The sequence below is a fragment of the Ptychodera flava genome, chromosome 1, assembly GCF_041260155.1.
Source record: "Ptychodera flava strain L36383 chromosome 1, AS_Pfla_20210202, whole genome shotgun sequence".
In the NCBI taxonomy this organism is placed as follows: domain Eukaryota; kingdom Metazoa; phylum Hemichordata; class Enteropneusta; family Ptychoderidae; genus Ptychodera; species Ptychodera flava.
Window position 1 is genome coordinate 59,733,644 of NC_091928.1, and position 72,089 is coordinate 59,805,732.

At 37.7% G+C, this 72,089-nt stretch overlaps 1 protein-coding gene across 1 annotated transcript; it reads right to left on the reverse strand.

The window, feature by feature from the left end:
- Positions 1–40,112: 40,112 nt before the first annotated feature.
- On the reverse strand, positions 40,113–40,502 carry LOC139146208 (uncharacterized). Its single transcript, XM_070717619.1, has one exon. The coding sequence runs from the start codon at positions 40,500–40,502 to the stop codon at positions 40,113–40,115; it is 390 nt and encodes a 129-aa protein (XP_070573720.1).
- Between the last annotated feature and the right edge of the window lie 31,587 nt (positions 40,503–72,089).

The following is a 72,089-nucleotide window of genomic DNA, read 5'->3' on the forward strand; positions in this document are numbered from 1 at the left end:
GAGCAGCAGTGAACGGATCAGGCAAAGCGGAACGTCACTGTCACAGTAACTAGGAAAAATGTCTGAGTATGCAAAGCAAGCCTCTTCAATGACCTGTTGCTGGTCGAACGAAGTGTGTGGTCCATGACAGCATTAAATGTCAATTCTTTCGAAGCAGCAATGAAAGGCATGATATAAAGGAGAATGAGGGCAACGACACACATACCAAGAATTAGTATTACGATATGGTGAATAAGAGGAACGTTGCATTTATTTGTGTGGAATACATGGCGAGACACTGGTGAATCGATAGTGTTTTGACCTAGTCATGTGATCTGGGTCCCCTGTAAGCCGGTTCGTTGATTGAGTGATTCGTCTAATGGTGTTTCGGAACCAAAAATGGGGTCCTTCAACACTTGGGCCCACGGGATTGCCATAGTAGTGGTACAGGAGGCTAGCTGTTGAAAAATGTGACGCAGGGAAATTTCTGATGTCCTTATGTACATGTAAAGTCGGTGGCAGTTGCTAGACCATCTACCTAAAAGGTGGTCTGGGATTTCCATGTAGAGCAGTGAACAGGCAAAGCGGAACGTCGCTGTTAACTGGAAAAATGTCCGAGCATGCGAAGCAAAGCCTCTTCAATGGAATGTTGCTGGTCGAACGAAGTGTGAAGTCCATGACAGAGTTAAATGTCAGTTCTTTCGAAACAGCAATGAAAGGCATGATATGAGGAAACTGATGTGGGATAAAAGTGGCGGTTATGAGACATTACTAAAAAACTGTAATACTGCTAAATGGCAAAGAATGAAGTCTGTAGTCCTTTGCTTTGAAAGTGAAAGTGTTCTGAAAGAAAGCATGTTCCTCCAGTCACACTGATGTGAACTGTACAATCCACAGAGTCAAAGTGCTGATGTAATGCCATAATGCGGTTTGTGGTAAGGTATCCATGGGTCTGCTGACCGAAATGTTTTATGGACAGAGAGTTCGCTAATACGTAGACGTTGGGCTAATCAGACTCCATGATACAGTTCAGGCACTGGCTTATGCAGGGGCCCTGGTACAAAATGCCCGATGGGTTACAGACGCTAGCAAATGTTTTTGTTTTCGTATGTTTTCGCTGGGATGCTTGTGAGATTGCCGACAAGTGCAGCTGCAGGGTTCGGCTTCCTGGGAGTGGCACAGTAGTTTGAAACAGTGCATCTAAAATGAAGAAAAAAGAAATGTGAAAGACATCGCTAAGCTGTATGAAGAGCAAATTGCGTGGGGCTGCATGTAAGGCCAGACTGCAGCAATACATGCAAAGCTGGGAAAACACTTGTGCAGGATGGCCAAATCAACATGCTAGAAAAGGGGGGCACGATAATGCATGCAAAACGAAGAGAGCCAGGTAACATATATAGCTGCAAACGGGTAAATAAACGAGTGACAAGTAGGCAAATGCTAGCAAAACTGAACTCCTAATAAGTAGTAATTTCAACGCAAAAGGTAAGTCATGGCCTTATCGTAGCATGAAAACAAAAAAGAAGGCGGCAAGATTCATTGCCAAGTCAACCCTAGCAGACAGAACATGCCAACGAGATGGCAAACATCAGTCTGAAAGGCGATATAGGATGACCGGTCGTTCTCGATCTCCAGCTGTAGTTTGTTGGTTCTTTCTTGTGGCACCGCAGCGTAATCCAAGGTAGAAGTAAGGAGAGATCATCGGGTGACATCCAGCAGCTGGGCTTGGTGACACATTAACTGACAGGTGTAACTGGTCTGTAACATCCAATAGGTAGCTGGGAGCAGGTTACGTCCGATTGGTGAGACAACTGTTAAGTAGGCCACCGATAGGATGCTTTACAGCGAGTTAGTCTCAGCTGCCGCATATGTGTGCTCTGAAATTATTTGCTAGTCTGACTTGATTGTCCGCTAACGCACGAGTGTCATGCTGATACGCATCTAACTCTTCGCTTAACAGTCTGAAAGTTCATCACGTAGGGGTAGCCTTGAGCTGCCGCATATTTACATGCTCGGAGAAATTGCTAGTCATTGTTGGTTGACCGCGTAAACAGAGTCTTGACTCAATTGAGTCATGAGTTGAAACTGTACCTTGTTTCGCTTTCACTCAGTCAAACTGGAAATGAGGCTGTGTGTAGATCGTTATGAACTGCTGGTCGGAAGGAATTGTTGGTATGCTTGAAATCATGCAGATGTTACTTAAATGGTCGCCTGTGATCTTTGTTCGACATAAAGTTGAGTGACGCTGTGGCAACTTGACACCATGGGCGCCGCTATCTTTGGTCCTGAGACTGAGTTTGTTTTGACGTCACAGGGTCAAGGTCTGTTGTTTTCCCTGTGCAGCTAGCTGTCCTATGACGGGCTACGCACGACTAATTACTATTCTGAATCGGAAACTGATAAAGCCGTCGGTCAGTCAACTGATCCTCTTGTCGATCTTGCTGGAAGTGATACGATGTACGTGATAGGAACTGATGACATCAGGTTTGATGAGGTTTCTGGGCCCGCCACCAAAACTGGCAGGTCGACCGAGTCTGGAGTCAATGTGGTCACTATGACCGTCATTACGTTCGCTTCTTGACTGCGTCTGGCTGTTGTGTCCTGTTGATTCACAGTCATGTGAATAATGCTTATGAAATTCTTGCGGGCTGGCGCTGGATGGGTACGATGGGTCGGATTGAGCGGTCGGACGTGACAAAAAAGCCAGGCTCAACATAGGCCAGGAAAATGATCGCCATGGGCGGTATATGGCCAAGCAAAGTCAGATACTCCATGAGGTAGCTCTATGGTTACTCGTAGTCAGCCTGCAACTTGTCCAACGTACAGACGAGCTAGAAATTGTCGGAAATTAGGCAGAGTAAATTTAAGAGTCCGGTGCCTTATGGTTGAACTCGAAGATGTGCCGAAGTCCCACGTCTTTGGATACGATGACGATGAGGAGGGGATGACATCGACATTGTTAGAAAGTAGGGCGCCGCCATCTTGGATTGTGTTGTTTACGTTCCGGAGTGTAACTTCGGGAAGTGACGTCACACAGTTCATAGATGACTTAGTGGCTGCTGGTCAGAGTTGCTGTTGCAGGATATTGAATAGTGTGTTGACCAAGTCTGCAGCTGCGTAAACATGGCAGTTGTTACATAACTCTTCTTGGTAATGTTGGCTTGGGACGCTGCCCACCGAAATGCTGGCAGAAGGAACCATTGCAGACAATGGAACTTCAGAAGGAGACCTGGTTCCGAACTCGGTGTGAATGCCTGGATCAGAACGATTGTGAGTAATACTACGTAATACTACCGCGGACGTGCTCCTTATTCGCAGCTAGAGTATCCAACATGCACTTGCAGCAGAGCAGGACATGGATCAATGGCCGGCCTTGTGTAGGGCTGAGCGCGGGGTCTCGAAGCAGGCTGAGCATTCGGACACTGAGATTTCTTGGCTGTCTTTGGACGTCATTTGGTCGGCATGGTTGTTCAAAGCATGGATGTAAAAATAGATTTTTTCACATCCATGTTCGAAGGAGGGATCGTAAACGATTCCGGACGTAGAGTAATAGGCTGAGCTGGTATGGCATGAACTCAGCGGCTGAATAAATGAATGAATGAATGAATGGGAGCGATGAGACAAAGGCTTGATTATGTAGTGTCGTGTGCAAACGTGGCTGATTGGCTGGGAAGGAGGATTGATAACAGTCATGGGTAGAAGAGCCGATTGGCTAAGGGGACGACAGTGAAGATGTAAGGAAGGCAGATAGCTAGGTGTAATCACAAAACACATCTGTGATAAAACATAGATTCCACCTGTCCACAAAAGTCGCATTAGGGCAGATAAGATTATAATGATAAAGTGACGCTATATAAGAACCTTAAAAATTAAAATTATTATTCAATAAATAACATATATAAAATAGCAGTATCTGTATCATTAGAATAATAGTACTACTGTGCTTTATGTTATTTTTGAAGACTGTATTGGCAGATCATTTTTATCTATTATCTATTAACTAAATTTCCTTTCGCTTTCTGATTAAATTGTTCATTCCACCTTGCATCTCATGAAGGTGACTACAAGTCTTTAAAAGATTAAGCTCAATTAACATTGAGTTGGTCATAACATGCTACCAAACCGTAAATGGTATTGTATTGAAAATCAACACGGCTACATTCTTTTGAATATTTTAAGGGAAATAACCAATAATGACAGCTATAAATTTATAAATTTTATAATTAGTTATAAATTGTAACATTTGGCCAACAAATATTGATATGACAACATAACAATCATAAATTTATCAATTAATAATAAATTGCACAAAATAACTGATTCAAAATGTGCAGCTTTTACAGACACCCATTTATTATTCACATTTTCAAATGACAGAATTCATTCAGAAATGTAGCAAGTTCTAATTAATCAAGCAAAATCAAAGAAATGTAATTTTTACAAAACCCTGCATTTTGTCATTCTATTTCATTCTTGAGTTCATAAATATAGTGATAATGAAATATGTTTACTGTAATTCAAAAAGTTTTTTTGAAAGAATTTTCATTTCAACAAGAGTACCTTAAAAGATATACCAAAATTACAACATGTCAAACAACATAAGTAGTATCTTCTATCAAAAAGTACATAAAGGGCAGTGTGCTCATATTTGGTTTGAATTGGTCCATTCAAGAAATATTTAAAACTAGATAAACAAGAATGACAAAAGTAAAATAATTGCAATCATACCAATCCATACTCCAAAGACATTAGGTCAGAATTCGTAAGACAATAGTTGTAAACATAGACACAAAACAGCACAAAACAGACAGTAAATAGACGGTACACAAACAAAGTCATATTCATGAAAGAAAGATATATGGACCTCTGGCCAGAAGACCAAGAAGTGATGTCAGGTGTTTCGAAAATAGTAAGCGCATCCTGCCCCACATGTGGCACCCGCCATATATCAATCTGTAAGTCAGATAGGTAGTGGTCACTAACTAAGGCCCAATGTCACCGATGCCATCAGCAATCATTTGTCGAAGAGAGATATTGTATTTATCTACCAGCTTGCGATACCTGCCAAAAAAGCGTTTGAATGTACAGACAAGTCTTGCTCTGGTGTAACCTTGATTTAGTAGTTTGTGAGAGAGATGGCCATGTCTCTCTACAAAATCACCATATGAACCTCATGCTCTAGCAAATCGAATAAGCTTGGAAATGTATACCCCTTAAGCTGGTGAGAGAGGAATATTACTTATGCGGTGTGGAAAATCGATTATACTAAAGTTGAAAACATCTCTCTCGTTATACAGTCTAGTAGAAAGGTGACCATTAGTGTCAAATTCAAGTAAAGTGTCCACGTATGAAGCAGAAGAGGCCGTTTCTGTAGTTTCTTTAATCTCCAATTCTGGAGGATAAATCATAGCGAGATATTTACTGAATTCAGAGTTATTCATTGAAATAACATCGTCTATGTATCTATATGTTAGGTTGAAAGTTCTAGCTACAGAGACCTTTTTCTGTTTGATTAGGTTCTGGATAAATTCTGCCTCGTATGAGAACAGAAATAAGTCGGCAAGCAAGGGAGCACAGTTAGTGTCCATAGGAATTCCTATACACTGTTGGAAAATGTGTCCTCCAAATTCTACAAATATGTTGTCAATGAGGAAATCAAGCATACTGATGATGTCTTTCTCGGTATAAAACACTTTAGCATTAGTAACATTTTAACACAATATTTAGAATTATACCCTAATACTACATATTTGTAACGGCGTGGACCGTTTTTTTTGTAGAAAAATGCTTGGTTGATGATGTTTTTCAAGCGTTCTTTCAATTTATCTTGTGGTATTGTAGTATACAATGTGGAAAAATCGAAAGTTTTAATAGATTTTTTTTTGAAACAGATCTTGAATTCAAATTTTCCAAGAGTTCCTTCGAATTTTTTAATATCCACATTTGATTTATACCACTCCGAGAAAAGATGACATCACAGTATGCTTGAAGTCCCCGTTTAACAGTAAAAGAACAGAAGTAAGTATCTTCGATAACTCTGTTGTTGAAGATTTTGAAGATCCTGTGATAAACGTAGCTTAGGTCTGATAATTAAGGTACTGGAGGTCAACTTTAGCAACATGCATAGCAGAGGAATGTTTCAACACAGTCCCTCTTAGTTTGAGCAGGTCTGCCTATATGAAACAGTTCATGAACAAAGACAGGAAATGATGCATAAGCTGTTTCAGTTACTGCCTCCACTCCTACACATAATGTGTACACTGCATACACTTACATGTAGGTTAGAGATCATAGAAGCTCGGACTCAGATTTGCACTGCCACCACTCCTGTACATTTGCAGGATTTCCCCTTTTTCTTACCTCATTTGCATATTTTTGACACTTACATGTTCATTTCAACAGCATCACGTTAACGTCATCTCAACCCCAGGGTCTACCTGTACACAAAATACTAAGAGGGTAGGTGTGGCGGTTTGGGAGCATCCACACATACATACATACATACATACATACATACAGACAGACATACAGACGCCACTGACTCACTATATAAGCTCTTTTTTGAATTTATATACATACCAAATATGAGCTAACAAAATTAATGAAATATGGCCAATTTTGTCCCTTCAAATGCATTTTACTTTCTTTTTTGTCTATTTCCAAAATATACAAGTTGCAGAACAACCTATTGTCAATGTATTACTATTTCACTTTTTAATGATCCTTTATTGACCTTTGACCTTTCAGAACGTTGGTCAAGAAGAACTCTGAAGGGTTATCAAGGACACACGTTCAATGTTGTAAGAGGACTGGCATTCCGCAATGATAATCTTCTGGTGTGTGACAGCGAAAACAATATTGTACACATACTGAACCAAGATTACACATGTGAAAAGGAGTTAGACAGTTTCAGTGGTCAGTTTGCCAAGCCATTCCAGCCAAAGCACATTGGGCAAATTGGTATTTATGGTGATGGCCAGACACAATTCAATTCCTCCCACTTTGTCGCTTTCAACAGCAGAGATGTCATCATGGAATCTGACTGTCACAATCACTGTATCAAGTGTTTTGATGTTCGGTTCAATTTCCTGTATCAATACAGTCACCATGGTAATAACTATAGTCAGCTGTCCCCCTCAGACATCATTGCCGTTGATGGCACTGATCATGTCTATTCTTGTGATCCAAACAATGCTACAGTTTCTATGTGGAGTAGAGATGGAAAGTGGAGATGTCGTATATTCCAATCTGAAGTGCGCTGGCCCTTGTACATGGTAGTGACCCCGTCGGTGTTAGAATTGTTGTAGGAGGACATCCTACAATGAAATCGTAGTATTTTCTAAGTAGACAGAAACACCAAGATGATGTGTAATGTCTAAGTTTCATCAAAATATTGAAATTTGTTCAAATGTTCTTACATGCTAATTTTAATCGTCACTCACAGCATAACAAAACGACTGTTTACATCACCATCGAAACTAATAATAGATTACTTCTCGCATTTAGAACCGATATTTTCACTAGTACAGAAATTTGCGAAAAAGTTGCGAGAAATGGGCACTTTCTCGCAGTATTGCGAGAAGTAAGCGAGAAAACATACTTTCTTGCAATCAAGCTGCGAGAACTGTGCTTTCTCGCATGCATCTGCGAGAAATTGAATTCTCGCAATCAATCAGCAGGTATGTTTTCTCGCTCTGCATCTGCGAGAAATTGTGAAATTTTTGTGAAATTCTTACACAGAAGAATACAATTTCTCGCAGATGCAAAGCGAGAAAACAAATTTCTCGCTGACTGATTGCGAGAATTCAGTTTCTCGCAGATGCTGAGCGAGAAAACACAGTTCTCGCCAGCTGATTGCGAGAAAATTAAATTCTCGCTAAGTTATTGTGAGAAAGTTATGTATTCTCGCTTACTTCTCGCAAAAAGCGAGAAAGTGTCCATTTCTCGCAAATTTCTCGCAAATTTCTGTACTAGTGTTTGGGACGCCAAAAACCACACGATAATTCATACCTGATAATTCAACAGCTTACATAATGTTCATTTCATGTGATATTCGACCGAGTTCAAGAGACACATTGCCAAATCATAAGCCTAAGCAACATTCCAGTCACCCCGCATGGACAGTTTGGCTCACGATTATGTTCAACTAAAGTAGGTAGTGCAATCCAGGCAGTCTATTTACTATTTACCATCCAGTATAAGTAGGTAAACAATGAGTATGACTATTTACCGTCTAGTAAAATTAGGTAGTGTAACTCAGGCAATCATTTAGTATGACCTATCCAGTTAAAAAAGGTAGTGTAATCTGGGCAGTCAATTTGTTATTTACCATCCAGTAAAAGTAGGTAAATAATATGTATGACAATTTACCATTCTGTTAAGCAGGTAAAGAATGTGTGTGTATTTACCACTCCAGTAAAAATAGGTTGTGTTACAAAGGCTGTCAATTTACTATATACCATCCAGTAAAAGTAGGTAGTGTAATCCAGGCAATCATTGACTATTTACCATCCAGTACAAGAGAGTAAAGAATGGGTGTTACTATTTATAGTCCAATAAAAGTAAGCAGTGTATCCCGGGCAATCATATAGTAATTACCATCTAGTTAAAGTAGGTAGTGTAACCCAGGCAATCATTTACTATTTACCATACAGTAAAAGTGGGTAAACAATGTGTATGACTTTTTACCATCCAGTACAAGTAAGCAATGTCATCAAGGCCGTCAATTTAGTAATTACCATCCAGTAAATGTAGGTAGTGTAACTCAGGCAATCATTTAGTATTTACCACTAGTAACAGTAGGTAGTATAACCAAGGCAATCATTTACTTTGAACTATCCAGTTAAAGTAGGAAGTGTAATCCAGGCATTCAATTTACTTTTTACCATCCAGTAAAAGTACATAATATGTATGACTATTTACAATCCGGTGAAAGTAGGCAGTGTCATCAGGGCAGTCAATTAAGTGATTACCATCCAGTAAAAGTAGGTAGTGTAACTCAGGCAATCATTTAGTATGAACTATCTAGTTAAAATAGGTAGTGTAATCCAGGCAGTCAATTTACTTTTTCCCATCCAGTAAAAAAAGGTAATTAATATGTATTACTATTTACCATGCAGTAAAAGTAGGCAGTGTCATCAAGACAGTCAATTTAGTAATTACCACCAAGAAAAGAAGATAAAAAATATGTGTGACTATTTACCGTCCTGTAAAAGTAGGTAAATGATTTGTATTTTGTATTTACCATCCAATAAAAATAGGTTGTGTTATCCAGGATGTCAATTTACTGTTTACCATCCTGTAGAAGTAGGTAAAGAATGGATGTGACTATTTGCCATCCAGTAAAAGTAGGTAATGAATGGATGTGACTATTTACCATCGATTGAAAGTAGGTAGTGTAACCTAGGCAATCATTTATAATTTACCATCCAGTGAAAGTAGGTAAACAATGTGTATGACGATTTACCATCCATTGAACGTATGTAGTGTAATCCCTGCTGTCAATTAACTAGTTACCATCCAGTAAAAGTAGGTTCACAATGTATGTGACTATTTACTATCCATTAAAAGTATGTAAACAATGTGCGTGACTATTTACAATCCAATATCAGTAGGTAGTGTAACCTGGGCAATCGTTTACTTTATAGCATCCAGTAAAAATAGGTACACAATTTGTATATCTATTTAGCTACCAGTAAAAGTAAGTAATTTAATCTAGGCAGTCAATTTAGTAATTACCATTTAGTAAAAATAGGTTGTGTTATCCAGGCAGTCAATTTAGTATTTACCATCCAATAAAAGTAGGTAAACAATGTGTGTGACTATTTACAATCCAGTAAAAGTTGATAGTGTAACTTAGGCAGTCATTTACGATTTACTATCAAGTAAAAGTAGGTAAACTATGTGTATGTCTATTTACCTCCCAGGTAAAGTAGGTGGTGTAATCCAGGGAATCATATACTATTAACCATCCAGTAAAAGTAGGTTAAGAATGTGTATCTCTATTTACCATCCAGTAAAAGTAGGAAGTGTTATCCAGGCAGCCAATTAAGTATTTACCACCCAGCTAAAGTAGGCAGTGTAATGAATTGTGACTATTTACCATCTAGAGATAACATTGGGTTCACTGTGTGTATTATGGTACCAGAGAAACAAATTACGTAAGATTTGAAATTCAAAATGGCTTCCCTTCTGCCTTGGATCTATGGAGAAAAATGAAATTCTCAATTTATGAAAGACCTGTCATTTCAAATGGGTCCAAAAATTGTTAGTTGAGAAAAGAATTGTGAAAAATTTTAAACTGAATATCTGTCCCCGTAATCGAGGTTGCCTCCTGTAGATGGCCTTAAACATTCAAAATGACAAATGACCGTTAATATGAAAAGGTTACCGCTTTGAAACTGACCGCTGAGCAAGGTTTGCTGTAACACGATTGGAACTAATTTGGGATAATTGGATTTTCATATCTTTCAAATTTCTCAAAAGCGTTAGGTGCCGTATAGCTGAATATTGCAATATTGCAAATTACTCATAAAAAGCGAGTGTGTAATGTAAATGAAAAGCAAATGAGATTTCATTTGTAGATTAAATCGACGGTACTTCACCATCCAGTTATCCCAAATTAGTTGCAATCGTGTTCTGTGTAGTTGTTGATAATATTTCCATCCACCTAAACCAAATTATTCTTGCAGAGATGATTTTCTATTGACAGGAATGAAGTTGCATCAAGTTATTGTTGTGTCCGATATTTGAATTTTTATTTACTGTGTACTTTTGCCTTGCCAAGAAATCTGTTTACCAATGTTGTGAAATGTATTAAATAACCTGCACTTTTGCAAAGTGTCATATTGCGGTGTAATTTATGGAGCTGAAAAGCGAGTTACTGCTGTAATGCTCGAATTGTCACTTAAAGTTCTTTGGAAAAAAAATAAATAAGGAGAATATAGTCTCTCTTTCTTTAGACTTATACCGATAGCTCTTGGACGACGTGACAAATTAGCTTAAGTGACATAAACTGAGCAACAATAATTTGGTAATATAATTTTTATTTCTCCGTAATTTTTCAATCCACTTACATAACATCACGCAATGGTATACTATCAATATTAAAGATGCAGTATTGTCATTGTGAAAATTTCAAATAAGATGAGTTTACACGTATAACATTCATTTAAAAAAGTAATGCTCTGCAAAGTGTTTCGGTTTTAATTGAGACATTTACAGCTTCCGTAGCTGTGCCCCAAAAAACGTTCACAAGCAACAATTCTTTACTTTGAAATAGTTGGTTTCAACAGATAACTGCTAATGAAAGATTTTTTGACATTATGAGTACTTGCTCTGAAATATTTAAATTTACAATATGTTATCAAACTGTATAAAGAAAAGTTAAAGAAACTTTTTGACACTTTTATTATCACATTTTTAAAAATATTTTTTGTTCTTTGCTGTGACTACTTTCTTTTATTCCATGATTAATTTGCTAATGAAATATAAGCCAAAATATTCAGATTGAAAGTTATTTTCTCATTTTTATCTCCCTGGATACTTAGACACACTGACAGTGTAACGGAAAAGTTTACAAAATTATTGCATGAAATACATAATGGCAAAAATCTTCACGAATAACAATGTCTGAGTCCATACTAAAAAATACATTTACACTAAATTATATAGTATCTTTGAAGTCGATGCATCTTGGCATCTCTATTTCAGTGCTTGAAAAGGACAAGTGCACACATTATCAGTCTCTATATTGTGACCCGGAGTGGCAAACTAAGGGAGCCGTCATTATTTATGGCCTGGGGTCGGAGGAATCTGAGGGGGTCACTCATTAAATCAAAAGCTACAAGGGGGAGTTGCTCAAAAGTGGAGGACAAGAAAAAGGGTGCTCAATTTTGTTGATATGTACCGAAGCATTTAGTGAAGTTATGAATTAATACAACAATAATAGTAAAGAACAGTAACATGTATGCTTGACATATGTATGTTCATACCCGGTATATGTACACACACACATATAATATATATATATATATATATATATATATATATCATAATACAGGTGGTTTCGAGTAGAAACTAAAATCTCATTACATTATGTGTTTCACGTTCTTGTGATCTTCAGACAAGAATGGTCAGCTATTCGACGTGGCAAGCCTTATGTATGAGGCTACTACTGAGTACATTTTTTCAGTATTTCCTGATTAAAGATTGATATACTTGCCTGATCATTCATGAGAAACGTCTGCTTTCTATATTCTACATTGTATAGGTTACCCATAGGGGAAAATGTGTAAAGCAAGCTAATTCTGATTCTATAAATTTTAAAACCAGTGGAATGTCTTGACAACAAACCCATCTTTTATTGCAGGAAAATAATAATAAATAATAAATGTGAATAAATGTATGTCTGTTGCTATTTTTTCGTTTTCAAAAAATGTAATCTTCATTGAAATCAGTGAACTGGAATATAAGTTTTGGAATACTGTCTCAGATTTCTGTTCCTTTGAGTTTTTTATACGAAAAAAAATCTGAAAAAATACTCCCCAAGTGCCACCAAATAACACCATTTTAATCTCTATTTTTCAAAAGCTCCATGGCAGGAGGGGAACACCCCCTCCTGACCTCCCCCTGCGTGTGCTTTCGCACCACATCTTCGCCCTCTTGTAAACAAAACCTACGGAGAACACTGCATGTCATCAGAGCACTGGATACAGACCTGTACATCAGCCCCTGTCACAGCAATGGAACCTCTTTCCAACACAGACCTGTACCACAGGGTTTAATCAGGGTCTGTACAGGGCCTGTCGCAGCAGCAATCCATTTTACTGTATAGATACTTAACTTTCCCATTTTGGGGGGTCACTCAAAATTCTGTAGCAGAGAGGGGGGTTACTCAAACACGTCATGGTTGGCAGGGGGGTTACTCGAAATTTTGGAGTTTCTAAAGCAATGCCTCCGACCCCCCAGGCCGTAAATAATGATGGATCCCTAATATTCCGATTCTATACTGTAGGTTATCGTGAAAAACATGTGACCTTTATGTTTATTAATTCATATTGTATTTGACTCAAACACAATAAAGGCAAATCATGGTCAATAATTTTTATTGATATGAACAAGAAAATTTACAGACAAGAGGTAGAGGGTTTCAGATGTGTTAATATTTATAGGCATGGATTTGCGATGCAGTCCAAATACCCCTAGCTCTGTAGTGTGTCAAAGGTGCACCTTTAACCAACTTCTTTTTCCTAGCCGGGGTCTTTTCAGTTGGTGGTATGTGGGATTAATAGAACGTGAGGTATTGAGGTGGGTTCTAGGTGCACTCCGGGTGCACCAAACATGCCATAGTTTTGGTAGGGCCAACAATCAATGAGATTAACGATAAATCATTTTGACAATATTTCAGTCAATCAATCTATCTATCTATCTGTCTATCTATCTATCTATCTATCTATCTATCTATCTATCTATCTATCTATCTATCTATCTATCTATCTATCGATCGATCTATCTATCTATCTATTTATCTATCTATCTATCTATCTATCTATCTATCTATCTATCTATCTATCTATCTATCTATCTATCTATAGATCTATTTATCTATCAGTCCGTCTGTCTGTCAGTCTGTTTGTCTGTCTGTCAATATATCCAAATAACATTCATGAAGGTTCAAATATTGGCCAGCATTGAAAGATTAAGGGTGAAAATTCTCTCACGCTCCTAATCCTATGTTGATGAAGGCCTGTACAATAATTTGTATCAGTTCTTCCACTGCGGCCCAAAGGCGCCCTATTTTGGGCAATATATATTTCGCCACGCATACTTGAGTACGCGTACAGAGAGTAAAATCGACCTTCCGCGTCGTGTTGAAAATTTCGCCGGATTTCCTCACTGCACAACAAATATTGAGGAAAAAGTTGCATACCCTATTTCCTTGACATGTTGCCCTTTCAATTATGTTATTTTGGCAAGAATATCACGGACAAATTGCTAAAATACCTAAGCGATAATAGTCATATGTAAAAGTACGTGAAAACACAGCCAACAGCACAAACGATGGTTAACTCGTCATTTCATAAAAATAAGACAGAAACTCAAAAAATAAAACCATAGAGTTTTAGTTACCATTCATGAGATGTGTGATCTCAAATATTGTAAAATATGACAGCGAAATGAAAAAGTTAAACCAACGGTTTTTTACGATACGGCGAATAACCTCGAGTTCCCATAGAAAACAATGGCGTCTAATGTACACACACATTGCAAACTTCTCGCCGGTTCAAATTCCTCAATTCTGAAACAATGACGGTGAAAATTGGCGCTGTGATCCTCTGATTGATAAACAAAATTCTATTGGTTTTAGATTTTTGAATTTCTTGACGAAACTTGTTTTATTTGCATTGTATTTATTCCGATCACTGAAATTTACTCCTGCTCTCAATAAAATGGCGATCTGACAGCGTTTACATATACAGAAGAAGGGTCTTAAATGGACGCATTTTAATCAGTAAGCGTCTCGTAAGTTGTACAGACTAAATACCTGTCAAGTTGTTGTAGTGTATACAAAATTTGGGCGAATATGAACGATGAAAACTGCAGAAAATTGAAAAAATAACACAGAACGGAGGCGATCCGGCACAGAGTCTCCACTGTCATCGTGCAGTGAACGTTATCGATCGATATCCTTTTGTCCGAAATTGATACATTGTTGTCTTGCTCACTTGCAGGTCGTTCCCTGCTCACACTGGCGCCAAACTTGGCAAAAGTGCGCCAAAATATGCTGAAACGTAAAAGTATTACCAAAACTGAAAAAGTGTCGTCGATTTAATTTGAGTACAAGAAACCAACATACGTTTATGGTATGGCTTGTACGTCAATATATATATGGGTAAATGTGGAAATATTCATCAGATGACTGATTACACGAGCGGCACGCGAGCAGATGTCGATCGATATACTATTGAAAATAAATTGATACAATGTTCACTGTCGTCAATAGCAACCGACTGAAGCGCTCTCAGGTAGGAAATATGCTTCGCGGAATACTGCTCAAATAGGCATCCTTTTGGCCCGCAGTGTTCAGAGAATTTGACGGTAAGGGTGGGTGAAGTCTGTAAGCAAACTAATGAACCCATATTGTTGGAATAGTTGAAATAGAAGACAGTTGCATAAGACCAGATAACCTGATAACTTCTGCAAATTATCAGTGGTGGTGCTTGAATATGATGAGGCAGCATGTGAAATATAATTTAAGCCTTACAGTCTATGTCAATATTTTGAACATTAAATTTCTCTAATATGAAACGAGCATCAACAAACCTGTGACGACAGTGAGATTACAGGTCTCGAAGATCAATAATGATTACACTGTCAGTAGAGAAAATCTACTGATAGATTAATTATTGTGTCCTTACAGTATCATGCCATTAAGGGAAGCCAAAGAAAGGGTGAATTAGTGATAATAATTAAGACTAGAATGGAATGTCTGGAAAGTCGAGGTAATGCATTTTTGTTTCATCACCAGACATAAGGTAAACTGTGCCATCGTTTTTAAACATTTGCATTAATGGTTTAGAAATAAGTAAAGTAGTATTTCAAACTTTAGATACGGGCAGAGCCGTTGTCTCTTGGTTCAGGTGTGATGTAAGTTTAGAAAATACCACAGAGATTATAAAGATTGGTTTATTTAGAAAGGGAAAATTGCGATTTATTCATATTAAAATATGTGTATATTGCTCTGATAATTACTCATGGTCTTTTTGGAGTTATTATAATTTTTCTAGTGATCAGGTATCATAGTTTGAATTACTTCGTTTTCTTATGCTTATTTGTGTGAACATATGTTTATAAATAATGTATTTTTAGTATATAAAACAATCTGATTAAAATCAGATGTAGAGTACAGCTACGTCTTCTTATGCGTACGCGGTATTCTCTCGCTGTAGCCTCTCACTACATCTGACAAACTCCCATAGAAGGTCGCGTTCAAATCTCACGCACTGAAGCAGCCAATCAGATTGCACGTATTGCAATATGTAAACATCCAATCTATGAGATTAACTATGGCGGCGGATACGAACACTTCCCTCGCATAGAGAAAGAAAAGTAGGCTTTGCGTAAGTTTACAAGCGCGGCTGGGCACATCGTGTACCTAGGCGAGGTGGGTGTGCTCGAAAACGAAGATCAATGCAAGTTTTGGATTCAAAATCGGCTGTTTTCAGTGGAGAAACTCCCCGCCGTGTGTCTGAGGAGCCACCAGCGGTTTTTTTTTCTATATCAGTCTGCAGGGCTGTGGTGGGAGGCCGTATAACGCCAGTAACACAGCTCTGCCATGCAGAGCTACTACGGCCTGAGCTCCCTCTACAGCCTTGCTGACTTTGCTGATAGCCAGAATACATGGCGACCGCGGTTCCGATACGAATCGCGCACGAAAAACTACCTTTTCTAACTACTTTTGGCCGAAAACAGATGTCTGCCTACCCAAGTCACTCAATCGCTTACTCACAGATTGAAAAAAATAAATCAGAGAGGTCGGCCAGTTGCAAGCTCGGCCAGTGCCCGTGCCGACCAACTCCGACTCAGCCAGTGGGAGAGGTCCGCCACTTACATATGATCATATGATGATTGCATACATTTTCTCTCCACAGTCAACAGATCCTTTTATAACGCATGCCAATTTTAGTTTTTTGATGTTATTTTGTTGAACATTCAGAAAACAATGAGAAGACATTCCACTCTGCAAAACATGTCGGCGTCGGCGTTTCTGCAGATCGCGAGTAGGGCGCGAGGGTATCGTTGGATGAATAACGTTTTATATGTTATGGTTTGACGGTAGTAAATCGTAAGTTTACAGGTTTTTCAATGGAAAGCAAATAAAGATGTACCACACTGTACGGCCCAATGTCATCTTGTAGTCAGCGTTGCTGAAGCAAGAGGTAACTTCATGGTGGAAGGAAGTTTGCAAACATCACGCTCATGAATGACATTGACATCGCTTTAACATAACTTTGGCGAGATCTAGATAAGGGAGCATTCGTTTTTACAAAGGGGTTGACTTTTACAAACCGTTTTTAGGGGGGTCAAATTTTACAATCAATGATTGAAGGGGGGTCAAATTTACAAAGGTTTGTGTTGAGTTATGGAAAAAAAAAATTGACTTTGGAATTTCACCGAAATGTTCCTTGTGTAACAGATGTTACGAGACGGCAGAATAATAACCGACCAAATTTAAAGCTCAGCCAAATTCATTTCTCTAGCAGGGCCAACAAGTCCGAGACTGGCGTTAACCTCTCTAGAGCAGCAACAGAGCATGTAGCCCTGAGTACAGGTCTGTGTGTTCCTGGCGTTATACGGCCTCCACCACAGCCCTGCAACGGTCTGTGGAGATAACTGGGGTCTCTGCAGCGAGATTCAAATGGGGATCTCCATGGGTAAACAACTTGTCGAGTACGTTATGTTTCAGAAAATGAGCAGTTTTGGACGTTAGGAGAAGTTAATCGCATCTTTTCTGGGATTGGTTAGGAGGTAAAGGTAGGCAGGGAAAGGATTTGCCCAAATAGAGCAGAATTTTGGGCCCAATAGACCGTTTTTTCATTGCGGCCAGATCCAGGCCGCAGAGACCTCAGTTTTCTTCATAGACCATTGCAGGGCTGTGGTAGAGGCCATATAATGCTGGGAACACACGTGCACAGACCTGTACGCAGGGCTACAGAGCATGGGGCATGAAATGAGGAACTAACACACAGTCATATAATGTAACAAACAACTTCTGTATATTACTATATTGTGTCAAATATCGGGTCTACATATAAAATAGTAAAACCGTACTTCAAAACTATAAATATTACTCCATGGTAACAATAACCGTACTGATCGACCTCCCGACGGCAGGAGTCGAACACACTTTCAGAACAAAAACTCTGTTCAAACCCTTTCTAAATGCTTAACAATTTCTATGGAAAACTTAACGTTACCGCAGAGGTACCTCAGACTTGACCACGCGGCTCGGAAACACAAATAGTTCACACGCGACTTTAACTAATGTTCGATGATGAGCACAATTGTAAGTCCGGTGTAATGTCCGCACATGAAAGTCAGTGACAACACACGCAATTCACTGCTAAGCAGCGTCCAGTTCAGCTACCATGCGCAGCCATCTTAGATCTTTGTTTACTTCCGGTCGGCTCTTCGGGGACATGCCGAACTAATCTGAAGTCTTCCTCTGCAAACTCCGCGCATCGACAAAAGTTCAGTGGAACAATCACAAATAATGTTCTCATGACAATCTCAGACATCTGACTGAACTCATAAATGGAATAACGTTCGCAGTTAACACACAATTTGCTGCAGAAAGATCAGCTTTCAACTTGTGGTGATACTATCATCTCAGCGTGCAGTGCGCATTGCAAATATATGGCATGGCTTTCACTTGTGTGAGCAATGTTCGTTCGATCGACTAAAGTAGAGGATGGCGTAGGGTTTAAATAAACAGTCCGATCCGCATAAAGTTCGATCTCTGCCACTCACCGGTTTCTTTACATATCTGCTGACTTGAGTAAAACTCAAAAAAGAGAAACATCTGACTTAAAGAGCGCACACTGACACTCAAACCTTCCAGTGCAGCATGCAACGTAAAACACTCCTTGGAAAATTCTCGTCTTGGACTCCCTAGGTATACAGTGATAACACACAAGAACTCCCAGGCAAAATAGAAAATACACAGGTCCTCCATACATAATCTATGAGAAGCTATGAATAATTTCTTTTAAATACAAAACTAGCTAAATCTTTGTATTTATAGACTCTTGATTATTGATATTAATGTATTTGATCAGACTAGGGTAGTTACCAGTCCATGTGTGAGCAAGAAATTTGATTACATTTGTAACACATCTTGATGTACCATACCATACTCTCTGTTAGTATGTGTCGAGTAAATAAAGATTGAAAGTTTGATTGAAAGATCCTCAAAAATTCCTCTCGTCCCAAACCGTTTGTAATAGTTTACCAGCGATTCACGGTCGGTAAGGTGTCCAGGAACTGGCCATATCTTACAAGAACGTATCTAATGGCGTTATCTAATGAGTTACTCTGCCGAAAGTAGTTAGAAAAGGTAGTTTTTCATGCGCGGTCCAAAATCAGGACCGATAACTCGCCGTGTATTCCTCAGTTCCTGTCTGCAGGGCTGTAATGGGAGGCCGTTCTACGCCGGGAACACACAGCATCGTACGCTGGGCTGGTCTCAAAAGTCTGTCCGCATGATTTCCGCTCGCACAGTTATTAAAAAGGCATGTTTCAACATTAAAAATAACAGACAAGCGATTTTAAAATTCACCGTGCGCCTTTGTTTACAACAGGGTGGATAGCAGGGTTACACACTTTTGATTTTCGTGCTTATTGTTCTCTGTAAGGCGCCTTCTGATAGGTTGGCTGTTTTGGCCAGAGCGCGAGATTTGAACGCGACCTTCTATTGGGAGTTAGTCAGATGTAGTAAGAGGCGACAGCGAGAGAATACAGCGTATGCATAAGACAGCATCGGGGTAAAAACAGGGCGGGTACTATTGTAATAGTAGAGTCAAGTTTAAGAAAATCATTTGTGTCATTAAAAAAGGAGGGACGGGGTTTATCGCAGGTGTTTACACAAATAGGTCGTTTAGATATTTGTGAGGATCCAGATACAGAAAAAAATCGCCGGGGAACAATCTTGGGCTAATCAAAAAACAAGGTGGGTAACATTCATAAAAACATCGCTGGGGTAAACAAAAACCTACGGGTGGGGTCATCTAAGATAAAAACCAGAAAAACAAGAACGACAAAAGCAAATAAGGTCTGCAACTTAGGTACTGGAGTCAACTTAAAAACATGCATATCAACTTCTATAGCAATTGGACAAGCAGATCCTACATACATTTTCCCATGTCGATAAAAAACCAGCCAGAGAAGGCTTGACAAAAAGAAAAGGAGGGAGAGTGGAGAAAAATATTATATACAAAGGATCAGGTTAAAAAATTGCTACCTCATCAATTATCTAAATCTATATTTGCTGTAAAATGAACCATCATGATAATCTAAAATTGATATTTACAATCCAAGATGGCTGCTAAGCTGGTTTCCACAACAAATATCAATTTATATCTGAGCTGAAATTGCTTCCTAGAGACTAATACATTTAGGGTTCAAGGCAGAAGGATAAGTTTCTTTCGTTATATAAAATGTAAAATATTTCAGCAAAAATGCACAAATGAAAAGCAAAAATGACCACCCAGTATCAATTATGGCCACACAAATGGATGCCACAAAAACATTGAGTCGTATCTTAACCAACCAAGCAATCTTGAGACCTATTTTGTTGTGTTTGGTCAGGTTTTATTGGTCGCAGGTTTTTCATTACTTGTTTTCTGAGCTGGAAAAATTTTACTTCTGATGGAAGGATTGTATCCAACATTGCCGCTACAATGGTTTCATAAAACATTACAACAAGATTTATCTAGCATCTTCGACACACGGTTGTATGTGTTTGGATCCGTTTGAGAGGTCATTGAATTAACATTTTCATTCGTATAAATTGTCAAACCATCCATTTAATTAAATTATAATGAACTGTACATTTCCATACAACGTGAAGGGTCATTATCATTTGTCAATCAATCACAATAAATGAGCTTCAGTTATGCGAAGCGAATTTGCTGAGCATGCTTTTGCACTTGCAGAAAAGTGACTTGTTTGGTCATCTTGAGCCATCCTGAGTCATCTGTCTTGTTTATCTTTGCACCAATTTAGTCACTCAGGTCAATTTCAGCAGGATCTTTAATATTGCTGCCCTTTAAATATATGACCGCAAGTGGGTGTGGCAGAGTCATTCTATGAATACCTTTATCATTGCGGGTATGGTTTTCTGATTTGACAATGACGACCAGGTTTCATGTCATCCGTCAGACGTTGTACCCTAAGCTTTGCAACCGTCATGCTGCAAACAAGTGTCTAGTTTCTGCATAGTGTCATTCATAGGCAGCAGGAATACAAACCTCTTGCATTTGGCACCAATTCAGAACACTTTGAGCGGTTTAATTGCATTACAAACATCAATGTTAGATTTAGTGAGGTGTGAGTTGCATCTTTGCCAATCAAGCATTCTTAAGATTATGGTCAGTTTTATTAGTCGCAGAATTTGAATCTCTTGTTATCTGACCTGAAAGAAATCTTTCAAGAACATTGCAAACTGGGAGTTTATCTTTTAATGTTATAATGGTGTCAAAAATATTACATCATGTCTCTATTTACTAAGTAGCTTGCGAGACCAAGTTTTGCGTCTTTGGATACATTTTAAGGGTCAATTGTATATAATACTGTTCAATGCAAATTATATATCAAAAGTGAAGTCAAAACATCATCGATACCCTAAAAAGAGTTGCAAAACAGGCATGTAGCCTTAACTTATATTATCATTGCTCATCTTTGAGATTGATTCTTAATATTTGGCGGCATGCTAGGTATCGAGGAACTCACTTTTCCCATTACATGAACTGTTTACCTACCATTTATCAATTAAATGAAAATATGATCTCCGGAATAGCTGCCATATCATATAATATGTAATACTTCAGCTGACTGAGTATTTAATGAAATTGATTTTGGTGGCATTTGGTGGCACGTTTATAATACTTATCTGTAACAATGTACCAAAATACTCATTTACAATTTTTCGACCAGAACTGTAAAATTCGGTATGATTCTTGCACAAAATCATCCTTCATCGCTTTTGTTATTAGCAGGGCCATTAATATTGACAGTTGCTTGTTATACTTACTCGCAGAAAATACAGATGTCACAGCCAGATGAGGTAAAGAGCATCTGTAACTTCCTGTGGAATATGAAGGGTCGCCTGCATATCCATTAGGAATGAATGTATGCACTTCTAGGGAGCTGGTTAGCCTTGACTAAAAGTTAAATGCAAAGTGATTTGACTGATTCATCTTTCAGCCAACCGAACTCACAGAAATCCGTTTGGGACCTTCCATCTTTGTTCACAATACCGTTCCTATATATATGATCATAAAGTAGAATAAAGATTTTGCAAAATCAACAACAAAAGAGTATTAGATAAGATATAAATATGAATATCTATATATGCGGACATTACATGTTCAGCAATATTTCACCTTTTTCATTTTTCTTGTCTACGTTTATATGTATGTGTGTGCCAGTTCTTATGCCCGTTATTTTTGCAGTTTTAGTGTGTTGCGGCTCCCATGGCTAGCATGTAGGCCACTGCACCATAACAAGACACAGCATGGGCACCTAGCAGTTGTGGCTCTTTGTATGCATACATTTTGGTTGTTGGTATGTTTCTTATCATAGTCCAATAAAGCTGGCACAAGCCATCAAAACAGTACAGGTTAGTCTGCAATCCATCTATTGGAGAAGTGATGTGATAAGAAACACGTCAGCACTGTTATGTACTTTCGGTTTCATTTCGAGACACAAGGAAAATTGCACATGCTTATCAGTATAGACCTTTTTATGTCAGGTAGTGGAATTGGACTAGTGATGAAGGATGCTTTAGGAGGAGCAAGGTGTCTATATGTTAATTATAAAAACAACAACAATTCAATTAAAGATTGGATAATTGGACTGCAATTAAACTGTTAAAAGTGCTTTGGATGGGTGTCAAGCGCAAAACATTCATATTCTTGATGCCCCTATGGCAGAAACTGTAAAATTGTTTGCAGCATGATGATTGCAAAGCTAAGGGTACAACTTTAGAGGGATAACATGAAAACAAGAAAACAAGAAATGAAAACTCTGCGACCAATATTGAAATGTATTAGTCTCTAGGATGTAGTTTCAGCTAAGATATACCTTGATATTTGTTGTGGAACAAAACAAAGTAGGTCTCAAGAATGCTTGGTTGGTTAAGATACGACTCAATGTTTTGTGGCATCCATTTTTGTGGCCATAGTTGATATTGGGTGGTCATTTTGGCTTTCAATGAAATATTTTACATTTTATATAACGAAAGAAACTTATCCTTCTGCCTTGAACCCTTACTGTATTAGTCTCTAGGATGCAATTCAGCTCAGATATAAATTGATATTTGTTGTGGAAACCAGCTTTGCATCCATCTTGGATTGTAAGTATCAATTTCAGATTTCCATGTTTGATTTACAGCAAATATAACAAAAGATACCAATTCTTTGACCCGTAAAACATGCCGAAAGACACCAAAATCAATGGCATAGTGTATTGAGATATGACTTGTTACACACTTAACAGATATTGGATTTTTATGCAAATTTTATGCAAATTAAGGGTTGCACATGTCAGTAATGAAAGATATGAATTGCTTGACCCAATATACCTTGCAAAGGAGAGCCAAATGACTCCAACAGCTAGTCATTGAGCTCAGATATGACATTTTAACTGTTTTTGAGGTCGTCTTGGCAGCCATCTTGGATTATTTTTATGCAAATTAAGGGTTGTACATATCAGGCAATGAAAGATATGAGTTCCTTAGCCCCATTTGCCTGGCAAAGGAGACCACAATGACTCCAACAGCTTCTCATGGAGCTGAGATATGGCTATTTCACTTGATTTTTAGGTAATTTTGGCAGCCATCTTGGATTTTTATGCAAATTAAGGGTTGCACATGTTCGGCAATGAAAGAAATGAATTCCTTGGCCCTGTTTACCTGGCATACGACACTAAAATCATTTTGATAACATTTCACAGAGCTGAGATATCACCATTTACATATTTGGCGGCCATCTTGGCGGCCATCTTGAATATATTAAAATGCCCAAGGGTGCCAGGGTGGCATCATGCAGATCCTGATTCAGTAGGCTTTTGAGATACAGAAACCACCGAGAACCATTGTGGGGCCGAAATTTTTGGGTTCGACCAAAATCAGGGTTTCGGCACCAGACTAAATCATGAGTCTCATGGACAGAAAGAGATACGTCTTACATTACAGGTTACTTGAATTCTATCTTCAAAAGGCGATGCGACTGAAAAAAATACATCGAGAGCTTGCCTTTGAAGAAGCCCCGTGTCTTGAGAAATATATCAAATTTAATACAGAAAAGAGGAAAAATGCGAGAAATGACTTTGAAAAGAATTTCTATAAACTGATGAATAATGCGATGTTCGGCAAGACAATAGATGTCCGAAAGTACAGAGACTTTAAATTTGTGGTGAGTCCCGATAATACCGATAGTGGACGTCAAAAAATTCAGAAGTATAATCCAAAGACGAAACATATAACTTACATAACTAGTAAAGAGGATGGTCCACATTCCAGGGCCAGTGCCCTACTGGAACTGAAAATAGATAAATATAAATATAAAAAGCCAGTGTTCATTGGCGCGGCAGTGCTCGAACTTTCTAAGCTGCTTTTGTATGAGACGCATTACAATTACTTTCGAAAGCAGTTCCCAGGTATCAGGTTAGCCTACGTGGATACTGATAGTTTCATATGCAGTGTTCCTCTCCTTTCCCAGACCAGGGATTTCATTAAGTTTTGAAGAAGGGGGCCAGAATTATAAAGTAGGCGGTTGCAGCTGTCATGACCACAAAGCGGTAGTCGTTGGGGGAGGGTCCGCGGAGGGGGTTTCCTCCTCCCGGCCGAAGGCCGGAAACTCTTATGAGCTAAAATTCACTTTTTATAGCTCACAGTCACTTGAATTTCTAGTATTTTCAGGAGAATTGTCTGCAGTATTCCAGGACAATATGTGTTCATATCATAAAAGCCATTTTCGTGGGAGATTAGGCCTTAATATGATAATTCATAATTAAAAATTATAAAATGTGGTAATGTTGATGATATGTTCAACAAAGAAAACTAAAGTCTTAGAATCTAAGAACCTCCATGCTTTTAGGATGTAAACTATAATAATGCACTATTATTAATGATATAGCCTAAATGTGATATTGTAGATGATAGTGTTACTTCTAGACATGGGATGGGGATTCCCCTCTGTTGTAATGTTGGTACCCCAATTAATTTGTCAAGGGGTGACCAGCCCCCCCCCCCATGAAATGGTCCCAGTCACAACGTAGAGACACAAGTAGAACACACGAAGTGATGAAATCCCCCCCCCCGAAATTTTCTGGTAAAGAGGGAAAATTCCCCTTGTTGATCCCCCTTGTTGATGCCATCCTGGATGGAACACTGATATTTTAAGCACATTAAACGAGAAACGTTTCATGAATGTACTATGTTATGCTTATAATTAAGAGCCCTGATGTTGTGTATGGAATCTGTAGATGAACTTTTATACCACAAAGGAGGTAAGAAGGATAATTTATTTATCAAGAATGATAAAAAAGACAGATATTACCATATTTCGCAAACAGAAACAAGGACCCTCAAGGTTATTTGACATGGCTATGCAAAGTAAGAACCTTGATATAGGATATGAAAATTTGTACGTTCAGAAGCTCACATTCGGATTTAACCTGACGATCGTTTTTGAAGTGAATTTAGAGGTCTTATCGTATTTTAAACAACTCTGGGCGAATTCTTATTGGCGTGGATAGACCGAAAAGCAGTACACACCATACCTCCAGCTGGTTACATACGTTCACATTACTAAAATTCGAACTGTAATCGGGAAGTTTTTTCGTGAGAAAAAATCAGGCCATTGCCTTCGAAAACAGTTTAAATCCACGTAATTATCCTTCTCTTGTTTCTCGGTGCACTTCAAAACCGAAAATCGTACAGCGAAACTTGACCTTGCGATCGCTTCTCTCTTCATTTGTTCATCGACTATTTTGAATTGAGCTTATGATGACCGACGGGTGTAGTACGCACGTGTTCATTGGCAAACATAAAGGTCACCACATATGAATCAGTAATTCAGGTAGCCAATGGAATTGTCCGTTGCAATTCCGATTTTTATTGAGGCAGTATACGCTAGACCGTGCTACAACGTAGTACACGGCGATCGTAGCAGTCGCTCATCTTCTAAACTTGTTTCACATAAAAGCCGTTAAATAGTTTGATTACACAGTTTGTGATACTTGTCCGTATAATTTCAGAAGGTAAAAAATATTTGAGAGATAAAAGAGTTAAAATTTTCCAAAAAAGTAGCCGGCGAAATCGTGAGAGTAACCGGTCAATTTCGCCGGCTGCCGGCTCTTAATGAAACCCCTGCCTTAGACATAACTTTCAATGACATAGTCAGGGAAAATGTGGAACAGAATGGAAAGGAATCGATATATGATACTAGTGGATGGGCTCTGCAGTGGCCGCCGATTTCCCAAAGATTAATAAAAAGGTGATAGGTAAATTTAGAGATGAATTGAATTGAGAACCTATTCTTGATTTGTCGGCATTCGCTCGAAAGTATATGCTTTTCGTACCCCACTTCTGAGACGAAATAAATAGGGGATAAAAGATGTCTGTGTTCGTAACATCTAATGTTTGAAGACTATAAGGATCTGTTTGAAACTGAGAAGAAGCACAAGCCAGCACATTTTGTACAGTTTGTATGGAAAGCCGGTGAAATTCGGAGTGAAAAGCGTAGTAAAATCATGATGGCGGCCAATGATATCAAACGTGTACAGTTATACAATCCAGACACAAAAGAATGGCTGGCAGAGACTAGACCGATAGGATGGGTGGATCCTGTGGAGTCCCTACGGAGTTAACTTTCATAACCATTTAGACCGTACAGCCTCATGTAACGCTCGAGTGGAGGACTAAATCCTTCCTGTTTTTGAATTTCTAGTGCCTGCTTGAATATGTCCTGAATAAGGTCTGGGGCGTGTTCCGAAGGGGGTCTTTCTTTATAGAGGCGGCTTTTTCTTGTATTTGAGTAAGCAATTGTTTATATTGAACGTAATAATGTTAATTCTCCCGTCTCTTTGCTACATCAGTTATTCCTTGTATTACATCAATGACAACACCTGGTATAGGAGTTAAGGCTAACAGTGATGGAACAGTTGGAATGGCTGCTATGATGGCAGAACTTACAAGAATTCCCTTAGTTACACTAAGAGCCATATCAATTCGACCCATTAATTTATAACTGCAATGACACGCAGCACTAGTTCTTTCAATATAGTCGGCCAATTGTTCAACACTTCAATAACTGAAATGTGCATTTTGTACTGTATATGTAAGGGATGATAAACAATAATTGAAGTAATATAGAGGTACAATATAGCAACAGGAGGAGAAGATATACCACACCGGATTTCGATGATTTAATACTAATTTAGATGTATATCGGGACTCATAACACTGTCAAGATGAGATCGATGAAGGGATATTCAGATGAGCTATTCAGATCAAAGCTCAAAGAGATAGACTGGTTTCAGGTGATCAACTGTGATCAAGCTAATGATGCCTAGGATAAATTTAAGACCTTGTTTATTGGAGTGTTACACAAAATAGCACCCATGAAAGAGGTGCGATTAAAACAGAGATCAGAACAATGGATTAATAGCGAAATCTTACAGGGAATTAGAGATAGAGATAACATTCTACGGAAAATGAAATCAACCGGTGATAAATCATCGTTGCGTCAATTTAGAACAGCTAAGAACAGAGTCAGTAGACTCGTTAGGATCGCCAAATCTGAGTTTTTCAAATCAAAACTAAACGAATGTGGAATAACAGTAAAGTTATTTGGAAAACCTTGAAGAATTTGGGCATGTCTTGAGAAAATCAAAAGCAACTTTGACTAACATTAGCTTGGTCATAGGTGACAGTCTATGTTTTGATAAGCATAAGGTTGCAAAGAAATTCAATGATTACTTTTGTAATATATCTTCAATACTGGTTGATAAATTACCACAGGCGTCTGGTAAATATGGCCCGATCATGTTAAACGTTATTACAACAAGAAAGGTGTTGAACAAAATTCTTTTCAGCTGTCCATAGTGGATGAAAACGAGGTTTTGAAACATATTTTAGCTTTAGACGTACATAAGGCAACTGGTTGGACAACATTTCTGCAAGATTCCTCAGGGACGGTGCGGAAGAGATAGTCACACCATTGACGCATATAATTAATCTTTCTATTCGTCAATGTATTATTCCCACAATTTCAAATGTGCAAAAGTGATGCCAATCCACAAGAAAGGTGATAAGACTTTTGAGGGCAACTATAGGCCGTGTCAGTTCTATCAGTTGTCTCAAAAGTTTTAGAGAGAATTGTATTTGACCAACTGGAAGCATATTTAGCGAAGTATAATTTGTTGTATGAATTCCAATCAGGTTTCAGACCGGGTTATTCCACAGACACCTGTCTTATTCACATCACAGATCATATCAAAGATCAAATTGACCGGGGTAATCTGACGGGAATGGTTCTCATTGACCTTCAAAAAGCATTTGACACTGTTGACCATGTTATTTTGTTGTGTAAACTAAAAGCTATGGGCATGACAGATGAGGCCATTGATTGGTTTAAATCATATTTGACAGATAGACAACAGGTGGTTAGTGTAAATGGGTTTACATCTTCGTTAAATCAGGTCAATTGCGGTGTTCCCCAAGGATCGATATTAGGCCCGCTATTATTTTTGCTATATGTAAATGACATGTGTTCAGCTGTTGATTGTAAACTCTCTCTTTATGCCGACGACTCTGCATTACTTGTATCGGATACCAATGTTTGCGCAATACAAAACAGATTAAATTTGGATTTGAACAATTTAAATGAATGGTTGATCGATAACAAGCTATCACTGCATCTTGGTAAGACAGAGTCAATTCTATTTGGGTCTAACCATAAATTACGGAGGTGTTCCGAACTTTTCATAACGTGTAATAACACAAAAATCGTTGCGAGGGATGTCGTCAATTACTTAGGAGCTGATTTAGATCAAACATTATCAGGTGAGAGTATGGCCTGGCAAGTGATTCACACGGCAAATTCCACATTGTGCTATCCATGCACAAATAACTCCGTTGTCTCCTTTGGTGTTGTAAATTGTTACATTCTGTACTATTTTTCTTATTAATTTGGTTATTGTGCTAAATAAATAAATAAAAAAAAAATAAAAAAATAAAAACCAATGACATGCAATGTTTTAATTCTGGCTGTACTGCGCAAGCGCAAATTGATCATCAAGCTGGTAGATTTGGAGATAGGATTTCGATTACTCAATGACCCTTTTCATAAGTGTAGCGCCCTCCTGTGGCCACTGTGAATTTGAAGTCAAAGCGAGGCCACTGGGGAAAACACTGGGCAGGGGCTGGAGGGTTTTCCCCAGTGGCCTCACTTTGACTTCAAATTCACAGTGGCCACAGGAGGGGGCTAGACTTATGAAAAGGGTCTATGTAATCAACAGCAGCTGAGAACAGTGTTACTGTACCGGCCGTGAAAACTCATTCTAACGCACTAACCGTCTAACAATGGGAAAATCATGACAAGAGTCAAGAAAGCATCTACTCACTTTGGTGACAACGGTTAGTATTGAATATGAAGTTTTATGGTTTCAGTCGTGCAATATTTCGAGTCATGTTTATTCATCGTATGCCATGCCTTTGTTGACCTGCTTCATGGATACAGAAAACCAGCCGAAAACCCGACAATCTTTGTATCTTAACTATGATCGGACCTAATTCTCGTACATTTTGAAAGACATTAAGGTGTAATATCCGCACTGAACCATAATTATAAGTTAGAAAATTTGTATCATTGTCTCCACAAAGTATAAGGAAGGGTTACGTAATAACAGACCATTCAAATTCCACTGTATCAGTGATTGTCCGTTAATTTCGAACTAGCTCTTATCACATGCATCTTCAACCAATCATTTGTGACAATTCCGGTGGAGTGCATGGCCATGGCATGGCAGACCCAGAAAACATGTTATCAATGCACCATGCAGCTCCATCTTCATATTTTCATTAAATCAAGTTATTGGTAACAACTGCGTGATGACGTACATGACAGTACTCTAGTATTAGACTAAGTAGTATAATCAAATTCCAAATTTAATGTAAAGCATGAAAACATGTCTAATCTGAAGGTAAACAGTTATCTATAATTACTGCTTAAATATGTAAGAGCATGATGGCAGGAAAAGTGGCTGCAGCATGCCCATCTTCAATAATAAATGTGAAAATTATGAAAGAGTACACTGCAAATACTGTAATTGCTTTTAAAGACAGTACTTATTTTTATATTTTGTAGCAAACATTTTACCTGCCTGTGTCATTCCGAGCAGTACAGGTTTACTGATGAAGTTCTTCACAGTGAATGTGTTTTACATTTTTTAAGAAGTGCATGTACAATCGTGAAAGATGTTAAGCACTTTAATTACATAAGTATTGTAATATATGAGGTCACATACTAATTTTATTTTTATTGCATTGATAATTTTCTTACAATGAAGATGCTGGCAGTTATACCTACTTCAAGAGTATTACTGATGAACAGTAGATGAACAATGCAAGGAATACAATGAAAGAGTCCGGGACCAAAGCAGCACTGTTCCTGCTGCAATGGTTCTACAAACAAAGGATTTGGTTGAAAAAAAACTTGACAGGAGCTAACTGTCGTGAAAGTATTGATCCTGATACCGTTCCTGCAATTATAGGTAAGTTTCATATATTCCTTTCTCTTTCCCTACAAGCACGTCACATATTGCAATGAGTGTAACTTTATGTGAATCTTGAAAAATAGTTTTTCCTTCTCTTGTTAATGAAAAAAATCCCTAAACTAAAATATGCATGGGCCGCCATCCATTGTCACTGGGCTACCAACTTCAGAAAATGGTAGCCAAGTAGACTACCAGGTAAAAAAGTTAATTTCGAGCCCTGGAAGAGTCATATGCACACGGCTCAGTCGCAATCAGGGTGCTCTAGAGTGTTTCACTTTTGTCAAAATTTCATCTTGTAGACATGTATCTAAATTTACTAAATTAACAAAGCTGAAGGTTTTGTACATATTTGCTTGAAAAGTTGTGAACCAAACTTTCTCAGTATTTCCATGGCAACCAGTTCTTTATTGTGTTGACACACCATCATGGACACTACAAAATATTATGAGTTGATGGAGAAATAACATAGTAGACTATACAACATTTGTACAAATATTCTTTTTAAAAGTTTAACCAGAAAATATATACATCTGTTGTAGAAAATAAGGTGAATGTATCAGGATTTTACCCAGCTTTGCATGATTTCCTGCAAAATGATTTGTTACGAAAAAAAAGAATTTTTCATTTTTTTCTCCCCATGAGCTTATGATTCCTCTAGTTTACAGATTTGCCCTTTAGTACATTTAAATTATTTTTTACTGCAATTGTTGAAGTCTTTAGAAAACATTAATAGTATTTGTAGCAAAATTTTGCTCATTTTTTGTTAGTTTTCTAGTCATTTTTGTGGTATGGTAAAAGCGTCACGGACACTACACATTCAGGAATATGTGTGTGAAATAAACTATTGTTTATTATAACCAGTAAACCTGTAAAAACAGTAAAATTATGACAAGAATTGATTACAAACAAATCAAAAACATATTGTTAAGGAAGTTTGACATAAAAAATATTTGTAGTACTGGGTATTTTTCAATAACCAGAAAATTTTTATCAGAAATACAACACTGAATGAAAAATTCTAGAGATAACTGGTATGTAGACAATGATAACTGGTATGTAAAAAATGCTAAACAATACAAACACTGTCCTATTCACACTATTAAGTGAACAATAAATGATTTACTTAAACATTTGGTTTCCAACATATTATTGTGATTTGTTTCAGTAGCGTCACGGACACTACACATCTAAATAATTAAAAGGGCAACTTCTTTACCAGTTTTAACAGACGATATTAAACACAAATTCTCTATATCTGAAGTCTAATTACAGTCATGAAGAGTATAATATAATACTCTCTTGCCATTCATAGTGATATTTGTAGGTGACTGGAGTTTCTTAAGTATTTGGTCTGCATCTATTGTGTATAAGGGGGAAAGAGGTTGCACATTTGACTATTTATGGTGGTACTGCAGTAGTGTGGGCTCCATTATGAAGCTTTTTCAATAGTGATGTATATCAGGGGAGGATTTATGTCCCGTAATGTTATTTTTCTCTTTTATCCCCTTGTTTGCATTATAAGGTTGTATTATTTATGTTTGATAAAATTTCAGTCGTGTGCTATTTGTTTATGTAAAGCTATGGCGAGACATAGTCGGATCTAGCATGTGGTGTCTTCTGAATGCTGTGATCCTGTGTCAGATACTTTGATTTTTATATGCTTGTCTTGTTGTCGTTTTCATTGTTATTGGCTTAAAAAATAAAGCCAATATTTCCATATTTTTATCTGTGTTGAGATTTTTTGTGAATTTGTTTTTTACAAGTGTGTCTTTTATGTCTTTGTTTCTTTTGTAGGCTGTTATTGGGGGTCAGGGAAAGGGTTTTTAATGTTTTGTCCTTTTCAAGTTCCTCCGATATTTGCAAGACTTTCTTTCAAGTCTTTTGCTTTAGTTTATGGCCTATATGTTGTTGTTTCCTTCTTTATTTGCCTTGTACTTTTTGTTGAGTTCAATTCCTGTGTTTCATTTCTGTTGTAATTTAGTTATTTCTTTTTCCGTGGATTGTCTGTAAATTAATTTGCTTATAAAGAAATCAACTATCTCCTTGAAATCGTTTGGGTCATTGGATGCACAGAAGTATCTGAGAATTTCACCTTCAATTAGTCCTTTAAAATTTGATTTGGGTAAAATGATTCTCTTTCCAGGTATTGGAATGTTCCAATTAGTTTTGTGTGGGTTTATTATCCAAAATGTTTTCTTGGTTGTGCCTTGGGCCCTTCAAAATTTTGACGTCGAGAAATGTTATTTTTTCTTGTGATTTGTTAACCGTAAATTTAAATGAGGGTGTGCATTTTTGTTTATTCTATAGCTAAACTCTGCCAGTTGGTTTTGTCATAGAGAAAGATAGATAGAGTGGCAACAGGTATTGTTTAAGGCATGAAGCGGTTACGTAACCATCCATGTTCGCCTCGCCTCAGGTTGCTCTCGCCTCTCTTTTCTGAAGAGTGCCGACCATGAATCCTTCGGTAATTTTCGGATTTTCGCCAATTGTTAGCGAAAGTATGTTCGGCAAAGTTTGTGTTGTTGGTTGTCGTGTGGTGCTGAGCAGAATTGACGTGCTGGCGAAAACGGGAGTGTTTTGAGCTTCAGGAAAATGAGTTTTACCGTTTTAAAATTCCTCTCATATTTTATGAATATATAATGAGTGTGTTTGAACCAAATTTGAAAGTCTTTTTATCAATACTGACTGGTTTTACTCAATGGTTTACGGTCAGTCATACCCTCTTTTACACGTGCGTCAAGGAAGGACATGTTTATGAAACTGCTGGCGTGTTATTTTTGATTGGCGTGAAGCAGTGTTTCTGGCCTAAGCCGGGCCTGAGAGCTCAGCTCAGAAAGTAACTATGGTTGCTACGCGACTGGCAGTACGATGCCATCTCGTCGTATTTTTCGCAGAATCTCGTGTAATTATCAACCACAAACAAAGCCTCCAAAAAGTTTAACACCTTTGGAGCTCATTTTAATATGAAAAGCCAATAGTCTACCGAGACGACCATGGAACAAAAGACATGCAAGTGTTGCGACTCTGTCTATATGTTACTCTGTGGTTTTGTGTTCCAGTAAAAATTATGAAAATGTCATTTCTGAATCTTTTCCAAAAGTGAATCACATTTTGGTATTCAGAGATGATTTCCATTTCCAGTTTATGAAATGCAATCATGGCAATCCCCAGCAATGCATTTCAGCCCATTAAACAGCCACATATTTGGCGGTAGAGTTCATTGTTGAATAGCCCAAAGACTTGAAAGAAAGTCTTGCAAAATACTGGCAGGAACTTGAAAAGGACGAAACATTAAAAATCCTTTTCCCAAACTACCCAATAATAACCCACAAGAAGAAACAAGAACATAAAAGACACACTTGTCAAAACAAAGTTCACAAAAAGAGACAAAACTTTAACAATAATCTCAACACAAGATAAAAATATAGAAATATTGATGTTATTTGAAGCCAATAACACGTGAAAACATCAACAAGTATAACAAAAACAACAAAATATCTGACCCAACAACTTAGGAAAGACAGAACTTTGCGACTGAGGAGAAACCACACACTTGGGTTTCCAAACAGATTTCAGGATCACAGCATTCAATAGACATCACATGATAGATCCGACTATGTCTCACCATAGCTTTCCCCTACTGTCGTATGCAGATAAGAATGGACAGTGAAATTGATCTAAATGTTATCACGCTTGTGTAATTGGTTTGTAAAGTTGTTTCAAAATTTACTACAGGATCGGTAATTTTAGTTGAGTTGCGGCAAATAATGGATGGATGATAGTGTTGTTTCACAGTAGGCTTCCACTGTAGTTGTTGAGATAAAGCAATAAAGTAGGAACTGTCTAGAGCATGTGTATGTAGGGTAAAGATTTCCTCACTTTCTATCCCCGTACACTTCGACAACTTTCTCATGTACTGCTTCTGGCGTATGTACACCTCTTTTCCCATGGATCATGATTTTTTTCGCCAAAGAACTTCAAAGGCAACAAGAATCTAAGGACAACTAGACTCTAACTTAGCTATAATACAGTGTAACTCAGAGCGGTATGGAGGAAGTAATATGATTCTGTGTATGTGTGAAGTGCACTGCAAAGGGTACTCCCTGGTGTGTGTGTTATTATGGGGTCCATAAAAGCTCTTTGATGTTCACTGCATTTACAACAAGTTAGTGCAACTTCTGAGGTAAGTTGTGGAACAACGTTACAAACCAATTACACAAGTGTGATAACATTTAGATCAATTTCACTGTCCATTCTTATCTGCATAGCGGTGTAACAACCAACACACGACTGAAATTTCATCAAACACTAATAATTCAGCCTTATAATGCAAAGAAAGAGTTAAAACAGAAAAGTAATTTGAAGGGACATAAACCCTCCCCTTATATGCATCACCGTTGACAGAGATCTGTACTGGGGCTAACACTACTGCAGCATCATCATAAATAGTCAGATTTGCAACCACTTTCCCCCCTTATATAATTCAAAAACACATTTTCTTTTGTTTTTAAAAGGATTTATTATAGTCTATGAAGTTTACTTCAGATGTCAGGTGAATTTAAATGTAAATGCAGTAAAAACTGGTTAACCACTTGTTAGATGTAGTGTCCGTGACATGAAGCCAGTTGCAAATGGAAAGTGGTTAAATGTGAAAGTAATTAGTTTGTTCAGTGTTATGTCTTAATTTCACTATAACTAACATTTCTATCATAAAGTTATATTGGAAAATAACTGATAACACTATTTCCCTTCCTTTTTTTAACCCCTATACCGTTATTTCATAGGACAGTATTTTAACATTACAATCTTAAAAGGTAGAAAACACATCTTTCACTTGTTTAATGTATTTCATTTGATGTCTACTCAAAAACTAAGTAACTCTCTTATAAAAATGTAACTTCAGCTAGTAAACAATAGAATTACCAGCTTAAATCACTGTAACAAGTGATGTATGAATTTGGTATCAAGTACAGTTAAACCACGGGCACTCTGTTGTTCTGAATTGATAGTCTGAATAAACTAAGCTGCTTATATGTAAATATGAACTTTGATGATAACTGTGTAAGAAATCTATAACAGAATGCCGTTCAGATTGAAATGCCTACTTAGCTACAATACCAGATCAAGGTCGGACGTGTCTACGGGAACGTCACAAGCGACCACATCGACCATATTCTTTCGATGCTAAACGTCGCGGCGGAACGACGCACGCATATATACGCGTACTATAGGTACGCGCGCGACCTGCACTGTGTCGTTTCACATGATGATATATATACACAAGGGTATGCAAATCATTTCTCGACGATATTATTTACCGATGAAACGAGTCGAATTCCGTCGCGAAAACGACGTATGAAATTTGAAATGGCATCGTAGCACACATCAAGTTATGAAAATGACAGACATGTAGTAGATATTCGAAATATGACCGAGAATAAATGCATCGCTAATCCTGACTATGTGCGTTACAAATTGCCGTTATCCGGTAGCGACTTTGGATGTTCGAACGTCGCAAAATACGCTAATATAGCAAATGCCGTTCTGTGGTTTCGTCATGCGCAGAAGAAAGGACATATTTTTTATTTCTCTTCGTAGTAAAAACCTTCCAATATAATATTCCAAGGAAGAACATTTAATTTTTTTCAGTTTTAGTGAAAGCCTTTCGATAGAACCCGGAAGATTATTTAAAATGTGCATTTCTTTTCACTCAGTCTGTTTTGGTCGTACGGAACGTGAACAAGCCTGGCAGGTCAAGGGTTACATTTTCACATTTTTTTCTTTGTTTTCATTCTGTATTTTACTTTCTATCGTCAGTGAGTTACATTTTAAAAATAAAAAATTTGTTTACCTTTTGCGGACGTTTCAGAGGGTAATAATATCTGTCCCCCCTGTCCCCCCTTTTTTGTAACGCACATCGTCAGGTTCCATGTTCATATGAGCATACCCTTGTATATATACATCTCTGAGGCCGGGACAGCAGACGACAGTTCAGAGGCGCTCGCGTGCATAGCTGTCGTCGCGTGCACGTTCCATTCCAGCTGCCGCGCTCATGTACACGGCAGTCATAGCAACGTACCATCGTCATTCTACGCGCTTCATGATTGCGGTAAATACGCGCTGGTAAGAACTCTGCCGTGCATGCCGCGGTGCAGAGAGACCGGGCGTGAGAAAGAATAATCAGTTAGGTGAACAAGCAGAATGCGACTGTTTCTTTTGTATTAATAATACCTCATTTTTTTAGGCTTTTATTTTTTTTTAAATCACGATGTAAGTTCTCCAGCGGCAAACGGAAACTAAAATACGAAATCATGTTTACACGCTTATACACCATCATTTAAGAACAACAGAATGCCCGTGGTGAAACCTGTCCTTAGAACAAATCATCTCCAACTGTGCAATCATTTTTACTGGACTGCTGTTTTCACATTTCACTACTTTACAGAAAAAAGTGTACATTTACCTTAATGAAGTGTGCTCAGGACAGTACAATAAGCAGTTTTACTATTGTCAACATGCTGAACAATGCAAGGTTGGATATTTTGTAAAACCTTTTCACTTCGATAGCTTGTTTTATTTTTGATAAAGTTGTCAAAATATAGTGCTCATGCTGATTAAACAAACTTCTGAGAAACTGTATTTTAACCCTCCGTTCAAACTGCTGAATTGAACACATAAGAATTTTATTTCTTGCTCCAGCTTCAACAGTGTCATACTGATTTTTTCACATCATTTCTTACATTCAAGTTTTCTGGTGAAATTGCCATTTATAATGATATTTTTAACTCATCTTTTTTAAATATGAATTCTTATTTTAACATTTTTTTATTACACAAGTGCCAATAAGTGCTAAAATTAATGGCAAATATTAAAATGTATTGGTTTATTAGTTAGTCTTTCCCTTACAATATCCTAAATTGCTCATCACAAATTTCCTAAAAAGTCATTGGAGTAAATATAGATAGGAGTTATGATATTATGTACTGCCTATTAATTAGTATTTATGTAATTAAAAATTCACAGATTTTTATTGATTTCTAAGTCACATCTACAAGAGTTAGAATTTGTAGGACACAAATAGTTGAACGCACACAATAGTAATGGTAACTTCATCTTTCAAAATATGCATTGTTGTTGTTTATATCTTTCACTCTGTTATTAAAGTATGATCACTGTTCTTAATCAAGCAATTTGATTGTTTCAGTTTGTGCTTTGAATAAGAGACAGGAAAAATGAGGCGAGTGTAGCTGTTGACAATCAACATCAAGAGACTAAGGTAACTTATCAATAGTGTATGACTGAGTCACCCCTATCAATCAAACAACCCCCCTCGCTGCTGATGTGATGATAGATGACTAGCATATACATTATGTGTACTTGTTTAAGCTCGACGATATGAAGTACGCCCTGTGTACACTTTTTTACCCCTCCACAGCAAGTACACTCCATGCATACTTTTTTCACAGAGTTTTCCTCACATTAAGTACGCTCTACATAATCAAAAGCATTCCAATATTGGTAAGGGAAATGGCAACATACCGGTAGGCAAACTTTGTTTAGCCTATCCAATATAAGTCTCAGAGCTTTACTACACTTTGCAATAAAAACATATTGTTTTTGCCTGAATTCCTGTGGTACACTTCCACTTTTGATAATACGGGAGGTCCTGCCTGACCTCTAAAAATAAATACAATTTACAAAACATATGTTAAGATGGTGGATAATTGACTTCTGCATATGCTAAACAGGTCATACATTTTAGACTAAAAACCCCAAGTTAAGTGGTTCTTTATCTATGGTCCTGATCGACCTTTGACCAAGTTCCAAGTCATACGTGATACAGATTTTGTTGCATTCTTGTAGCCATTGTAGCAGCACTGACATGTAAAAACCTCAGCTCCACACACATTTGTGTGACTGTCAGTTGTCTTTTCAACCAAGTTGAAGTGTAAAGAGTGATTTTGGACCATAGCAGATTTACATGTATGTGATAGCTATTTGGTAAGTATATAATCGTCTGTTTTGATTATTTGAAGCTAGCCAATGCTTGGCGGAATAAACATTTTGTAAAATTGAGGAAGACATACATTCTGTATATAATGTGCAATTGTGTTATAGTGTGCTTTCAGTATTAACATTGTGTTGATTCAATTTCAATTTTACTGGAGAAATTTCTCAAGTTGGAACTTCAAAGGTACATATCTCTAGCTGTAAACCATGGAGCAGTGCTTGCATCACAAACACCTTTTTAGAGTTATGGTGGGCCATATTCCCTACGGATACCAGAACACTCAGCTGTCAAACATGTAGACCTGATTCTGTACTTATGCATTTCAAACATTTGACTGTGCCTTAACTTCCTTATACCTCTCCCTATGATTAGCCGTACTGTTTTGTCAATATTTCTATTTCTGGCTTCAAATAGACAAAATATTTTGGAGTTTTATTGCAATGCTAGCTAAATCAATAATAGGAAATACACCATGTAGTAGGCTATCTGTCGATCATAAATTTTATTCGTGATATGAACTTTTCATGCTGGGGCTATGGTGTAACCTTTGTCATTTTAATCAAGTTCACTTGCATTAAGTTTAATACCTTGTGTGCTTTTATGTACTGGTATACCAAAGACAGATTTCCTAAGGTAAGCTCAGGTGGTATCTGTAGGTCTGTGTGTGCGTTTGTATGTGTTTGTGTGTGTTTGTGTGTGTGTGGTGTGTGTGTGTGTGTGTGTGTGTGCACGTGAAAAAGTCCAAAACAGCCGAACCTACCATCTTAGCATGTGGTGTACAGGTGCACCAAGGATTAGAGATGTAATTTGTTCCAATAAATATGGTAGTTTCAAAAATATAAGCCTAAATCATAAGGCAAAATCCTGCAAATTGCTGAAGTTCTGTGATCCCAGGTTGTAATCTCAGGCAAGTTCAGTTGAAACTTACTAAGTAGCTTCCTCAAGTTGACTTTAGATAGATTCATCATTCAGATTGTGATCTTTAAAATTTTCATAGTTGCATATTAGGGCAATTTCTCAGGTTTTTGGTCATAAAATCTCTGAAATCACTTGTCAAGTGCTTTGAAACTTAATATGCAGAATCTTAGGGATGATCTCTTCTAGATAGTTTAAATTGTGGTGAAATTTTCAAAATTTGTATTTTGGGGCAATTTTTCCTATTTTTAGTTAAAAAATCATCTCCTTGAAACTGCATGTCTGATTGCTTTGCAACTTCATAATGCATATTCCTTCGGATGAGTTAAGTTGAGTCAAGTTGTTGTGAAATTTTAATACTTAAATTTTTGGATTTTGGGCAGTATTTCCCATTTTAAGTCGAAAGCCATCTTCTTTAAAAGTGCTTTTTTGATCACTCCAAAACGTACTCTATAGATCATGTGGGGTTGATCTCCATCAGAATTTTTTCAAATTGTGGTGAAATTTTCATATTTGTATTATTGAGAGATTTTTCTATTTTATAAGGTAACATTTTGTATACCAATGTGAGATTATCTTATAAGCTGAAGTCGGTGGCGTCTGTATGTATGTATGTATGTATGTATGTATGTATGTTCAGTTCAGTTCAGTTCAGTTCAGTTGAGGGATTAGATATCCGGTCTGGTAATGACATCCCTTTAGGACCTTTGTGCAGACGGTCGTATTGATGTTTAAAAGCGTTCACTGACTTGGCATTAACAACAGTGGCAGGCAGGCTATTCCATTTGTCTACAATCCTGGATACAAAGAAATATTTCCTGGTGTCTAGCTTGACAGTTGGTTTGCTGAGCTTGTAGTTGTGTCCGCGTGTTACTGATGAGGTGGCTGGTTTAAGTGATAAATTGATACTGTCATAGTTGTTCATAATCTTGAAAGTCTCTATCATATCTCCTCTGGTTCGTCTCTCTTCTAGTGTTGTCAAGCCTAACTGGTTTAGTCTCTGTTGATAGCTCACGTTGCGCAATTCTGGAATCATCTTAGTAGCACGCGCTGTATTTTTTATAGGTTTGCAATGTCTTTTTTAAGCCAGGGGGACCATGCTTGGATGGAGTACTCTAACCGTGGCCTAACGAGATGTTTGTATAAGTGCAACATAATGTCTTTAGATTTCAGTGTCATTGTTCTCTGATTAGCCCCAACATGCTGTTTGCTTTCTTTGCAGCTTGAATACACTGTTGTGATGGCTTTAGATTTGAGTGGATGATAACACCAAGGTTCTTTTCTTCACTGGAATGCTTGAGTGGAATATTATTCATGGTATATGTATGGGAAGGGTTATTGTAGCCAATGTGCATAGATGAACATTTAGAGACATTAAAACTCATTTGCCAGTTCTGCGACCAGGTACACAGCTTATCGAGATCACACTGTAATTCTTCAGCATCAGAGTCGTCATATATTGGCCGGTATAACTTTGTATCATCCGCAAATTTCTTATTGATGAATGTATTCCACAATCAATGTCGTTTATGAATATCAGGAAAAGCACAGGACCCAATACAGAGCCTTGAGGCACACCACTTGTGACATCCTTCCACTCAGACGCGTTGCTGTTGATTACTACTCGTTGCTGTCTCTCTGCAAGCCATCCCTGTATCCACTTTAGTACAGAACCATTGATGCCATGACAACGTAGTTTATTTATAAGCCTCCCATGTGGTACCTTGTCAAAAGCTTTGGCAAAGTCTAAGTAAATAACATCCACTGGTACTCCATCATCAGCATTCTGGGTAATGTCATCTAAGAATTCCAATAAATTTGACATACATGATTTCCCTTGGCGAAAACCGTGCTGCGAGTTGCTGATCAATTTATTTTGTTCCAGATGCTGAACAAGTTTATCCCTGATGATTGACTCAAGAATTTTACCACAAATTGAAGTTAAGCTGATAGGTCTGTAGTTGCCAGCGTCAGACTTTTTTCCTTTTTTAAAGACAGGTGTAACATTTGCTCTTCGCCAGTCCTTTGGAACTTCACCAGTTGAAAGTGAATGATTGAAAAGCAGAGTTAGTGGTTTGGTAATTTGCTGAGCAACTGTAATTAAAATTCTTGGAGACACTTTATCTGGTCCAGGTGCTTTGCTTGGATGAAGCTGTGACAATTTCTTTGCAACATCATCTTCAGTAACATTAATTTTCACAAGTCTGTCTTGATCCTCACCGTTGAACATTATTATTGATTCAGGCATATGTGAAGTGTCTTCATTAGTGAAAACGGAGACGAAGAAAGTGTTCAGGACATCAACCATTGATTCAGCTGTAGAGTGGATTTTGTTGTCATTATCAATCAGTGGGCCTATAGTTTCCCTTGACCTTTGCTTGGAGCGAGCGTACGCAAAGAAAGCTTTGAGTTTTCCTTTACATGCTGGACAAGGTTTTTTTCATAAACTATCTTAGCCTTCTTTACTTCTCTGATTACTTTCTTTTGTTGATCTTTGTAGTTTGAATAACTTTGTTGGTCTCTCATTGATGAATATCTACGCAAGAGTTTTCTTTTCTTCCTTATGTCACATAGTAGATTTCTGGTCATCCAGTGTGGTCTGTTACGGTTCTTACGTGGTTTCATAGGAACACAAATATTAGTAAATCTGTTTAAAGTCTTGAGCATGTAACACCACATATCACTGGCAGACTTTCCCTGAAACTCCGCTTCCCAATCCACACCCTTCAACAGGTTTTGCAGCTTGTGGAAATTTGCATTTTTCACATCTGGGATGAGACCTGTTACTTGTTGTTTATCAGCTTGTGCAGTAATGTCAAAGTCAATCATACAGTGATCACTATTCCCTAAGCAGCCAATAGAGGTTACATTTTCAATTATACATGGTACATTAGACAGGATTAGGTCAAGACAATTGTTCCACGTGTAGGAAAGTCAACATATTGAACCAGGAAATTGTCTTGTATTGTGTCCATAAAGTCTTCTCCATGTTTGTCTGATAGCTGTGTCGGCCAGTCTATACAGGAAAGTTAAAGTCACCGACAATAATTACATCTTTAAGAGCCGCTTTCTCGATGAGATCATTCAGTTTTTTATTATTGTCAGCACTACTGTTAGGTGAGCGATAAACTACACCAAACAAAAGTTTTGGTACATTTTGAGCAGTAGTGATTTCGCACCATACTGAGTTTGTGTACTGAAATTCCTGCAAACTTGAATCTTCTGAAACAGTATATTCTTCTCTGATGTACAGTAAGACACCACCGCCTCTCCCACGCTGTGTGTCAGTTCTATCTTGTCTTATTGGTCTATGATACCCTGGTATGCAAAGTTCATCATTTATTATCTCTTGATGTGTCCATGACTCAGTTATTGCAACAATGTCATAATTCTTGTCTTCAAGTAAAACAATGAGTTCCTCTTTTTTATCAGCATACTTTGGGCGTTGGTGCACAAACATGACAGTTTACTTTTAGCAGGCTTGCAATTTAGTTGACTGTTATTTCTGGCTGGACGGTTGATAATTGGCACATTCCATTCGTGAAAATATAAGTTGTCTGTGACATGTTCTTCATTTACTTTAGCATTTAGTTCAACATCCAATATTTAGTATCCACACTATTTACTTATTTACATGGGCATCGTTCTCCTGCGTTAATCGTTTTTTACAGGGCTACTGCCTCTCTTGTCCATCTCAACAATTTTTCCATGTATGTATGTATGTATGTATGTATGTATGTATGTATGTATGTATGTATGTATGTATGTATGTATGTATGTATGTATGTACGTACTTACAGTATGTCAGTCAACATCAAAAACATGTAAACCGCTGCACGTTTCAGCTTGGTATTTGGTGTGTGGATGCATCCTGGGCTATAGATGGGATTTTGCTCAAATGAAGTTTGCATTGCCAAAATTATGCAAATGAGCTTAAATGTGAAAATGGCCAAGAATTAATAACTCAATAACCGCTGTTTTGATTGCTTTGAAACTTTGTGTGCAAGTACCTTAGGTGAACATTATAAGTTTAATGAATTTTTCGAGAACATATTTGGAATTTTGTGTTTTTGTTGAATTTTTTGGTTATTTTTCTCATCTTAAGATGGGCACCGGGATCTTCTTGAGTGGTTGCTATGGGTTGTGTTTCCGATCTTCCCCTTCACTTTAGAGGAAAACGCTTGACACACATTTCCAAAATGCAAAGGGATGTCAAATATAAGTCGCGCTATCAGCGTGCGCCCAATGACGACACCGATATGCAAATTAGCTAGCCAAAAGTTCAAACCCTAATGCTTTTTTAAATCGTTACGTTTGAACCAAAACACTTGCCCAGAGTTTTATTTAGTGAACCCGGCTTGTGCTTGACGTATTCCTTTTTGGACCGGAATGATTTTTTATGTTTGCTTTTCACTGGGGACATAACACCCCTGCAAAAATCGGTTAATTTTGGCATTTCGGACTACATTTTTCTTGATTTTCCTCGCTGAAGAAAGGCTAGTCCAAAAAAAAACCTCAACATGTAGATACATCGGCCATCTTTACTAGTTGTAAAATTCAGTAAAATTCGTTGGCTATGAGAAAAGCCTTCGGAATTTTACTGTCAACCACCAAGTATCGGTGAACAAAATCACCAAATTTCTGGCGTTTGGTAGAGTTTCCTTGGCTACTGAGCGCAATAGACGTCGTGGAATCGCAGAAAGTCATGCTGAACATACAGACGGCGCCATCTTGATAGAAGTACTCGAAGCCGGGCGATGTTGAGACATTGACTGCAAGTCAAATATTGAGCGGCATTATTGCACTTGTAAAGGTAAGGAAAGTTTGAAGACATGGCTACTTTAATAAATGAGTGTTTTCAATGTGCAGTGTTTTTACTTCATTTTACCATACGCATACATTTGCTCCAAGTCTGTGGGCATATAAATATCGAAACAGAATAAATTGAAGGAATGAACCTCAGCAGACTGAAAGGCTATGTGCAAGACTGGTGCTTAGATCGTGGAGTGAACACCTTGCCCGGATAGTAACTGCTCTTGTGAGACTAGCTGAGCGACTGGGGGCCAGTCTACCATATCATAGACAGTCTTCCCCTCTACTGTCTATGATTTTACTTGTGTGCTGTAGTATGATATAACTCCGTTGCCGCATTGAGGTCAACTTGGTGACCATATCCATTGATATCAGAATCACCTGGGGATGGGTGATGTGCCATGGCTGTGACACGTTGTGCTGATGAGCATTGCTATGAGGATGTCTTAATGGTCGTAAGCGGGGATAAATTGCATTATAAAACCAAATCTGACAAAATATATGTATTTTCGTCATCGAATTGTACAGGACATCATTTGAATCATCAGTTAAGATTTCAATTTGCACTCCTACGCACATGTTGATATGGAAACACAAATGAGTACACAAGTCAAAGTTTTTATGCACCATTCTCTTAATTTGCAATCACATTTCCAATGCAGATGAAATTGTGCAGAAGGAATCATTTTTTTTCTATACTTCTTCTATAAAATGTTACTGTATGGTAATAGATAATGTGTTTTTCAAGTCATATTCAGCAATATTCTTGGTTTTTACAAAATTCAGATGCAGTGGGTTTATATTTCTGATGATCAAGATCGTTTCATTACAGATGCAGAAGAAAATGATACCAGTAAGTTGCACATGTTATATATTTCTTGCTATAAAACTGAAATTTCTTTTCTACACCATACAATGATTGCCGGCTTTTCATGAGTTATGCTCTGATGTTGCCGTGAGTGTGTGGGGGTTCGAATCCCGTCGATAGTGATGGCCCTGTCGTCACTGGGCATTTAAATTGACCAATTTGGGGCCCTGTAAAGGCTGCTTCGGCCGGCTTATGATGAACAACGAAATAGATGTTTTACGAAATCGCGAAATAACGAAATGACAACATTTCCACAACCTCCAAATTTTTCTTCAATGAAATCTAATATTTAAATAATGTCCGTGACCACAGCAGTTGGTTTACTGGGTTTAATGAACAGATTAGGTACGTATTATAGAATATTTGAAGTGACTTCAATCATGGTCGAAGTACAAAGTGATACATGGCGAAATCATGGGCCGCCATGAAAATATCAGTATGAACACGTACTCCCACAGTCACTACAGTACCTGTTTAGTCAGGGCAGTTGTGAAGCTTCACAAATCTCTCTCGAAATAAAGCCATAACATTCTGGAATTGAGGTTTTTAATCTTCAAACACTAGCTGTCGAAACGCAGCTATCTGTTGGCGGGTAGCGTGCGTAGCTATGCGGTGGCAGGGTTGACCTTTGATCCGCAAAGCTCTGCATGCATGGCAGGGCACAGGCGACCCAATAAGTATTACTGAGTTTTTCACACTGTTTTCTCTATCATTTTCTCTTCTTTCTTCATGCTCTGAATGATCGGAATAAATAAAATAAATGGTTTACATAACCTAACCTAGCCTCTGTGACTATTTACTTTACACTTCATTACAAGGACGTATATCTCTCATACACACATGCTGCAATTAATTAGTCAACAAACTAATTATGCTAATCCGTGGACTTATCAGACGTTGGTCAACATCGGAAAGATAGGTTTTAGTATTCCATTCCTATCTTTCGCGATGTTGACCAACCCGTAAAATCCCTTATAATTCCACGGATAAGTTTAATTAGTTGTGTTGACTAATTAATTACAGCATGTGTGTATGAGAGATATCGTCCTTGTAATGGAGTGTAAAATAAATAAAGAGTTACAAACGCTAGGATAGGTTATGTAAACCATTTATTTTATTTATTCCGATCATTCAGAGCATGAAAGAAGAGATGGATAGAGAAAACAGTGTGAAAAACTCAGTAATACTTATTGGGTCGCCTGTGCCCTGCCATGCATGCAAAGCTTTGCGGATCAAAGGTCAAACCTGCCACTGCATAGCTACGCACGCTACCCGCCAACGATTGCTGCGTTTCGACAGCTAGTGTTTGAAGATTAAAAACCTCAATTCCAAAATGTTATGGCTTTATTTCGAGATAAATTTGAGAAGCATCACAACTCCCCTGACAATTACAGGTACTGTAGTGACTGTGGGAGTACGTGTTCATACTGATATTTTCATGGCGGCCCATGATTTCGCCATGTATCACTTTGTAGTTCGACCGTGATTGAAGTCACTTCAAAATATTCCATTACGTACTTAATCCGTTCATTAAACCCAGTAAACCAACTGCTGTGGTCACGGACATTATTTAAATATTAGATTTCATTGAAGAAAAATTTGGAGGTTGTGGAAATGTTGTCATTTCGTTATTTCGCGATTTCGTAAAACATCTATTTCGTTGTTCATCATAAGCCGCTTCGGCCAGCTCTCATAACAATACATGAGGAGGCTTGTCCCAACGCAAAATTTCACTACAGTTTAAACTTCGCCGTCTCAACTTCATTCAATTTACATTTTGTAAAATAATACTTATATGGATACCAATGACAAATCAACCCGTCTTGTTCTGTAAACTATCACCTGGAATACTCATTGACAACGGCAATGAACACTCGCTCAAGTACGAGCCCGGATGTTGATTACGCTTGTAACGGGGGAAATTCAAATACCCGGAAGTGTACGCTCTAACTATCGACAGTATATCCTGACGTAAAATGGCAGATTTCCTGACAAAGAGTTGGTAAGTATCCGTTTATCTGCATGACTATGAAGGTTTTTCTACTTTTTCGCGTACTTTTGAACGTTACACGTACGCGTACGAGCAGGGAGCATTGAAACATAAACAATCGGCTGGCCGAAGCAGCCTTTACAGGGCCCCCAATTGGTCAATTTAAATGCCCAGTGACGACAGAGCCATCACTATCGACCGGGAAGTTCAAATGCGATCGATTTTGACCGGGTACGACTTGGAAATCGCCGTTTTTTCCACTCGTTTGCGGGTCGGTAGTTCAAGTGAAGCCCAAATTAGGTCAGTGAGATAAATTTCAGTGCCTATGATAGCACATTTCAATCGATCGCTCGTGAATGAGGGTGTTTTTTCTGGGCCTGAAGGTGGCTGATGAGCCTTGATCAGGGGCATCTCGATTCCACCCTTGGTTGTATAATAGGACGGGAGTGACGTTGGGCGACCTACGTCGTTTTTTTGTCACGATTACAGTTTTCTTTTACAATTATCTACAACATCGACAAACAATAGCAAGGAATGACACATTGTTTTTTAATATTTTTTATTATCGTCATCATCATCATCATCACCATCAACAACAACAATAACAACAACAACAACAACAACAAGATTACTCAGTTCCCTGTGCATATACCAGATACATGGAGAAATTTCAACATACAATCATCAACTCAGAAACCCTACAGGAAAAAGTAAACATTGTTTTCTTCCAGAACAGCTGGTAATCCACATCTGGAACAACTTACAAACTTAACCAATTACACAAGGATGATGACACAAGAGATAAAGTTAAACTGTGGTGAACTTGACTATTCCTTTCAAATCCTTACCTAACTTGACATCTTAAACTAAAATACACTGCATGGTTAATTGCGCACAAAAATACATGTCATCGGGGTGGACCATTTGATATGGTGTCTGGAAGATCGATGAGATACATTATCTTTTTTATCCGATCCATTGTACATTCTTTTTTCCCCACTCTCCCACCTTTTCTTTTTATCAAACCTCTGGCTGAATTTTTTATTGGCATTTGTTTGCATTTTTTTCAAAATCTGCCAGGATTTTTTTACCGCATTTCAACACCAAATACAGTTTACCATATCAAGTGCTTACTAAATCACCACTCTTAGTTCCAGTAGGTATAAAATTACAAAAAAAAATCTTAAAAATACAAAATGAAAGATATCCCAGTAAAACTGTCAGTTTCGCAAAGTTGCCCCAAAAATTCAAAATTCGGATTTCAACTTAATTTCAATATATCTTATTAACAAGAAACCTAGGGACCGGTTTACTAAATATCAAAACAATCAGACTGGTAAATTTTGAGAAGCAAATTTTTTGACCAAAAATGAGAAAATTGCCCCCAAAATACAAAATTGCAGATTTCATCCTATTTTACATATATCTAATTAATATAAACCCTAGGAACCTGTACACTAGATATCAAAGCTACCAGATCATAAGATTTGGGAGAAAATTTTTTCACCAAAAAACGGCAAAAATTGCCACCAAAAAAAAAAAAAATTGCCAGTTTCAACATACCTTCAATACATTATATTGAGATTAATCTTAGATACCTGTATACCAAATACATGTATCAAAGCTATCAAATCAGCAGTTTTGGATTAAGAAAAAAATTATCAAAAATTGGAAAATTGCCCCAAAATTACAAATATGACAATATCAATACAATTTGTAAAGCATGACGGAGGTCATTCTGAGGAACATGAATATTAAGTTTCATAGCAATCAGACGAGCGATTTCAGAGAACAAGATTTTTTGACTAAAAACGGAAAAATACCCTTAAAATACAAACATGCAAATTTCATCCCAATTTTTGCACACATAAAGTAGAATATCTGAGGAAATCTGCATACCAAGTTTCAACCAAATCTGACCTATGTACTGAGTTTTAGCCATTTGCAGAATTTTTCCTTTTTTCCCCTCATTTGCATATTTTTGGCACTGACATGTTCATTTGAACAAATTCACATCTCCACCCCTAGGTGCACCTGTACACCAAATACTAAGACAGTAGGTGCTACGGTTTAGGAGTTTTTGATGTGGACGGACTAACAGACATACATACATACTTACATACATACACACAGACGCCATTTGCCACCTCATAGGAATACCTCCCATTTGCATATATACATATGCATATATGGGAGCGTAAAAAAACTGTACAGAGTTAGTAAAATATGGAAACATGGACAAAGGATGTCGATGTTGTCCTCATTTTCTGATCAACAAAATCAAGAATTTCTGTCATTATTTTGCAGATATATGATGCATTGTGGAGTTAAACTTGAAATCTACAGGAGTATCAAAATTATCTGCCTTATCAGGAAGCTTCAGATCTTGTTCAAACCGAACAGCCTACCAAATGCCCCATAAGATGTTTATGTTGATGCTTTGAAACATAGACTCCAGGGTCTGTATTTGAAATTATGATTTTGTTTTATTTGTAATTACAAAAGAACACACTATCTGAATGTATGAGAGGCATGTGATTAAATAAGGTATCATTTACAAAAGAGTAATATTTTTGTGACAGAGACTCTTGTTGCTAAAAGGTTACTCAATGTGGATTCAACACATTGCTACTACACTACACACCACACACAGGTAAAATTGTTTAAAGTCTGCTAGTATTATGATGTGAATAAAGCATTCAATTCTCAATTCAAAATATTCACCTTTCTTAGTTCTGTATGGCCTGAAGTAGTTTGTGAAAGTGATGTTTGTTAATCTCCATACTGAAACATGCCACTGTTTTTCTGAAGATAGAATTTGACTGAAAGTTTTGTAGATAGTTATGATACAAACACAAATGATAAGACTATGTGACCAGCAAACACATTAGCAAATACTATTCCAGAAGAAATAACAAAAAAAGTTTTCACCTTTATTACATTTTACTAAGATATTTGGCTCATTCATAAAAGTATTCAAAGACTGCATTTCAGGATTCAGAAAAATTGAAATAGATGAAAAGAGAAAATTGAATGTGAAAATAACTTTTTGCTGCTTTTTTGGCAGGTATCGCAAGCTGGTAGATAAATACAATATCTCTCTTCGACAAATGATCACGGGGACATTGGGCCTTAGTTAGTGACCACTACCTATCTGACTTATAGATTGATATATGGCGGGTGCCACATGTGGGGCAGGATGCGCTTACTATTTTCGAAACACCTGACATCACTTCTTGGTCTTCTGGCCAGATGTCCATATATCTTTCTTTCATGAATATGACTTTGTTTCTGCACTGTCTATTTACTGTCTGTTCTGTGTGTTTTGTGTCTATGTTTACAGCTATTGTCTTACAAATTTTGACCTAGTGTTATTGGATTATGGATTGGTATGATTGCGATTACTTTGAATGGCTATTTGAGGGAGGAAGGACATCTAATTATGAAATAAAGTGTGAAATGAATCTGAAAATTGACCTGTCAGTTTTCTGTGGAGAGAGAGAGAGAGAGAGAGAGAGAGAGAGAGAGAGAGAGAGAGAGAGAGAGAGAGAGAGAGAGAGAGAGACAGAGACAGAGACAGAGAGAGAGACAGAGAGAGAGAGAGAGAGAGAGATAGTTCAAACAATTCTTGTATGCAAGCATGTCAGATAATGTGCTTGCATAGTTGTTGTTTTCTAAGAAAACTCAGCCCTGTCAAAAATCTGCTACAATGTCTATATATTACAAAAGATCATTTCATTTTTAGATGCCCTGGTATGTGACCATGATCAGGAAGCTGAAACACATGCTTCTGCCAAAGTTGGGAAAAAACTCGTAAAAATTTGTCACAGCTGCGGTGATTGGGAAATTTGGTAGGCAAATTGACTCCTTGGAAGCGACCTTGCTGGAGTCAAGGTCATTACAGATCCACCTGTGACTGATAAACCTAGTTTAGATAAGGATCCAAAGCCCATTGAGCAAGAAATCCCTGAATATATCCTGCATGTGCTGTTACTTGAGCCATGTCAAAGAAAACTTTTGAGAATCAAAATATTCTCAAAAATGATGTCACAGATCACAAGCGTTTCGTACGTACGTGATGAGATAACTTAGTTGGAGAAATGACATCTGACAATCAAACGCAAACATCTCGCAAGAGGGCCCTAGCTATGCGAGAAATAACAAGAATTTCTTACATGGCTATTTTCAGTCTTCAGAAGCGCGGCTAAGTTGTGGTAGTTGGAGTGAACTGCATAAAATTCCAAAGTCCCTGATAAGTATCACTGAAATCACTTGATTTCACATATTTTGAAATGCCTTGTTTACAATTGATTAGCATTTGATCGTTAGAGAGTCAAAAAATATCGATCGGAATGCATGGGTATGCATCGTGCATTGCGCCATTGTTCGATTATTGTTGTCAAGGGCCACGGGAGTATGACGTGAAATTTGCAGCTAAATTTACCATAGTAGATCAATTTTTATTGTACTCAAACAAATTTTCTTACGTTCCTTATTATCGGAAGAGCGTTTTTAGTGTAGTCTCAATGTAGGGGTGATTTTTTTGTGCCTTGGGCTTTTTTTATCTCTCGATCGTGCTTTACGTGTAAACCTATGGAGAGCCGTATGTGGCATGGCAATAGTGCTGTGAACGCGTGGAACGCGTCGTATGCGCCGTATATATGTTATTACAACGATATAACTTCAAAATTTTCTGTACGCTCAAAATCAAATAAATCTTATCGAAATCGTAATTTCTCAGGTTTTTGTCGATTTTTTATTGTGTTGAGTGTGGTCGAATCGATCGGAATTTCTTACATTGCTTCAGTCGTATGACGCCTCCCCGTGCAATCCTGGCCGATCATGAAAACTGGGTCAGATCACAACTGCTCTTCAACGTTGTTCAAAATAACGTGTATCAACTTATAGTATATGACCAAGGGTAACTGATGTAACAGTGGTACGATGTACAATTGTTTACAATAGCTGTCCGAGTCAGAATCAGGTTGTGGAGTGACCGTGGTTGTCACAAGTCTAAGACATCGCGGCCATGAATATAATTTACATGTCTGCCTAAAAATCAGTGGCAATCAGTGGCATGTTTATTCAAGCAAAACAAGGTTAATTGGTAGTTTACTATGGTAGATCAGTCCTTACTTGCCAAATGCGTTGAAGAAAGTGGCAAAGTTGAAACACGGTCAATGTTAATTCAAAAATTTAAATATAACCTTCCATATTTTGGTGACTGGCTATGCCCTTTTCAAGGTCATTGTCATAATATAAGCCTTGCTGTTTCAGTAGTTTACCAAACAGAGGGATTGGAATTCGAAGTTATGTCACCTATTATATTCAAGCTAAAGTTTTATTCTCATATATATTTTTGTATCTTGTGTCACAGGTGGTATTCTAAAATAATTACCCTAATAATTGTCTGCTGACTATTGGTCCAGTTGTGTGAACTTATGACCAACATGTAATTTTTTTTTCACAACTGTTTATTATTTCTGATAAATTATTCCCTGTTTCACACTGCACAGAGAGGTTTTTCCAAATCTACTTTGCAATGAATTCAAAAATGTTTTGGAGAAGGATGGGAATGTGTCCATGCCAACATGTACAGTGTTTTTGAGCATGTCATTTTATTTTTTGACAACACAGAGGCTGATATATACTTAGTAAAGGATTTTTAGACTCACACAATCACATTTTTGGATAAATTACATATTTGGATAAACACAAATAATAACACGCCATACTGTTGTAATAAATACTTAGTGGGTAGCCAACTGAATGTTCTACAACAGGGCAAACTGATTACTGTATAATTTCACTTTTATTAAAGTGTAGCATCAGGGTTATAATTTTAACATAGTGTAGCCACTGTCTTTTCTTTTTATGTTCACTTTTCTGATGGCATACTTCAACCATGGTGTGATGCATATAATTAAGAGACATGTTTATGACACAAACTGCGATTAAATTAATCACATACCATTTCATTTTTTTCAAGTGATATTTCAGAGTTTCATTCCAGAAATGCAAAATTAATACCTAATACTGCAGACACAACAAAGATGTGGTATTGAAAATAACACTTCAAACATAAGATATCATATCAGTTTATTTCTCAAATGCAAAATATTTTTCCCATAGGTGGGCAATGATACTGTATCATACACACCTAGTTTTTCATAATGATATATCCAACATTCCTCAAAGGTGTTGGTTAATGTTTTTCTCTTTTGAGGAATTTCTTTATAATGCAGACACAACACAAATATGCAGTATTGTAATGATCTTTGCTGTGATGAAATATCATTTAACTATTTCATTATGGGGTGAAGACTGATATAATATCATATAAATGTATTTTATGAGGAAAATAGTGTGTATAGACATAATGGCTAATATTTACCTCAACGCAAAAAATCCTAACTGCACATTCCATTTCTTTGCATGTAGAAATGCAAAAAACCAGCAATTTAATATTTTAGTTATGTTCACATCTTAGCTGAAGACTGAAATTAAGAATTGTTTAAAAAAAACTTTTCAAAAAATGGTGTCAAAATGCTAGATTTCACAACAACAGAACAAAACCTCCAAACTGTTCCTTCATCTTTCAACAGCATTTGTGGGAAAATGCTGATTCAGCACTTTTCCTTTTTTGATAAACACATCATTGTGTACCTTCTATGTTTGATATTTAGGATACACGTTTTTCCAAACAAACGATAAGTCATTTTTGAAGCAATATTTCAGAACCTAACACTGGAAGGAAATAGCAATGCTTCAGTCTCAATTTATACCCAACGTTTCAGGACCCAAATATATCATAACGCAGTGTGAAGTACCTACTTTAGTAGAAGACAGTGTATTCTGTGCAATTCAATTCAGAAAGTGACAGAGGAACAGTGTTTCTCCTCATCTTATTTCTTGTCTTGCTAACTTCAACAAAGTATGCATTTATACAAAAAATGGAAATATTTGCTCTGAATTTGCACTCAATGTCACTACTTAAAATATGCTAAAAATACTGTTTAACATATTTTTTTCAGATTTCCCTTGTGATATATATCATAAATTGCATTGCAATGATAATTTCAACTTTTATTTTATTCATAAGCCAAGATATATTGTTAATTTATTTAGGACTGTTATTTTAACAAGTACCATAAAACAATAACTACTGTAACCTCCAGGGCTCTTCTATCTGTTACATGTGACGTTTGACCGCTAGAGGGCGCTGTTCGACAAGTGAAATTTTAATTGTTTGGTATTCTTTCCTCCAATTAAGTTACTACAGTTGAAATGCCTGTGAGATGTTGACTTAAATGACACCTTTCTTAGTCACGTGTTTGATGCGGATCATTCTCTTATCCCTAGTGAATTTTAAACTTCCAGTGAAAACTCTGCTGACCAAAATCCGACATTTTTCAGATCAAATCTCATTGCAGAACAACACAAAGACCCAAATATTTTGTGTTTGTTTGACAGGGTTGATGACACATAGCTGAAACTTCAGATAGTCCTGTTTGTTATTATACAAAATCTGGTATTCTCATGCGTAAATGGAGACCTCCAGATGTCTTGGTTGATGACGCTTGGGCTATAAAACTTCAAATTGTAGTTCCAAAGTCATATTGTGCTGAAATATTACGCCTGGCCCATGAAAACCCTGGGCTGGTCATTTGGGAGTCAGGGAGACATCATAAATTTCTTAGTCATTTTTATGGCCTAATCTCAGGCAGGATGTAGCACATTTCTGTAAAACTTGTCACATGTGTCAAATGGAAGGGAAACATATCAGACCATTCCAAAGTTCCCTTAAGAGCCAATTCCTGCTTTTCAAGAACCATTTAGTAGGATACTCATATACTGTGTTAATTGGGCCCCTACAAAAAACAAGATCAGAAAATGAGTAAATGTTGACATATGTGTACATCTACTCGGTTCCCAGAAATCATATACCATTGGGAAACATAAAGGCAAAGACTACAGTGAGAGCTTTAGTCAATTTTTCACTTCATTCGGCCTTCCTTAATGTCTAGTCCGAACAAGGCTCCAACTTTATGTCTGGAATTTTCAACAAGTCATAGATCAGCTACGCATTGAACAGTATGGGTCCCCCGCCTATCACCCTGAAGGTCAGGGTGCTTACGAGCGATTTCATCACACTTTTACAAATATGATAACGACCTACTGTTTTGACACAGAGAGGCAGTTTGATGAAGGAATTCATTTTCTGCTCTTTGCTGTTAGAGAATCAATTCAAGGGTCTCTTATTTTCAGCCTATTTAAGCTTATATTTGGACATACAGCCCGTGGCCCACTCAAGCTTTTCAAAGAGAAATTTTAATTAGATGATAACGATTGACTGAATATTTTACAACACGTGTCAGATTTTCGTACAAAGCTCAAACCTCGAGTCATTTCAGCAGTCCATGAAAGTAAAATATGATAAAAACGCCACAAAACGGAAGTTTGAACCTGGTCAAAGCTTCTTATTCTTCTTCCGGTTCCTGCAGGCACACCACTCCATGCTCATTGCTTTGGTGCCTATCTAATTGGTAAGAAAAGTGCAAACCACTCCATGCTCATAGCTTTGGTGCCCAGCTAATTGGTAAGAAAAGTGATTTAAATTACATCATAATAACTCCTGAAAGGCGAAAACAAAAACAGTTATGCCACATAAATATGCTTAAGCCATTTGAGATAGGAATAATCCTACAGCAATGCAACCTGTTAGTACAGTCAGTTCACACCATTATCAAGGTATCGATAGTGAAACTGACTTGAGTGAAAATGCTCTATATTCAAAGCTGGCTCAGTCAAACTCAATATTGCAGAAATCCTGGAGAATCCTGAGTCACAGTTGGCACACCTCCAGCCTTCACAACAGCATAAGGTGGAAGAACTGATCCGCGAATTCCAAAACGTTCATACAAAGAAAAACATAATCTATAACGACGTTGATGCCGGCGACAGTAAGCCTGTGAAACAACAACCATACAGCCTGATTCCAATGAAAGAGAAATATCTGGTGTACTTTCTCGGTATGGCTGTATAATAATCGCAATCATACCAATCCATAATCCAATGACAGTAGGTCAGAATTCGCAAGACAATAGTTGTAAACATAGACACAAAACAGCACAGAACAGACAGTAAATAGACGACCAGAAGACCAAGAAGTGATGTCAGGTTTTTCGAAAATAGTAAGCGCATCCTGCCCCACATGTGGCACCCGCCATATATCAATCTATAAGTCAGATAGGTAGTGGTCACTAACTAAGGCCCAATGTCACCGATGCCATCAGTGATCATTTGTCGAAGAGAGATATTGTATTTATCCACCAGCTTGCGATACCTGCCAAAAAGCGTTTGAATGTAGAGACAAGTCTTGCTCTGGTGTTACCTTGATTTAACAGTTTGTAAGAGAGATGGCCATGTCTCTCTACAAAATCACCATATGAACTGTATGCTCTAGCATATCGAATAAGCTGGGAAATGTATACCCCATAAGCTGGTGAGAGTGGAATATTACTAATGAGGTGTGGAAAATTGATGATACTAAAGTTGAAATCATCTCTTTTGTCATGTAGACTAGTAGAAAGGTAACCATTAGAGTCAAATTCAAGTAAAATGTCCAGATATGAAGCAGAAAAGGCCATTTCTGTAGTTTCTTTAATCTCCAATTCGGAGGATAAATCATAGCGAGATATTTACTAAATTCAGAGTTATTCATTGAAATAACATCGTCTATGTATCTGTATGTTAGATTGAATGTTCGAGCTACAGAGACCTTATTCTGTTTAATAAGTTCTGGATAAATTCTGCCTCATATGAGAACAGAAATAAGTCTGCAATCAAGGGAGCACAGTTAGTGCCCATAGGAATTCCTATACACTGTTGGAAAATGTGACCTTCAAAGTCTACAAATATGTTGTCGATGAGGGAATCAAGCATACTGATAATGTCTTTCTCGGTATAAAACACTTTAGCGTTAGTAACATGTTAAACAAAATATGTAGAATTATATCCTAATACTACATATTTGTAACGGGTGAACCGTTTTTGTAGAAAAATGCTTGGTTGATGATGTTTTTCAAGCGTTTTCAATCTTTGATAACTCTGTTGTTGACATTTGAAGATCCTGCGATAAACCTAGCTTTGAAAGGTGTTTTGTGGAGCTTTGATATCCAGTATAAGCTAGACAACTTATTATGGTCATCCTTTGTTGTAATATTAAAATTATCCATGAATGACTTACGGTTTGCCAAAATTTCAGATTTGCTGAACATTGACTGTCTGTAAGTGGAGTTGGTGGAGGTCTTAGTTACACCAAGATCGTCTACAAGACATTCAAAATAATACTTCTTACAGACAAATACAATGTTATTGGCAGCTTTATCAGCATGAACGACAACATATTAGTCATGGATATCATTCAAACACTTAACAGCATCAGGATCTTTAAATACAGAATAGGGTCTTCTGCAAACATGTGATCTTAGTCGACCAATACGGCCACGAACTATTTTCCTCACAGATTTGACCCATTCTGACAGTGTGTCCAACTCTACATCGTCCTTTTAGCCCATTTTCTGGCATATTCTTCAACAGAGTCCATAATGATCTTAAAATTATGGTTCCAGTTGATCCTGCGAGGTTCTCTGAACTTGGGTCCACAAGATAATATCTTACGAAGGTGATGATGTTCAACCAAGTTCAGATCACCAGTGATGACATGGCCAACTGGAGTATATTTGAAGGGAGATGTAGAGCAGTCACAGAATGCTGGTGTTTGAAGGAATTCATCAATTTTAAGTGCTGCAATGCCTTATTGCAATCGAATTATTTTATTTGAGATTGTCTTGGTGTATTGATATGACAGAATACGTACAGACTGGTTCTTAAAGTATACAGGTATAGTTGATGTAACCTTTTTGTTGTGAAGTATATTGCTGATATTAATGGCATCAATTCCTTTGTTATTAAATGGAAGATGTATGAAATGACGATGATCATTGGTCATAGGTTCAGCACGAACAGGCTGTATAGTCTGTATAGTGCAATATCAGCAATAATACTGACCAGTCTGTGCGGTTGTTTGTTCGGATCTGTCAAAGACAATCCCAATGCGTAGGCATGCAACCTTGTCAAGTCCTTGATGGAAAGAGCAAATAATGAAGTAAGAATGTGATGGAGACCTAAAGGCTTCTGTAATAAAAGAAGCAGTTCATGAAATTTGTCATGGCAGTTGGAGGTATATGTATCCCATTTAGGCCGATGGTAACGCCTATGTCCATGACTACGTCTTCTACGGGAAGAAGACTCAAATAGGCCCATCACATTCACTTCTGAACAACCAGGACTTGAGAGATTGCCTATATCTTTGATGTTGTCATTACAACCATAAGGCATTGCGTACCTAACTGTCTAATCCAGTTGGTATTCTCTCTGTCTACGGAATGGTGAACTAAGTGTGGGGCTGTTAGTTGGATGGTATATTTTTCAAGAATACTGACACGCATAGACATAGTGGAGTGATCGTGCTGGTTAAAATGCTTATAAAGTTGCACATCCAAAGATCGATTCACTCCAATGCGATGTCCGTTCATTCTAGATTGTAAGCTGTTTCCTGTTTCACCAACATAAATGAGCCCACACAATGAACAATCAATTCATAGATTACGTTTTTGGTAGTGCAATTCAGAGGTTCCAGACATTGGTAGAATAGAATAGGTCTTCCCTGTCAAACTACTACTGAACTGTTCTGTAGTGATGAGCATACTACAAGTTTTGCAGTTTTTAATACCACACTTTGTATAGAACCTGTATAATCACAAGCTGGAGATGACTTTAAACAGTCCGTCAGTAGCAATCTGCATGGTTTAATTGTCTGGTAGCTTTCTCAATTTCTGTGATAAAAATTGCCCTCTGATTGCACGTATGATGTCTTAGTAACATCCCGAAGGATAATCCGAGGGACACACGGTTTTGAGCTACTGCGTCCCGTGTAGCTGTCGGGACCTTGTTAACCCGGGTGACGTCCAAGCCGGTATGAATATATCTCTTATACAGTCCTTCATTATCATGTACAAGTACCAGGTGGATGATGCCCTCGGGGACAATATGTCCACCAGCAGGAGCATCGACCTGGTTGTAGTAAAATAATCGCAATCATACCAATCCATAATCCAATAACAGTAGGTCAGAATTCGCAAGACAATAGTTGTAAACATAGACACAAAACAGCACAGAACAGACAGTAAATAGACGGTACACAAACAAAGTCATATTCATGAAAGAAAGATATATGGACCTCTGGCCAGAAGACCAAGAAGTGATGTCAGGTTTTTCGAAAATAGTAAGCGCATCCTGCCCAACATGTGGCACCCGCCATATATCAATCTATAAGTCAGATAGGTAGTGGTCACTAACTAAGGCCCAATGTCACCGATGCCATCAGTGATCATTTGTCGAAAAGAGATATTGTATCTATCTACCAGCTTGCGATACCTGTCAAAAGCGTTTGTATGGTTACTACAGAAAATTCTGTCTAAATTTATCTTAAATTACAGAGCCTTTAACTAACTTACTTAAAAAGAAAGTAAAGTTTTTTGGTCAGAGCAATGCCAACAGGCATTTCATACACTTAAAGCCATGCTGCAAAGTACTCTAGTCTTGTCTGCACCAGATTTCAGTTTGCCATTAAAATTTGCTGTAGATGCTAGTGATACGGCTGCTGGTGCTGTTTTATTGCAAGAGGATACTCGTGGGATAGATCATCCTGTTTGCTATTTCTTACGCAAATTTAACAAATTGCAGAGAAACTACTCTACAACTGAAAAAGAGTGTTTATCTTGTGTTAGCTTTACAGCATTTTGAAATTTGTGTTACTTCTTCAAGTTAGCTAATAATGGTTTACATTGATCACAACCCTCTTGTTTTCCTCAGAAATTAAAAGGCAAAAGTCTGAGATTGTTAAATGGAGTCTAATGTTACACGAATTTTACTTTGACATTAGATATATCAAGGGCAGAGATCATTTAATTGCAGACTGTCTCTCTCATATTTTGAGTGTATTGTTGTTCACACTTTTAATAACACATTTTTAAAAGAAAGATTTTTCTTTCAAAAATGTTCTTTTTTTGAAGAGGGGTGTGATATGTAGGTCATTTTTCCAACACTCATGACCTGACTTCAATTAATCTAGAACATTCTTAAGGCCACTGTTCTTCATGACCTTGAAATCAATTAGTCGTGTTTGGAATGTTCTTGAAATTCAATTAGTCGTGTGTTTACTATAAGTGGATATATTTTTGGAACAGCAATTAGCATATCAATAGAAGTTCTAGATTGTTCTTATATTCTCTTATATAACCACATGAGTATATATAGGCGATGGCACACATTTCCAGTCAGACAATTGGGATGTCTCTCGGTGTTACTTCAAACTTTTCAAGACATTCACAGCAACACTGGATTTATACAGTTGACTTTGTGCAACCTAAAGCCTGCAAGCATGCCAAAGGACTGCTTACTCTGTCTCAGTGTCTGACACAAGATTTGGAGCTTTGCTGTCCCAGCTGAGATAAGAAGCCTGTCCATTTTTATAGTTTCTAGTCCATCCCTTGACATAGCGACTAGTTTTATTTTTTCGTAACAATTTTTATTCTAAAAGAGCATTGCTGAGTCCACCTTTTTGTTCGTTTTCTTTCACGTAACAATATACCCAAGTAGTATGAGGGGATTCCTTATTATCTTTGATGAATTATGGCTTTGAAAAAAGTGTTTTGTTATAATTTTGGTTTCCTGTTTGTTTTGCTGTTAAATTTGCTCTATATAAGCAGAGAGTATTTGTCTTATTTAAAGGCAGCATGCATGCAGTGGAAAGTTTAGCTTTTTTACATAAATATATCACTTCTGCTTAACATCACTGGTAGATGGCTAATATGCTTCTGCTTCAGAGAGCAACAAGTTTCATTAATGTTCAACTAGGTGGTGTAGATGAAACTTATTTGCCTGACTGAGATATCAGATTCTCACCGTGGCTGCAAAGCTTTTACATTTAACTTACTGAAGTATAAGCAGACAGCATAATCAGATGTGTTCACTCTAGAGGATTTATTTGGTCAATTTTGTTGTTTACTTTCAAAATGTGACTTCTGAAACTTCATTAATTTTTATCAATTGAAGAACAGTGCTTTGTTAATCAATATCGGAAAACACTGTGTTCAATTTGCCAGTCATGTTTAAAAGCACTCAATAATTTAGCCTTTGTTTAAGGTGATTGGCTTGCCAAGTTATTATAGCCTTCACTCTACACTCTAAGATAGTTACATGTGCAGCCAGTGTAAGGGGGAACCCTGTTAAAATAAAGGAGAGTATACATCTACAGTTTACTCGACCACAACGTTCACTGCTGTCAAAGCTTGAAAAGAAATATCAATGAGGCAGACACAGAAAATGTGCAGTTGTCTTCAAGTCAAACTATTTAATGAATCTCGCCAGATATCGCGAGATTCTCAGCAGTGAAAGTCTGACACTGGTGGCGCTGTGCACTCTCGCTAACAGGTTACTCCACTTGTATTAGGTAGGTACATACCCTACCGGAATCGGGAAACTTAACCATTACCGTAGTTAACGCACAGGAAATTATCGTGCTCACATAGTGGAAATAGAGTGTATGTGGAAATTTTGCTGCAAGTTCAAAGAAACTGACATGTACAGAGCATATTTAAATCTGTTCACGCAGAACGAGTATTGAGCAGAACATGTTGTTCGTGTGAAGTTGACTTATTGTCTGGTACAATAATCTGTGTTGACCTTATACTTTGTTGCATTACGAAGTGATTCACTGTACTTGTGTTTTGAGTCCCGATTGAGTGCACAAACTACTACTTCTTTTTGAGTATGTGTGAATTTCTTTACTTCACTGATCATTACTTTATCTTGTTGATTATATATGGAGCAGAGTCAGGCATGAACGGTCACTACGTGACCGCAGCGTTCACTGTCAAGCCTCAGCAGTGCCATTGACTTGCGTTTCTCCATGCACTTGTCTTTTATCATTGTAATCTTAATTTTCATTCAGGGTAGGTCGTTAGTATGTTCTCTCAAGTGTGCAAACTACGCATTTTGAACCATTGTCTGCAATAAAAAGTTACGAAAAGCGCGTAAATCGCACATGAAACACAATGCAAGCAAAGACGTCCATATATTATGAGGGTGCAAGCGCACAGTGTAGCAACCTGTGAATTTGCTGTTGTTTCTGGTCATAGTAGTCCCTCGGAAAAAGAGAAAATATCGCCTGTCATTCTACTATGGTGACGTGCATGCCATGGAATGTACGCATCAAAACATCCAACGATGTATTGTAGTTCAGTCTCCATGGATTGCCGCCGCTTAGGGTTCCGTGAATATTCCTGATATAGTCATTACCGCGGACTGGGGTGTAACATTCACACCTCTATTGATTCTTATTACTAGTAGCGATCGCGGTAATACCGCGGGTGCAGCGGTAAATTGCAAGAACGGCTCTACTAAAAACAGTTTGTGGGGTTTTTATTTGAGAGAGAGAGTACGTCTTAAAGAGAGTGCTTTGTCACTGTTGCCTATGTTCACTTCCGTCTGTAAAATATTCCAAACTGAAGGTCAAAATGCTACCAAAAAGGTGCCATTCATGAACATCCCAAAATATGTCTGAAGTGTAATCGATGCCACAAAAATAGTTGATGATTTATCAAATGTAAAGTTCAAATTAATTACGATACCCAAAATTTGTTCGATTTGTGCGAGATCAGAAAGTAAAACTGGTCGCAAACCGGCAGAGCCATTCCATAGCAAATATCGACATCGCGTCGGGGGAAATTATTTTGTCAAATTTTCGTCTGCATTTGATAGCAGCCTAAATGTCCTTGCACTCGATAAAGAAAGCACTGAAATTACGGAACTACCATCAACGCATTTCTGTGTAGTTTGAACAAAAAAAACTTTCTTAACACGGGTCAAAATACGTGGATCATCTGTTTCATCATGAAAACAATCCTGTGACTGGGGAATGTAAATTCTTTTATTTATGTTTGTATTTATGTTTTGTATGTGTTTCATTAATTCTTTTATAGAGCTGACATACAACGGCTGGAACAACCATACTGAACTGAACTGAACATGATGCTATGCTTGATGCAGCACAGGGTAAGGCCAAAGTAATTAAATTCTTTGTTTTGCGTCCCCACCTGCTTAGGTTTTTAAGGTTTTCATGGAAAAACAACACACATGTATTTGAATAGGAAATTTTAGGACATGACCGCTAAGCTTTTCTGAACTAAAATTTTGTTACAATTTTTTGTTTGCTGCAATCAAATTACATTGTGTAAATTTTCTTGTGTCTGTTTTCAGCCGCTTAGACGCGTACCTTTTCCCATTTAAAGTGGACGCAAAACAAAGAATTTAATTACTTTGGCCTAATAGACAGTGTCCTACGCTATGCGATCAGTTCGGCGAACAGTTGACATCTCGATTATATTGTCGTTTGCGCCTACAAATCTTAGCAACTACGGATACTTCTGAAATTATAATTCAACTAAAAATACAGTCATTGACTGATCATTGGACACTTTCGATCACAAGAACGGGGCATCAACTCGAATATTTGACAGGTCTATGCCGATAGAACGTTGAAAACAAGTAAATACACATGAGGTCAGGTCACAGAGTTGACTGTTAAAACTAAGAAGTAAAAACGTCTTTTCAAGGGCATAAATAATACATTTCTTTGATGAATTTCTAATTGTGTTCGTATGATCATCAACTGCAGTGTCCTTGAAGTCTCGTGACCTGTCCCGTGACCTCTGTACAGTCTGTGACTTCTACACTCGACGGTGACGTGATCAGAAGATAACGATTGCCAAACGTAAATTTCAAACCAAAAGTGATTTACTCGTGAAATGTTGTTGCCTTTCTATCACGTAGTGACTCTGAGGAGTATAGGAGGGCCAGTTTATAAATAATCGTTCAAGCTGATTGTCGACAGCTGCATGAATGCTATCTGAGTATCTATAGTAAGACACTGTAAATAAATGTAATACAAGAATATATTCCTAACAGTGACTATGACGCACCTTCCTTTCCAAGGCGATGTTCATACTAGTACTCATTCATATCGATGGGTTACGACGTTTTACAAGCCATTTTAGTCAACAGAACATCTGAGGCAAATCGTTCACCCCACGATAACAGCTTACCACTAACCCGACATGCGAACCGGGCAGGCGAAGTTATTCCTTAAATTTACCATGTTTTGATATTTATATTATACGCATACAGACTTGAAGCATTGAGGTACTTTCCTCCATGCTTGAAACAAGTCTACGATAACAATTTATGTTAATAAACTCCATGAACACGTTGAATAGAGAAAGCATTATGTTACAAAGCTCAGTTCAATAAAATACACTGCTGATATAATTGTTTGAAGTCCGAAGCTAGCTCTACATTCGAGATTATAGAATATGGTAGGTATTGAACTTTGAGCAAACTAAAAGATGGGTGTAAGCACAGAGTTTACTAGAAATATTTATGCGTTTATCACAATACATCAAGTTATGTCTTGTGTTGTTAGCAATGTAGTTTTTACAGAGTGATAGCGATACTGCGAATCCAATTGGCGAATTCACCATGAAATAATCAAGAAAAATATAAATTGACCGACATACCGAAGGATTTTACAGCTCTGCACGCATCGATAACCATAGCCGCGACGCGACTGAGTGTGTGCCGCTACGGAAAATTTGCTCTGCATGTTGAACTAATGTGTCTATGGTCTATTGTAGCTGTACAGTAAAATTCTCAGATCATTTTTGCGCTGATCGCCATAAAATGCCAACGCCGTTTAGCGGTACCATTTTTGTAGGCCTACATCCGTGGCGGTACGTAAGTAAGCCCTAGTACTGCAAATTACGTGAACTCTATTTGTTTGAAGTCCCATCAGTTTGGCTAATCATGGTTGACGTACAACTCCCGTACGTTCAACATAAATCAACTCGTTATCCAAAGATCCACGGTGTTCAAAAGTTCATTTAGACGTATTGGACGTTGCCTGAATAAAAACAATGTCCCCAAAAGGGTGAAGCTATTAAAGTTCGTAAAATCGTTTACTTGAACGTGCATATGCGTGAGACTCCATGCGATGATCGATTTTTTGAATGTGGGATACCCTATGCGATGACGCCGTCGAGTTCGTGAACCCTGTTACGTATTTGATTTGCATAACTTTTGTACGTGTTTACGTTGATTGTCATCATTGAATGGACGTCGTGAGCAAACCGGGTTGGTATGGTTACAGAATGCGTTCAGATGCGAATTCTGAATGTCACACGACATCGATGTTATATGTCTTGTGTTGTTAGCAATGTAGTTTTTGATGTCATTCTTGTTGTACCTCAAAACAATTTTATTAGTTCGAAAACCGTATTTATTTCACCTAAATGGGAGGGTTATGCGATTTTTTTTAATGTTTTTTTCTTTTAAACGTGTGCCGATCACATGATGGTCGCTAATGACGGAGCTGTATACACGCTCTGATTTGGCAAGTCATATCTCGTAAGGTGGAAGCTTGTTGCCCGATGTATATTCAACTTAGTTGTTTGTGCAGTTTAACTTTCATTGCAAAACAACAACACAATCATATCTGATAAAAGGACAAAACTTCGAAAGCATTTTTTTGCTCGTTACAGAGTTTTCACCTTTCAGTGCAAAAGAGGAATACACAAGCAACAAACAAATACAAATTAATAAAATATCTTGTCTTGGTAACACAATGCAGTTGCTAGTTCATATTCTTTAGTGTTTAATCAATATTTCACTTGTAGTGACATATAATATTTAGCTGTGGATCCATAGCTGCGATGCTTTTAGACGAGGTTCCTACCTTTTACGGGCTGGTTTTGACTTTTACGACTTTTAAACACAGTGGAAGGGTTAAAAGCTTATATAATATTATGCTTTTATGTAAATATGTTGAAGGGTATATGGTATTGATATTAGTGACAATTGCCAACACTGAATTGATCGTTTATTCTTTACATTTGAGAACTTCATCTGCTCAACATTTTCACCCAAATATGTGTCTTTTCATAACATTTAAAATGTGTGAAAGTTTGCAGGCTGCGGTTCGTAATGTGTCTGATTTTCTCTTTGTTTTGGCAGTCAACGGCATGCTTGTCCATTGATCAGATAAATGTCGGCGCAATTGTTATCAGTAGGCCGTGAATTTCGAAGTGTCTTTCGGTGACATTGTTTAATACACGTTACAGATCGATAGATGTATGTGTGTGTCTGGCAGACCACAGAGGGACTGTAGTCAGACGTTATCTGGCGTCAATGAGTTATCAGGAATTCGTGAAAATTGCTGTTGGGCGAGATACAGTATCGGGCGAGTTGGTATCGGATGAGTTAGTATGGTTGGTTCTGGGTACCAATGTCGAACTCCGCGGGCACTTTAATGTGAATCTGGCATCCCCGTTATTTTTTTTTTGTTTTTATGGTCATTGATATTGGAAAAATAAAAGTATCCATCATTTTTGTCGGTTTGAATGGTGAAAAATACTGTGATAAATGTAAAATATATCTCTCGACGTCCATGCCTTCCCCTGGAATACTTTGTCCGATGTACGTAATGCAATGACCTTGAACTCATGCAGTGACCTATATTTTACACTTGAATGAATACCGAAGGGGCATTTTACAAGAACTGCTTATGTAACGTTTAAAATGATGACATTTTGACCTTTTACCAACTTTCATAACTTTATTGTTTTATTACTCTTCCTCGTTGAAAGTACACGAGTGACCTCACGTGTTATAATTTTGATGAAATGCATAAAAGCCAATGATTTTGATAGTTCTGGGAGAATTTTTGCTGATCAACGATTGTATCCTTTGTATGGACTTGGTGCCGCTCTGCCTGAGTAATAAAGATCTGAAGTGGTGAGTTAAACCAACTTTTTGGTGTGTGCTCCAGTTACTAAAACTATTACGATTCCTGTAGTACCTCTCAGTTGCATGACCTAGAGTGAGTAAGTCCTGTCGATAACTACAAGTTACGGAAAGTGAGTTGTAACAAATTGGTTGGAGAATCCGGCGTGACTGGAAAAGCACTACCGTATGATTTTGAGATCTGGAAGAACAAATCAACATCAACGCATCGACATGGCAGAAAAAGCCGAGGCACAGTTGGATCAGCAATACGACCAGATTGGCGGCCTTCAACGACGCATGGAGACTGCATTCCAAAGCATGGAAGACATGCATGATAGGAGAACAGGCTGAAGAGATGAACAATCTAGGTAGGCGAATTTATACTGATAACAGAGGGGTCCATATAATGCCAACGAAGTTTACTGGGAGAGAAAGTGACTGTCCTCATAAATGGTTAAAGACGTTGGAGATGTTCTCTAATTTGAAACAGTTAGCAATTGACAACTGGATTGACGTATTCGGTCTCCTTATGGCCGACGAGGCTGAGCGTTGGTTTACGTCTCAGCCTGACGACGTCATACAGAACTAGGAAGTTCTGAGGGCTACGTTCCTGGAGCGATTTGCGAAGCAGGGACCAAGATGGAGGAATGACTAAGAAATTCGTAGTATTCAACAGAGGATCGGCGAGACAGTAGAAACCTACGCTGGACGCTTGAAAGATAAGTGTGATAGGTATGGTCGGACTGATGCCGAACTGATGCAGAACTGGAGAGCTGGTGTTCGATTTGCCAGATGAAGAACGACGATCACCGGCGTCACACAATTCCGAGTTGACCAAATCATGATGATGCTGGCCGAGCAGAACCGACGACTGACAAAGGAGAAGAATGGAAGCCAGGAGGTGTCGGAAGAAGCGTAGGGCTTCATTCAGCGACAGCACTGAGGGAAGATACAGTACGTGGCCATTTTTCAAATGGTTTTAGTAATTATGGTGAAGGACAGAGGGGAAATAGATATGATGCTAATTTTAAAGGTTGTCCACGGAATTTTCAACAGGGATTAGGGAATGGTAATTTTATTTGCTATACATGTGGGATTGCAGGGCACATAAGTTCAAATTGTCCCCGCCGAGTTGCTGGAGTCTGTTACAATTGTAATCAGCCCTGCCACATTGCCCGTAATTGTTTTGCTGGCGGTAGAAATTCTCAGCGAAAAAACAATAAGGCCGGCAGGTTCAAGACAAAGATTTGGAAATTATAACACCTGTGAACGGCGAGGGACGGGCAGTAATCCTTTCCTAAAAAGTGTATGTAATTTAAATATTGATGATAATTGTCTGCAAGGTATTAATGTAATGAATGGTAATGTCATGAATCAATGTATTTCAGCGATTGTAGATACAGGGGTCAACATTACTGTCGCCCCTATGCGATTATTGTCAGAAATACCAAAGTTACGTCATTGTAAAATTCTTAAGTCTAATTATAAAGCTGTAAAATTTGCCGATGGTCGACAAATACCAGTGAAGGGAGTTGTAAATGTGCGTGTTACTATTAGTGGTAAGAAAGCATCGATGTAGATTCATTTGGTAGAAAATTGAGACAGAAATTGATTATTGGAGTTGATTTTCTGGCAAGGTACAGAGCGATTATTCCTTACTAGTTAGCCTCCGTGCTGTCAACATCGTGTTACGTCCGCTCCGCTGGCTTTTTAGTTTTTTGCAACTTTCCGACCATTTATCTTGCCTGTTTAACAGCTTATTATCTGTAGTACTGCTCAGTTACCCACATAACTTCATGGTGTTGGACTTTATTGCCGCATACCTTCTATTACACGGATTTTTCCCCTGGATTTGTTTTGTCTACGTGGCTTCAACGCAACGTGGTTTCAACGCAACGCAACACTTCAACGTATTCCTACCAGGTTAGGTTGTTTTATCTCCTAGTCTGTGCTCTCACTCGTCTGTGGAATGTCCGAAGATTCTGTAATTTGTGATAACTGTCTGCGAGATATCAAGCTAGACTCTGACATTTACCAGCGAATTGAATGTTTTCAGTTCTTCCTGTGTCATACGTGGTTTTATCGGACTGAAACATACTGAGTAGAAATTCCGAAGGCAATGGTTATGGCGGTAAATATACGACAACGACTAAAAGCGCACATGTAGGTCAAGAACATTATTTCAGAATCATTAGCGTGAGGATTAATACACCGTCTACAAAAGTTGCCAAGTCCACTACATTATAGTAATTTTTCATTGTCTACTTTCTGTTACTCGAGCGTTTATGATGGCGGCCGGCGCTAACGGTCTTGTTTTAAGCCTGTTGATCTTTGTGACTTTTTATACTATTTGTCGTCAACCATCACCACATGAGTACCTGAACCAGTTTTTTAAGCATTCGAAAGGCAACATTAATTCAAGTGACTACACGTTTCTAAAGTCGGACCTGGAATTTCTATCTTTTGGACGAGAGAAACTTGTCAACGACTTGGATATTGGCCGTCAAATCTCGAAATATGCTCAGTATCCAAAGTCCGGCATGAAATCTTTTAACTTTTTTGCGTATTACATCCATGTGGTTTTATTAATTTGTGGAGACATTCATCCCCACCCAGGCCCCGAATATGAGAGAGCCAGTGACATTGCTTTTTCTTCAAGTCGTCATTCGTCTATCTTGTCATACAGTGGTGTATGTTGCAAATCGTGTAAAGGGGCGATTATTGCACCACCACAGACTCTGGTGCATTGTATTACTTGCAAAGATAAGTGGCACCTGGCTTGTTACAGTCTAATTGATATGGAAATAACCACTGATGTCTCATCGGAATTTGATTGTATTGATTGGATATGTGACACCTGTGGAATATAATGTCTTGTACCAGCGAATCATCAAATAACTACAACTGTATCAATGATACCTTATGTGCTGACCATGAAGATGACCCCTTCAATTTACACTTGCCAACAAAAGGACTTCGAATTGGTCATCTAAATATCAGAAGTCTAAGCAACAAATTCGACGAAATAAAAAATCATTTCCAAAGGCATGGAAAAACCTTTGTCTTTGGCATGACAGAAACTTGGCTTTCAAGTAAATTTCTTTTCAAATTGACGGTTATTTCATTTACAGACAAGACCGTCAAGATAATGTAAATGGTGGTGGTGTCATGGCTTATATTAGATCTGACATTCCTCATCGACGACGAACCAACCTAGAACACCGCCACCTGGAAAATCTATGAATTGAAGTACTTAATGAAAATAGTCGTCCTGTACTAATTGGTTTCTTTTACAGGCCACCAGATTCTACATCTTTATGGATTGACAATTGTGATATTGCTATTGATAAAGTTATGTTAAGTGATGACCAAATCGTTATTATGTGTGATTTCAATTATAATATTTTGAATGGCAATAACCAAAACTGGCTCTATTCTATGTCGAGCCATATGGTTTAGCTCAATGTGTCCACTCGCCCACAAGAATAACTTCAAGAACTGAAACACTTATAGACCACATCTTTGTTTCACATCCAGAAAAAATCCAATGTTGTGAAGTATTGAATTATAAGTGATCACAAACTTGTATTTGTTAATTATAAGCGTATGTCTCGCAAAGGAAATGGTACGTCATCAAACAATTGTTTACAGATGCATGAAGAATTTTGATGTTACCAAATTCAGACATGATTTGAGTTTACCGCGGTAGTTCCTTGGTCGTCTTTTGATTCATTTAAGAACCTGACGATATGCTAGCTGGTTGGATGGAGCTTTTCCTAAAAATTGTTGAAGATCATGCTCCTATCAAGAAAAAACGTGTTAAACATGCAAAACGTCCCGAATGGTGGACAGATGAAATCGATGCTACCGTCCGTTTGAGAGACAAATGTAACAAACAGGGTGGAATATCACTCATTGAAGGGATTGAGAAATCGAATACGGTTTCTCAAAGAAAAGCAAAGAGATCTTCTTATGTGAATTTACTCAATCAAAAGAGCATGACAAAAAAGCTATGGAGATCACTGAGCGAAATTATCCCTACATCTAAGTTATCCTCAATAGCCTGTTTAGATGAAGGCAATGGAAAGGTGTACACCAATACAAATGAGATCGCTGACAAATTTAATCATATATTTTGTTAATCTTGTGACTGAACTATTGAATTCAAACTCAGAGCCGAAAAATGAACATTATTTTGACAAAATCAAACAGTTTGTGCAGGAGCGTCTTCCGGATGATGAACATTTTTTCATACCTTTGTTAAGTATCGCAGATGTTGAACAATCGCTCGTGAATTCGAATATCAATAAGTCAATGGGGGCTGATGGGCTACATCCGAAGTTTTTCAAACATGCTGCTTGTGAAATCGCTCCCTCTTTAACCAAAATCTTACAAATCTTCAACGCTTGTATTCAAAGAGGCTCTTTTCCTAGTATCGGAAAATTGCAAAAATTGTCCCTATCTTTAAATCGGGTTCCAGACAATGTGTCGAAAACTATAGACTTATATCTGTCCTTTCAGTTTTATCTAAAATTTTGGAGAGACATATCCATACTCACTTTAATAAATTCCTGACAGATTATGAACTGCTGTTTCCCACACAGTCCGGTTTTCACCATGGGCATTCATGTCAGAGCTCCTTACTCAAATTGCTTGACCAATGGCGTTCAGCCATTGATAATGGCAATTAGTTGGCTTAGTATTTATTGATCTACGGAAGGCCTTCGACCTAGTAGATCATGGTGTTCTTCTGCGCAAATTAAACTACTATCGCTGTTCTGAGGAAACCATGTCTTTTTTCACGTCGTATCTCCATGACCGAAAACAAACCGTAAATGTCAGTGGAATGACCAGCAGTTCCCAGTCTGTTCTATGAAGGGGTACCACAGGGTTCCATATTAGGGCCCTTGTTCTTTCTCATGTTTGTTAATGATTTGCCGTTATATTTGCAGAACAATATTGACATGTATGCAGATGACTCGATCTTG

Excerpts from the sequence above, each read along its gene's own strand:
- LOC139146208 (XM_070717619.1), bottom strand. The coding sequence starts at position 40,502 with ATGATTCCAGAATTGCGCAACGTGAGCTATCAACAGAGACTAAACCAG.